At 38.5% G+C, this 72,089-nt stretch overlaps 2 protein-coding genes across 2 annotated transcripts in view; both read right to left on the bottom strand.

The window, feature by feature from the left end:
* Positions 1–29,115: 29,115 nt before the first annotated feature.
* Positions 29,116–57,230, bottom strand: LOC122170852 (tyrosine 3-monooxygenase-like). Its single transcript, XM_042838078.1, has 12 exons — positions 57,093–57,230; positions 55,999–56,173; positions 53,720–53,808; positions 50,124–50,191; positions 48,918–48,968; positions 46,148–46,293; positions 40,403–40,538; positions 39,381–39,450; positions 37,670–37,726; positions 35,412–35,507; positions 30,833–30,966; positions 29,116–29,275 (listed from the first exon to the last, which is right to left on the bottom strand). Exons 1-12 carry the CDS (start codon positions 57,228–57,230, stop codon positions 29,116–29,118), a joined length of 1,320 nt encoding a protein of 439 aa, XP_042694012.1.
* Positions 57,231–63,906: 6,676 nt separating this feature from the next.
* Positions 63,907–72,089, bottom strand: part of PAH (phenylalanine hydroxylase) — a 71,393-nt gene continuing 63,210 nt past the window's right edge. The window contains exons 7-12 of the mRNA XM_042838077.1: positions 71,934–72,003; positions 70,042–70,098; positions 68,932–69,027; positions 68,449–68,582; positions 65,336–65,451; positions 63,907–64,691 (exon numbers count right to left, since the gene is read on the bottom strand). Coding sequence (XP_042694011.1) covers positions 64,648–64,691; positions 65,336–65,451; positions 68,449–68,582; positions 68,932–69,027; positions 70,042–70,098; positions 71,934–72,003 — 517 coding nt within the window. The 3' untranslated portion in view covers positions 63,907–64,647. The remainder of the gene's footprint in view (positions 64,692–65,335; positions 65,452–68,448; positions 68,583–68,931; positions 69,028–70,041; positions 70,099–71,933; positions 72,004–72,089) is intronic.

The following is a 72,089-nucleotide window of genomic DNA, read 5'->3' as shown; positions in this document are numbered from 1 at the left end:
GCACTAACTATTTGCACTAATTTTAGAATCTAATGCAAAATAAGGTTTATAGTGATTGTGGCTATTTGGAATTGAGTTTCTCCAGTCTCAGTCTCATTGATAGAATTGGGTGTGGTTTTTTTTCTCTCCTCATTTCTTATTTGCCTATTAAGGATGGTATGCATTCACAATATAAACTTTACGAAAGGTCTTATGATCCTTTTGTGGCCAGCGATAATATCTGGCACAAAGATATTTGGTTATGGCAGCAGAAGAGAAAGTGAAAATGTAACCCCCCTGTAGAAATTGTAGAGGTTTCAAGGGAGAAAACACATTGAATACACAGATTAGAGAAGAACTATCCCATGTATCTGGCTTGCTTCTCAGGCCCTTGCAGTTGGTGAAATATACAATAAATAGCACTATATCGCCATATGTCTTCTTTTGCATATTTTTTTGAGCAGTACCACAGCATCATGAGTGAAATTCTTGAATTCCTGCACTCGCTTCTTCAGCACCCAGTGGACTATAGACACTTTTTTTCCCTATGTCATCAGGTTATAGATGATGAGCATTTCACCACAGTTATGGAGCACATCCTAAATTTTTTCTTAAATCTCATAGAACAGTTCACCTCTATAGATGGAGGGGGGGGAAAAAAAAAAAAAAAAAAAAAAAAAAAAAAAAAAAAAAAACATTTTTGAAAGCTCTGTGTTTGCTAATCCCTGCCTTGGGGCAGAACTGGTTATGACTGTTGACATTTTCAAGTGTGGGGTTCCCCTGAGTCTGAGTTGCTCTCTCCCTGCTGACTGTGATAGCACAAGGCAAAACTGAGATTTTCATGTTCATTTCATTAGAGCACCATTCCCACAAGTCCAAAGCTGTCAGTGTTATTATACAGGCTAAGTATATTCCCATTAAAGTAGATTATTATGATTGCATGTTGTCAGTAGGAACTAAACCATGGAATTTTATACACTTCCATTGAAAAACTGGATCCTTTTTTTACGGTAACAGTAAAAGCTCGTGGGCTTTGATTCACGGGATGTGTAACAAATGGTTAGGGCTAAAACATAAACGAGCTCAGAGAGGTTAAACCTGTTTTTCTGAGAGTCTGTTAAAAACTGATATTCCTGCTCAAGTATTCTGTGCTTAAGGGATGTTACAATAACAGATATGTCTGTGCCAATTCCCAATTCTTGTCGATCTGGAGGAAATTTCCTTACATTTCCTTTCTTTTCTAGAAGATGCAGACAATCACAGGATTGCTTTTCATTCTTAACCATTTATGCTGACCAGGGCTACGCGTTAAAATCCATTTGAAGCACAAATTACATTATTTAAGGTCTAAAGAAGACCAACTAATATCATATATATGTGTGTTTTCTTTATATATGTGTGTGTATATATATTTTTATATATATATTATTTTTATGGGCTTCTCATTGGTGTTTAAGTCAGCTCTTGTCATTGTAGGCCCTTGAGAGAGAACATTTGCATATGTTCAATTTATGCAGGTTTCCATTAAGACTAATACTTACACACAAGACTCCAGACACTATAAATGCAGTTCCACATAGCTTTTCCTTTGCTTCCTTGCATTTAAATCATTTAAAATTCGAATCCAGAACAGAATCATTACCATTCTTCAAATGTAAAAACTATTGCTTGATTATTTATTTCATACTATTAACTTATTCAGAACAGTTGAGATCTCTTTTTTTTCTTTTTCTTTGAAAGTTCCTAATCTAGAATACAAAGTAAGAATTATATAGTGTTATGGAAGATCTTGTATATTTGGTATTTGATATAGTTTTTCTTTGGTTTTAGCATCACTCTTTGCCCCTTAGGTAGTGCTTGGTCTGAATGAAGCCTTAAAAACTAATCTTTTACACATGCTGAACTTCATGCCTCAGGCTAATTTCAAGGAGAAGGTCTAATTTAAAGAAGTTTAATTCCAAAATGGGTGGGTAAAAACTACTTCTGACTTCCCTGTATTTAGGACCAGGTTAATGACTGAATATTATTTCCGGTATTTATTCTTATATTTACATATATTTGCAGATAGAGTGTCTTTGTTTTCAACACATGAGAACCTAACAAGTCCCAGACATCTCTAACACAGGCTAGATGAAAATTTGATCAAGCAAATAAACTTAAAAAAATAATAAGAATAAAGTCATAGACAGTACATTTCCATAAAGGCAAGATAAAGTTCAAAGAGAAAACTAAACTCGGGCATTCAGTTATGAGATATTTAGGACTGTACTGAAGAAATATTTAAATGTGACAGTTTCCATGCAGATAAATAAAATGCATTTCAATATTCTCATGCTAGTCTATGTTTATATGAGTTTATACTAGAAGTCAGACTAATGATAAGGATTTGCTACTGCAAATAATTAAAGATTAATCCAGATTTTGTTGTTGGTTCGTAGAGGAGTAGAAAGTAGATGTATTAAAAGCAATGGAGTTGCTGCTGATGCTTGCTTATATTATATTTTGTAATATATGGTAGGGATGAAAGCAGTGTACAGAATGGATGAATTATGTATATGAATTCTTTGTATGGGACAGCTGGTAAGAAACATATTTTGTACTGAATTGTGCATAATCTTAAAGCATCCAGCCTGTCTTCAGTGCTTATGCAGAATTTGAGTACAGTCTTGTTTAAAATCTTCATTAATGATCTGGATGATGGGGTAGAGTGCATCGCAGTCATGGGTGACAAACTGGAGGACATGGCTGACTCACCAGATGGCTGCATTGCCATCCAAAGAATCTGAGGGGGGCTGGAGATGTGGACTGACAAGAATCTTATTAAGTTCTACAAGAAGAAGTGCAAAGTCTTATACTTTGGGAGGAATAACTCCAGGCATCGGTATATGCTGGAGGCCACCTAACTGGAAAGAAGAGGAGAAGAGGGCCTGAGTATCTTGGTAGACACCAAGATGAACATGAGTCAAAAATGTGCCATTGACACTAAGAAGGCTAACAGTGATCTTGGTTGAATTGTCAGCAGATCAAGAGAGATGATGCTCCTGTTCAATTCAACATTGGTTGTACTGCACCTGGATGTCAATGTCCAATGCTGGAATTCCCAATAAAAGAGAGACCTAGACACTCTGACAAGAGTCCAGCATAGGGCCACAAGGATGTTTAAGTAACTGGAGCACTTCACTTGTTTAAAGAGACTGAGTGCCAGGACTGTTCAACCTGGAGTAGAGGAGGCTCAAAGGAAATTTCAGCAGTGTGTACAGATACATGAATGGAGAATACAAAGAATATGGAACTAGACTCTTTTCAGCAGTGACCAGCGCTAGAACAGGAGACTGTGTACATGAACAAGAGGTCCCATCTGAACATCAGGAAGTACCTCTTTACTGTACAGGAGATAGAGCACTGGCACAGGCTGCTGAGAGAAACTGCTAAGTCTCCCTCCTTGAAGATCTTCAAAAGCCACCTGGACACGGTCCTGGACATTCTGCTCTAGATGTTCCTGCTTGAGCAAGGAGTCTGGACTAGATGACTTTTAGTGATCCCTTCCAAACTTATCCATTCTGCGATTCTGAAGTGGTTCTTCTGCCAAGGTTTACTAGAAAAAGGTAATGTTTTGCTTTGTCAAACCAAATACCATGTTGCAGAATGGAATGGTATGGAATGGAGTGGGATCCATTCAGCTGTACTATAACATGATAGTGCTCTCTCCTGCTGCACAGAAGGAAAGGTACTACTCATGAGTGTAATTTCCTGGGGACCATGGAAGCTAGAAGCACCATTCAGTCAGATAACCAGTTTGTCCTTTTAGATCAAATTTGCTAGGGAAGAAGTAGCAATATCAGCTAGAGGAGACCACAATAGGCAGAGAGAAGAGGAAGCAGGGAGTGTAGCTCCAAAGCTCCACTAATTCTTTCAAAAGTTTGAAATATAATTTGCAGTTTAAATTCAGTCCGAGACAGCCTAAAACCATTAAAAAGGTTCTTGTCTTTGGGTTTTTGAATTTTTTCTTTATTTCTAGTTTTACATCTTTTCCTATGTCTGCTGAACTTACACAACCACTGGGTCATCTGGCAGCCTTTTAAAAGTTTTGCTAGTTTGAAAAAAGTTGCTTTTATAGGTCTTCTCTTATGAGGTAGGCTAAGTGATTATTTTCTCTACCTGCTTAATTTTAATATGTCTTTGTTGTAGATGGGTGGTCAAAACTGTATTGTGTTCATAAAGAAGGATTGCCAAAGCCTTTAGCAATGGTATGAATACTTCCCTGTGTTTTGTGAAACGTGCTAGATTCATAGCTGTCATCTTCTTTGTGGCTGCATCTCATCAATGACTCATCATCTACCCTTTCCCTCTTCTCCTGTCATAATAAAAGTTGTAGCTGTAAGCTGTAACTTTATAATAAGGCTTTTGTTGCAAGGCTTGAATATTGCCATAGAAGTTTCAAATGAGAAACTGTTTACTTTCTTGCAAACTCTGATCTCGTTGGCCAGAAGATTTCAATAGGAGTGATGTTTATGGGTAAAAAGTTAAACAAGTAAGTAGTTTTTGTATTTGTTTTCCTTCCAGTTTTTTATCCTTTCCTGTGATAACATCAAAAGAAAGAGGGAGTAAGATGAGTCAAGCTAGCCTATGTCAGATAGTCCCACTTCCATTGGTTTTGAAGGGCAGAAAGGAGTCACCAGCTGATTAGCAGGACCAGGTGATTAAGGTGATCCAAATCTTCTTTACGACCACTTGACTCAGTGACCAGCAAACTAAAAAATGTTCTGATAACAGTGTCAGAGTTTCACTTGACAACTGTGGAAATAGTCACACGTGGTGGCATCTCATCCTGTATCCCTTTCCTCTCTCAGTTACTTACTGAAGTGGCTTGGGCAATAGAGCAGGTATCTTAAGAGAAGCACAAAAATTTACAGGCATGATTATACAGAAAAGTAGAACTGCAATGGAGGTTTCCCCATTCTGTGCCTAGCATACACCTTGGTGTTCCCTCCCAGCCCAAACTACCATCTCCTTCCTAATGAGCCCCAAACCCTATCTCTTAGATCTGTAATTGCAGAATGCCTATACAACTTCAGAGATGTGGGCCATATGATTATAAGTCTTATTATGAGAAAACTGTTTAAATTGAATGGTGTCCCTGCCCCTTGTGAAGGGGTTGTCTTTACAGGTCCCTTCCAATCCAAACCACTCTGTGATTCTATAATTCTGTGAAGTTGGTCTATGTTGTTTGGCACATCACAGATGTGATCATTACCACAAGCCTGAATTTGGAACTTTTGGGTGATTGCTACCAATTCTCACTGATCCTTGTTTGTGTAATGCTCCTTGGGTCCTGGTTTGGGTAATGCTCTGAGACTGTTTCCCTATATTTGCAGGAGATAAATGTCCATGTAACTTGCGAGTAGAAGACTGATTTTTTTTCTTGATCTCTGAAGAGACTCTCCTCTCTTCATTAACCACGGAACAACTGTAAGCTGTAAAACAACTGTATTCCTCAGACTATTCTGTGAATCACTTTCCAACAAAAATAAAGGAAACCAAAAGGAAACTAATATCTACCTGCCAGCTAAGCCAGCCCTGAGGATGGTAGAGAACTGGTAGAGAACAACAGCTCTTATTCTACTATACAGTTACCTAACTCTTCACTGTGTTAGAGTGTTAGAGGATATTAAAAAACCTTGGCAAGCCTCCGCACCCCAGTGATGGGGACTTAAAATCCAGTCAAAATGAGCCCTAGTTAAGGTCCTAAGGATGGATTAGGTGGAGCCGTTGGTACTAGGAAGAAATCCACTGGAAATAGAGTTTGTTCTCTCAAAGCTTACTGGCATATTTATGCTGCTATTATTACAATTATAAACACCTGTAATATCAAATATCACAGCTTAAACAGTATGTGAAGGACTCCTATGGCCAACATAAAACTTTGCATATATTTCAGATAATTCTTCATTTGGTAGTTATCTACTGCCTGTCTGCTTCTGTTGGGTATTTGTTTTTAACACTGGTTATCTTGTCTCTGTAGCCCAACTTCTTCTTTGAGGCATGATTCTTTGCCTTTCTGTTGTGATTCATGTGGTTTGGTTTCCATCTTTTTTTTTCCCATGGGTGGAAAATTCAGCCATCAGCAACAACTTGCGCTTTTTCATTTAAGACACATGGCTCTGCTTTGTGGTAAGACCACTGTGTGTGGAAAGTAGCTTTACTGCTATGCTCACACTTCCATGAACCCAGAGAGTATTTAATGAAGTCCTGCAGTGGTTTCTTTTCTACCTCAGGCTCCCCGTGTTACTCTGCTTATGGCTCCCAAAGGGTTGTTTCTCCAGATGAGGAGCAGTAAGAATATAAGGATCTGTCCAGTTACAGTGTTGTTATCTTGCTACCTACCCAAGGCAAAGCAGTGATTGGAGTGCTACTCTATTCCCAAATTTCCGTTCTCTGTATTAAAGGAATTTTTCCAAAGGCTGTGAAGCCAGGTGTGAGATGTGTTTATGTCACTGGCCCGCTGCATTGTAGCCTTGCTGGAGCTGGCAGCCTGGCCTGGATTGTAAGTGTACTCTGAGAGGCAGGCAATTCAGAAACTCAGGAGCCACTTCTCTGCGTGCTGGCCACAATTCCTGCTTCCCCTGCCAATATGCTTATGGTTTGGCATTTGTAGACACACCACAGCTGTCCAGTTGATAAACTGACACACTCTGGGTGGCCCTCATCTCTTGAGATTTTACAACTGCTGTTTGCTCTACCAGACATGAAATGAAGTCTTCCGAACTCTCCCACAGAGACTTTCCTGGTACTCTGGTGTCAAGTTTAGAACGAGAATCTGGAGCAGACTTTTCATTCCTAATAGCACTTGTTTTCCTATGCTGCTGCTCTTCTTCAAGTAATTGGTGGCTGTGATGAACCCACACTTTTATTCACTGATTCAGCTTGTTCAGCAGCAATTAGAAGTTGTGTACAATGTTCCTCCTACCCAGAAGCCCTCCACCCTTGAAGAAAAAAGGACCTCCTATGTTCTACAGTCAAATCCAAGGTCACAGGTCAAATATATTCTGGCACACATGCAGACTTAAAAGACTCTTAGGTCTCTTTCTAATGTTTCCCGAATGTTTATTTACTAAATGAAAGAAATAGCTGCCATCTATCTTTACACAGTAAAAACACCACTAAAAATAGTGCCCCTAGCAGAGACTTGAGAACTGCAACTGTTGCATTGTCTACATCTAAATAAATAGTCTAGTAGATTATAGTGACTGGTATCTGTCTTGGATCTCTCATTCAGTGCTTGCTTTATTCACACATTATTCCTAGAATATGTGGCTAGTAAAAAAGAAGAAATTTTGTTTTGTCATTTTCTATGGGAGCTGATGTTTCAGGAACAAGGAGCTGAAATAGTTTCATTTTAGAGGGTAACTTCAGAATCTTGTCAGCATTACTCTTTTCTAGATCCCAAATTATGAAATTCAGGTAACAGTGAAATTAGATGCACAGATAAATCTAATTGCATGCCAGGTTGACACCACAGCAGAGCAACTGTTGGACTGCCAACAGAAGGAGAGGTATTCATTTCCGTTAGCTTCTGCAGTAGTTTCTTTGAAATGTGTTAGCTCAGCTGTGTGCATATGTGCTGATGTAATCAAGCCAGGTGCATGCATAGGATTTTTTATAGGAGGTGAAGATCAGTCTGGATCGTGTATAGAGGAGATGGAGAGCTGTGCAGAATGTTTAAAGGTCACAAGGATGCTTAACATTTTGTACCAGACATGTGAGGAGGGAAAATAGCATGGGGTCATTGATGTGTGCAGAGTCATTAATGTCCTGATTGGCAGGAGGGATATGGATTGGGCACTTAATGGTGTGCAGTTCCAAACTGTATGATGAAAGGGGAGCAAGGGCACAATGGGCCTCTTTGTGAGTTTAGATAGGAAAGGTTATGGGGACATGGACTACTTATAGAAAAGGCAGAGAATAGAGTAAGAATTAACTAGGGAACATTTTACTGTACTACTTGGAGCTGACCAGGCTTTTTAGTAGGCAAGTGTGTTTATTAGGTCATGTTACTTCCACCAGAACAGACCCAGAAGGAGCTCTTGTAAAATAGTTGGTTTTGTTGCTGTTCTTTTTAATCATACAAATACTGTATTCAGTCTGCTGTTTTTCAAGGGAATGTGGTTTTCCTTTGCTTTCTCAAAAGCAAAGAGAGAGAGATAGGACAAGGGTGTACAAGAGGACACACAGACAAACAAGGCTGAGCTTGTAGAGAAATCTCTCCAGCTTGATTCTTGTCACCAGAGACTTGTATATAGTTAAACTTCCTAGAGAGCCTTTCAGATTGTATAAGTGAAAAAGGTATTACATAAACTGCCAGCATTTTTCTCTTTTTCGCTCTGAGAACCACCCTTGTGGGACAGTTGTAAAGAATTTAGTAGAGTTGGCTCTAATAAGCTGTTCTAGGTAGTACTCTGAAAATACAGACAAGGAGGAAGTTTTGCTCTTTTTTTCTGCTTTTGTTTTTAAACAGATACAGGATTCTACAAAAGGGATAAAATTATTTTAAAAGTTTTATAGGGTACTGTGGATAATCTTTCAGTATTAATTGTATTCTATGAAACATTCACTGAAGCAGATATACTGTAAAGTATTTTCAGTGGAAGCAGGTACACGTTTTTAGGTTTTTCCAAAAATTTGCCGGATTATGTACCGCATCCACAACCTTCCAGTGAGTTGATAATTACAGACTGTTTCACTTTTGCATTCTTAACAATAGCTTGCACTTTGACTGAGACTGACTCTATCCCTAAAAGAAATAGCATACTCCTCTAGCCCTAGAAAGCTTGTTCATTTGACTACATGTCCATTGATAGAAAAATTGAGCAAGGCAGTGAGTTCGTATGCTTCCAGGATGGTCATCAAGTGTGTTGCAATTCCTCTGAATATCTACTTTGACTACTTTTCTAGGTCACAACTTCATCATCTTGATATCATCAGCTCATGAACGGCCTCAGTTAGGGAGGTCATTTGGATAGACATCCTTCTTTCAATTTTTAGTATGTTTCATGATTCATGAATATTCTCATGAAATTCAAATCCAGTTATTTTAGCATTCAGTCAGTAAGGACATCTAAGATCAGACTGTTCCAAAGAAGGGAAGATTGATATGCCATGTAATGGACATGAAAAAAAACTGTCTTTTGTTTAGACCAAGAAGCTGCCACACAAGTGCTTGTGTCTGATTTCCATCAAGAATACAGGGCAATGCATGGGCTCTGACAGTAAGCCATGTAGGCAAGCCCTAGCTCTTACCTAACCCACATCATCTCTCTCTCTCTTTCACCCATGGGATTACTCAAAATCAACTGAATTATGCAACGAAGGCTGACTGAGGTCTTTATTGGAAAATCCAATATTACAGACCTTTGCATAACAATTCCAGGATTAACATTTCCCTCCATCTTCCAAGAAATTTGATAGTTCAAGATTATGACACCTCTTCAGACTGACTTTTCCAGATCAGTGACCATTCCCTAGGAAGTTTGCCTCTGCCACCAAATGTTTACAGTGACTGGAAACAGTTTCTTCTGTTGCTTTTTACCTACACCAGTATATTACCAATGTTGATTCCAAATCTATATCAACATCCATATTAATGAGATTCACTGGTAATTTCTTAAGCAAATATCTGCTAAATGACAGTCTTTATCAAAGTCGCTTGGAAAAGAACAGTACCGTAGTCATACACATACACGTTCTGCAGCTGCAGAAAAAAAGGCTCTTCTCAGCATTCTTCTTTGTGTATAATTTTTGTAGCCAAAAACTGGAGTGGGAAAGGAAAAGATAACATCTGAGTTGAGATGACCAAAGTACATAGAGAGAACAATTTAGTCTCTTAAAACAATACAAGAAGTTAGATTCCAGTAGTAATTCAAGTGAAGGCAGGGGGTTGGGCAACATCCAAATGTCTCTGCAATCTTTGTGACCCAAGCTATTACATGTGATATACCTCACTTCTTTATTTGCTTGTTTATTCTGAAGGACTAGAAGGACACTTGATGTGATAAAATGGACAATGTCCTGAGTTCAGCTGGAGAGAGTTAGGATATTATCTTTCTGGAGCTTCTCCCTGAGTAATGATGATACCCGTTTTGGGGTTAATTTTCTGTTGAATAAGCATGTCAGGTTTTAAGGCACTGATCCAGACTGTAAACAAGTCAGTCTCTTTGGAGCCTGATTTGGCAGCTCTGCTGAAGTTACTATTTGTATTAAAATATTTGCTAACCTATTCTTCATAAAGCCAGGTATATTTCTATGAAAAGGAGAGGGAATGTTGACATCTATCCTCAGGCCAGCAGCAGCAATCATGTTACCTTGTTATTCAGCTAACCCTTCCTCATGCTGATGCACTAAATAAGGGACTGCTGAAGTTCTGGTCCAGAGCTGATTGCATTTCTTCTCCACAGTCACAACTCTGAGTATCTGTGCAGAAGACAAGCAGCTCAGTTCCGTCTATGATCTTTCCAGTGGCACCTTACTGCTGGGAGAAATCTGTGATAGAAAGCTCTGGAATGTAAATTTTACATGAGGCAGAGATTTTCATATGTTGCTGAAAAGCAATTTAAAACACTAAGGAGAGTTCAAGAGGAAGTTAAGTGGTCCACGTAGATATATGGATACTAGAATAATTTGGATGCATTTAGGATGCAGGATAGACAAGGAATTCATCTTATCCCCAAGCTGTTAGGAGCTGTGGCTACATTTTGGTTCTCAGTTTGTACAGTTTTCTATAGCAAGACTGGCCCCAACTATAATAGATCATTGTAATAGCTCCATTCATATTACAAGGTTGGGGAGTGAAAAGCAAACAATCTAAACAATGTAAGACAACCACAATTTCTTCAGTAGTTTTTATAGGTTACCCATAAAATTGTGGGCACTTTTCAGGCATAGAAAAGGCATAGGCTTGGGTTTAGATCTTATAAACCAAGACTCCAGCCCAACAGTGCTTGCATTTTCAAAATTCCCATTGACTACAGTACTAGATCCAGGATAAAACGTAGGCAGTTCAGGACTGTTTATGATCTGAGATTAGAGGAAGTGTTTAGAAGAAGAAAAAGCATTAGCTTCTCGGGAACAAAAGGTTTCTGTCCCTTCTGTAAAGATGTATAGTCCAAGAACATGGGACCTGATTTTATCTGGTTGGGGTCTCTTGCCTTTTGATTTGCCATTGTGTAATTAGCAATATCTTTACCCTACATAGTTTTCCTGTTGTCCATTTCTTTTCATTTGATACATGGTCCAAATTATGATGAAGAAATGTTAGAAATAATGTTTGTGCCTAACAGTGACAACAAAAAGGGTTAAATGAGGCATGGATCCTATTGTTTGATTCTTGAATGATGGGACAACTACATCCATAAGTTAGATAACTTTTACTTTAAAGTAAGTAAGATTTTCAAAGCATGTGAGTCTGACTTCATCCTGCTCCCACAAAAGTGAAAGGTTAAAGCTTGTGCTTACCTCAGTAGGAGCGAAGGTAGATAAATGATGAGTACATTTGGGAGCATTCCCTGTTAAGCAATTAGGATGCAGCATTCTGCTGACCAGATTCTCAAGTGTTTTATCAACTACTGAAATCTTATATGCATTCACTTCACCGAGTGTATTTGGATCAATTTATATCCGACCTTCTCTTCTGGGAATTCCTAATGGCAGTACTGATGTAACTACGATGGGCTAAGAATACAGACAAAACTAGTTTTGTATGAAGAGATTATATAGTTTTTATTCCATACTCTATTGCTGGGAAAAAAAAAACAAAAATCTTCAGGGCATATGAAATTCCTTTTTCCATTTCAGAACTGAAGCTTGATCCATATGTCTGAAGGCATGCTTGTTTTTTTTCTGAGGTATTAACTGGACTGAAAAAAGACATCATCTTTCTCCATAAACCTAGATATGGAAGTCTCTGCATGACATGATTGTCTGTTGCAGATCTTTCTCAGGAATCTGTCTAGCACAGGACAGACTGTTGTTTTTTTTTCCACTCACTATTCATTGCTGCTAATTTCTGCCCCTTTTCTCATCCTCTTCCCACTTCTGCCCATTCCCATCCATTATGGCTCACTTCCTGTAATCATCATGCTGAACTCGTATTTAACTTTTTCCCTTATTTGGTGGTGTGGGGCCAGCTCCACAAAAGACAAAGAACTCCACAATATCTTTATTATTGTGTTTTGACATTTCTTGATTCTCATGTAATTGTAGGCTGAGTTACTTTGATATGGGCCTGATCCAACATCTTAGTATTTTATTGTTTTGTATACTGTCAATGTTAATAGTGCCTTTTTTTTTTTTTATTTCAAAGTGACAAACTGTCCTTGTTTTCCCATCTTGTTTTGATTAGATTTTCTTGTCAGCAGGTCAAGTTAGGTGCTTTGCCATCTCTGCTGCTTCTGTCATATCCCAGAGTTGACACTGACTTTCACAGAGGCAGTTGTTCTTATCTTTGAGCTTTCAGAGCAATATTTGTATGTGAGGTAGATTTTTATTCTCACAGTCTTTTTTCTGTCTCTGCTTCTTGTCTTTTTGGTTTGTCTTTGGCTTTTGTCTTTCTTGTTGTTTTGGCTCAGCTGTTCAGTAGCAGAGGCAAAGTTATTGTTAGCTCTGGCTGAGAGAAAATACAAGATGGAGATGTGCTTCTTTCTTCTATGCTTTAATTTACTGCAAGATCCTTCTGATTTTGAATCCTACCCTAACTTTTTCAAGTATGAAATTAATCCACCTGAAGTTACACAGGCAAATTTCCATGTCAGGCTACTTTTTTTTTTTTTTTTTTTCTCCGAGAAAACTTGCCTGATATTAGGGAAAGCATTTGTGAGATGCGGAGACATTTTAAAAAGTGGGGTGACCTCATTTTTTGGATAATTTCCTAATGTTTAGTTTAAATAAATGTCATGATTCAAAACTGTCTTGACCAAGAAACTCCAAATTAGGTTTACTTTGTTTTCCCTGCAAGGGTAGATAGTCTGGACTCATTTGGGAAGGTGAGGGTATGAGGGATGTTATAATTTAGATATTAGTAATAACAATGTCCACATTGATTAGAAACACAGCATTTTTCTGAATACCACATTCTAGCTTGTGCACTGTTTATAAACCACATGCCAACAGCCTTTGTGCTTTTTAAGCATATGCAATACTATACACTCTTTAGGAAGCACATAGCCAAAGGCTACCAGATGCCTGAACCAGATGCTATTCTATCCACCAAGTGGGATTTGAGATGTACTCAGTTTGAAGAATCTTCTGATCTCTGCAGGAGTTTCTACAGAAACTTCAGCTTCGTGGCCATTCTCAGGATTCTTCTGGCTGTCAGGGCCATTCAGTGCCTCTCTGGGCATATCCCAAAAGTGAGGTCTTAATGCACGTGAGTATGGGGTATACTTAACTATACTTTAACTATAGTCAAGGCTTGTGAAGGGCTTGTAGAATTTTCCCTACGGGGAGTGATTGAAGGAACTGGAGATGTTTAGTCTAGGTGAAAGGAGGCTGTGGAGAGACCTTATTGCTCTCTTCCAATATCTGAAAGGTACTTACAGTGAGAGCAGGGTTGGTATCTTCTCACTAGTCACAGGTGACAGGATGAGGATTAAGTTGCGCCAGGGTAAGTTTAAGCTGGGTATCAGAAAGAACTTCTTTACTGAAAGTTGTTAAGCACTGGAGTAGGCTCCCCAGGGGGTCACCATCCCTGAATGTGTTTATAAACTGTTTGCATGTGGTGCTCAGAGACATGATTTAGCGGAGGGTTATTAGAGTTAGGGTAGTATGTTTAAGGCTGTGGTTGAATTCAATGATCTTTAAGGTCTTTTCCAACCTAAGCAATTCTCTGATTCTATGATTAGAGAAGCACTTACACATTTCTCTAAAATCCAAGGATGCTGCAACATGAAAGCTCCCTAATTAAGGATTAAGGTCAAGGAAAAAGCAGTAGTTAAAAGATCAGGTGGGGACGTGAAAGTTATTATGAAGAAAAAAATATAGTAACCTTGAAGTAATGTTGTAATTTAAACTCAGTGGCAAGTAAGCAAATGGAAAGTACAAAATTATGTAAACAGCCCCTAAGCATATAGAGAGTGAAAATAATTGTATTCTGCCTGAATCTTAGTACATGCAAAGGCAAACGAGCTTGTGATGTAAAACGTAAAACTCTGAACAGTCTTTAAATATTCTGGTCCATAATTCCTGGAGACCCAAGTTGGATTTTTTCTGAGTTCTGCTCATAATCAGAAATTACGAAGGTCAGGAGAGTACTTTATTAACTGGTATTCTATGGCACATATTAGAACAGCTACAGTGTGAGCTTTGATTCTGCTGACTTCATGGCACACTTGACCTCAAGCTGCAAATGAGTGCCAGCAGGAGAAGGGTTTTGGTCATGGCAGCAGAAAAGCAACAGAGGCTGCAAAACCTTCCTAATTTGGGCAAATTAGCTTCTACTAAGCTCCTTGCTGGCACAGTGAGACAGCTACTGGTGCTCAAGCAAGGTTAGGTAAGGTAAGTCTAAATTATACAACCATTCTGTCATGTAGAGAAATGCTGAAACATTTTGAAATTCCTCTAATACCAGCACTTTTATTCATAGTCTGGGATGCTGTATGATCTAATAAACCTATGGGGTGCGGTCAACACACCAGAGGGACGAGATGCCACCCAGAGGGATCTAGACAGGCTTGAGCAGTGAGCCTAGATGAGCCTCATGAGGTTCAACAAATCCAAGTGCAAAGTCTTGCGCCTGGGTTGAAGCTACCTCCATTACCAATACAAACTGGGGGATGAAAGGATTGAGCACAGCCCTGCTGAAAAAGACCTGGAAGTTCTGGTGAATGGGAAGCCGGACATGTGCCCTTACAGTTCAGAAAGCCAACCATATCTTGGGCTGCGTCAAAAGAACCGTGGCCAGCAGAGCGAGGGAGGTGATCCTGCCCCTCTACTTCGTGCTGGTGAGGTCTTACCTGGAATGCTGCATCTAGATGTGGAGTCCTCAGTACAGGAGACACATAGACCTGTTAGAGCACGTCCAGATAAGGGCCACTAAAATGATTCATGGAATGGAACACCTTTCCTATGAGAACAGGCTGGGAGAGCTGGGGTTGTTCAGCCTGGAGAAGAGAAGGCTGCAAGGCGACCTGAGAGTGGCCTTTCAGTATCAAAAGGGGAGCTACAGGAAAGAAGGGGACGGACTCTCTAGCATAGTCTGTGGTGACAGAACAAGGGGAAAAGGTTTCAAGCTCAGAGAGGGTAGATTTAAGTTACATATAAGAAAAAAATATTTTACAGTGAGGGTGGTGAGGCACTGCAACAGACTACCCAGCATTGTGGTGGATGCCGTGTCCCTGGAGATATTTGGAGGGTGTTAGGCACAGAACAGAACACCCAGGGCTATGAGCGTGCACTGAGCTGCCAGAGTTCAAGGAGCTCACAGACTTATGACTTAATTTTCAGATAGGTCTGTGGGTCCATTCCAACTCAGGGTATTCCATGATTATATGATTCTATGGATATGAAATGCTGTTTCTGAAAACTTGTGCAGAGCAGTGAATCAATGAGGAAGGTAAGTCTTTTTATTGTGAAACACATGTAATTTTCAGGACTAGTATCAGCATTCCACTCTGAAGGAATGAGAAACAAATTTAATAGACTAATGAAGTGGGCAATTAATACTTCTGCAGTAGAAACCTTGTGCAGTCCAGATTAGCTTTGGGATACGTTTTTCCAGACAAAAGCTAAACTTTTGGGGATAAGTTTCTCCAGGCAAAAGCCAAACAATGTTGACAAAGCTAAGTTCATCCCTTGAGAACCACCAGCAACATTTTACCTTTATGGATGATGGGCTAGGATCTGCTAGAACACAAAATATATTACTGTCTTTTTCAAGCGACATCAGAAAACAACATCTCTCTGAGAGGAAAGAACCACTGTCCAGAGAAGAGAATACTTCTGTAGGACATGGAGTCTCTAGCTAAATATGACCATAGTCACTATGATTCCTTGTGTACTTCACAGTTAAGAAATCTCATTGAAAGTTCAAGGGACTGGATTAAATTCCTCTTGGATTTCCTGTGATAATTTCAGTTGGATCATCAACTCTTACGTGTTAGAGCTCAACAATGTCTGATTCTGTTAAGTAAAAATGACATTTATTAGACACAACTTTCCTTCACAGACCTTCCTCATCTGGCTGGGAAAACATGCTATTAAAAAAGCTGTCTTGAAGCTAAAAAGAACTTTGTATAGAGAACAAGAACAACAACAACAACAAAAAATTAGTATCAGACAGGAAAAAATGGAATGCATTAGCCTTTTATATTAAAAAAAAATCATTTCTCTCTGCATTCATTAGAATTCGTTTAACTTATACTGCGATTTTAGTTTCCTGCTTTGCATTGCTTCAGGATCTGGTTTGAAGCACTGTTTATCCAAATTATCCGAATTTTTACCAGAACTCTCAGGAGAAAGTCATTTTCAGTAGGTGTGTGCCAGTCTGAGGGATTACAAAATGTAATTTGGTAGTTTTAAGAGTCAGAGTCCTTGGATATAGGCTTTTATTTCGGAAGACTTGCTTTGTGGATATTGAAGGATATATAAATACTAGTGAAATGGACTTGTAAATTGGGACAGAAGAGCTATTCTTTGCATTTACTCTTTGTATTTTTATTTTGTTTCTACATTCACTATTTTTAAGAGCATCTGTGGTTTAGGAATGGAGCTTGTGTGCTTCTTGTGTTAAAATTTAAGTAGACAAGTATTAAATATTCAGCTAATAAAGATCATCCAACTCCTACTGATATTAAATTTACTTACCTAATGATCTGGTCTGGTCTGTATAGGTCAGTGGAAGTTTTGGTGTTGAATGTAGTGGGCCAAATCTAACTCAATTTTATAAATATTTCAACAATTGTATTTCAAAATTGTGACCTTGGTAAATGCTTTGAAACTACTTGATAAAGGAAATGAGCTTGTGGTGTATTTTTCCATGTAGTGAGCATGCATACATTGTCCTTTTGTTTGGTTTGTCTCCAAACAAAAGCACTCCACAGAGTACTTGTGGGTTTTGAGTAGTCCATAAGTTTGAGTAATCTGGTAGCCATGCAAATGTAATGATGTCTTTTGGACCAGAGTTCTTTGTTTCCTCCATCTGTAATCCAGAAGTTCTCTTATAAGGATTTACCTATATGTCGGAGACAAAGGTTGGTAATTCTGTCTGTTAGCAGATGTGTATTTTACTGGAGTTAGGTTAAGTCTCTGACAGTGATCTGTAATGACTCAAACACAAGTACAGAAGAAAGTTTGTGCTGTCTTTCCTGACAGAACCCTTTGCTGATTTTTGTAGGTTTCATCCAAAACTCAATAAGAGAACTCTTCAGTTCCATTAGAGAGGGAGAAGCATTTCCAAGAAAAAGGAAAATTTGAATATTTGCATTTTCAGCAGTGACTAGTATTGGTTATTCCTCAGTTTTGAAATTCACAAACAGAGAATTCAAAGGAAACTTTGGAAGAAAATCCACATGAAAAGGGGCCCCAGTTTCAGGTTGTTGGTACTTTCTGCATTTTAAACTCCTCTTTTGAAGTAAATCCAGACAGGCATCTGAATCACTAGTCATTTTAGAATTCTCAGGCTCATTCTTTTATTTATTCCTCATCTTTTTCTCTTTTCCTCTTCCCTTTTGTATTAAGGTCAAATCCTGCTTCTCCTAATGCCAATAATAAAAGTCCTATTGATTTCAACATGAGCAGGAAATATGCAGTTTGCTATTTACCACAACCACCACAATGAATCTCTGGGAAGAATTCATTTATATTCATTCCAACAATGCCATGAAAAATGGGCTTTTGCTATTTTATCGCATCCAAACTGTTGCTCTAACTCTAACATCCTAGCTGTTGCTAACAAGTCAGTGATGATTTGTAAACCAACAATTTATGGTAACCACATTCCATCCCCATTATGATGTGTGGTTTGGAAATGGAAAAGTAATCAAGACCTCCTGTTAAGAGACTTTATTTCAGTTGAATGTTTCTGTAAATAAAAGCATTTTTAAAGGATCATTGCTATATGTTTCTAACTCCAAATTGTTCATTTGATCTAGGCCCCATCTACGCTCCAAATTCTGCCAGGCTCTGTCTGTCAGGAGTGTGAGATCTCCAACAGTGGCACGAACATTTTGGCAAAATCGTTTCCATCAATATAAGTATTTTCACTCACTTGGATAGTTTCACTAGACTTGAACAACAGTTCAGTTTCTTGGAGAGAGCTGTGTCCATTCCTTGGAATACTTTATCATACTTTATCAGCAGACTATAAGGGTATACTGACATAAATAAAGACCTCCTATTACAGTTACAGTAATAGATGAAGAATTATAGTCAGACCATGGTATGTAGCAATGCTCTTGGGAACTAAGAGCCTGTGTAGTTTTGTGCAACACTTAGTCTTGATTGTAAGGATTGTGGGCAATCCCTATGACATTAAGAACGGCTTTCCAGTGCTTTGCTGGGAGACCAACTGGTAAAAAGACTCAAACAAGAATTTTGTCCCAGTAGAAGGCTCTGGTACCAGATAATACTTTAAAATAGTATTTCGATCCCTTTGAGACTAATACACTCTATCCTTCCTACATAAGAAGCCTAGCAACCTGGGTTTGAGGATAGAGCCACTATTTCTGGTAGAGTACTGAGCGGAGACATCAAACTAAGGAGTCTGTTGAGTATTTTAGTTCATCAGCACTGTGATGTGAAAGGAATATAGAGCCCATACTAATTAGGAGTTAAAGCTTTTGCCCCACCTTTTTATCTCTGGTTGAAAATCACTACTTGTTTAATTTACATATCTCGATATTGTTGGCAATTCCCTGAGGAAAAGCAGTCAACTTGTGTCATCGTGAATGCCTTGATTTTTTATTGAATGAAAACCTGACTGCTAAAAATCACTGACAGACTTTTATTTTATGAAACTTCATAAGGTGTTATTTATCTTGTCTATACTGTAATAATAGTAAAAAGAATAACCATATATTCTGCCATCAAGTAACTTTCTAAGTAGCAATGCACACAATATCAATGTGTAGTACCTATTTTAATGGCCATTTTGCCCAGTTTTGTATCATAGACTGAAAAATTACAAAAAAATCCTTTAAAGAAAACTCACTCCCCATGGGAAACTACAGTCACTGATCCATGATACAGAGTGCTCATGGGCTAATCTCTAGCTTAATATGTTCTTTTCCACTCCTGATGTTCTGCAATGTTCAAGCATAGTACCTTCTTGTTTGTGGCAGCACAACTGTTCATGAGTCTGTGTTGTAGACCTCTGAAATTTGTCTTTAAAAAAAAAAACAAAAAAAAACCAAAAACAAAACAAACAAACAAACAAAAAAAACAAACAACAACAAAACCCAAGCACATTATGTGTGAGGGAAAGAAGAATGTTGTGTTTGTTTCTTGATCATTCACAGCTATGCTGCAAGGTACAATAGGCAACTGAGCAGTGGAAAGTGCGGGGAAGCTGCAAATGAGACTGTAGGAAGCCAGTAATGTTGTTGCCAAGGCAAAACTACAATGTAATGTAGATTTAGAAAAGAGCCTAAAAGTTTTGCTGAAGAGATGACCAAGATATTGTCCCACAAGCTGCTAGATATAGGTTCTGCTGGGTCTGGAAAGGACAAGTCCTACCATACATTGTTCCCCTGTCTGAGAAGCACTCAACTTTTATTTTAGGGGCAACTGCATCCTAAATGACTTCATCATCCTTGAATAGCATTTGATAAGGCCTTGCCTCTTCAGTTTTGGGAACAAGGCAAAATCTCAAAGATGTGTTACATTATTTAATCCTTCATTCTTTCCATTTCTCCCTTTCGTTCTTGGAATAGATCTCTGTAGCTCTTCTTTTGTATTTGTACAAGTATCATTATATATGTCTTTGGTCTAATATGTCAAGCTGTTATTTAAAAAATAGAAAGTTAAAAAGTTAACAGAAGGAAGAACAATATCAACGTTTGTCCAGTAGTGGGAGTCTGTCAGATACCTAACTGGTCCAAAGTTGATCTAGCCACCATCTTTACACTAACGTTAATGCTGCGCTACCACCTCGTGGACAAAATGTAAACAACACAGAGCTGCTATACTCTCGGGCCCTATGTAGTACGGCGCTGCTTAAGGTGGCTGGTACATTACAGACTAAGTGCTTGAAACTGAGCCATTTCAGGATCCCAAAAGCTAACAAAAGTCAGATTATGGAAATTTACTGGAGCTCTGAAGTGCCATGACAGGTGGAGGATACCCCTCAATGTGATATGACAATCTATTTGTCCTCTGGGATATAGAGAGGGCAAGTAGAAATGAAATAGTTATCCTGTGATACTAGTATACCATATACTAGTATACTAGTCTATATAGCAAATCCTCTGCCTGCTCTCAACTGCAACCATCAGGGCTGCCTGCAGCTTGATTGTCTTCCAAGCACTAGCTCATACAACAAGTCATTTGGCAGTGTATCACGTTGCAGTCCCAAATCCTTAGTGGTTTTATCACCAGATACTGAGATTATAGCAGCTCTCTTTCATTTCAGTTCCACTGGTTAGGAATTGGAAGAGCACCTCAATGTTCAGTTACTAAACATGTTGCTAATAACAATTATTCTGATTTCCTTCTGTTTCTTCTCTCTCATCCTCTAAATTTTCATAAGGTAGTTTAAGTGGACTTTTTTTCCAAGCCCGAGAATTGTCCATCTAGACATGTACCCATAATGGAAGGAGGAGTCCTGCATTGATAAAATAAGGAGCTTCAGACAAATCTAAAACATTAAAAAAAGGAATATGTAAGAGGTGGAATCAACATCAGGAAACCACATTTGGAGTGTTAGTAAAAGGACAGTGACAGAGCGGAACAGATCTGTTGAAATGGTTTAGAAATGAAAGTTTTGTACACACAGGAAGACATTGGGAGAGTTGTGACTGTTCATCCTGAAAAGACAATCCTGGATCATCTGGATCTTACCAACGTGTAGAAATATCTGATGTGAAAGGTAGAGAAGATAGTCAGACATTTTTTCATTACTACCTTCTGAAAGGGCATGAGGCAGTGGGCACAAAATGAAATAGAAGAAAGATAAAAGTGTTTGTTACTGTAAGTGTGTTTGAACACAGTATCAAGCTGCTCAGAGAGGTTGCTAGGTGCTCTGCCCTTGAAGATATTCAAAACCTAACTGGCCATTTATTGAGCAACATAGAATAATAGAATCATTATGGTTGGAAAAGACCTCTAAGATCATTCAGTCTGACCATTCACCTACCACCAATATCACCCACTAAATCACATCCCTAACTACTGCATCTATCCTTTTCTTAAACACCTCCAGGGACTATGACTTTACCACACTCGTGGGCAAGCCATTCCAATGCCTAACTGCTATTTCTGAGAATAAAATTCTCCAAAAATATCCAACCTGAACCCTCCCTGGACCAACTTGAGATTATTCCCTCTTGTCCTAATGTTCTAGTTGACCCTGCTCTTTTTGAGATGATGGACTAGACAATCTCCTGCGGTGCTTTCCAACTTCATTGTGATTCTGTTCAGCAGCTTCTGGTTCAGCGCCATGACTAGATCCCTCATCCTTTGATCTGCCTCAAGCACGCTAATATTGTTGCACAGGTCTATCAGAAATTCAGGACTCTCTCCCGTTTCTGTTCACCTGTTGTCCCTTTGCTCCTTTATTCCATTGGGAATCTAAGCTAGGTTGAAGTGCAACAGGACAGACCAATACTGTGACTTGGCACAGAAGAATACTGTGACTTGGCCATGGAGAAATGAATAATGTACCAAAGAATTTACTCTTAGATAAGTATTAATTTCACTTACTGAGATCTTTCTAGTGAAGGATATTCATGCACATTGAAAATAACAACTTCTTTACTAAGGATGGAAGTCTGGTAATGTGACAAAGGCTGAACCTGCTTATGTCTGAAGATAAATTTCTTGCGATATATTCTGTGATGATGAAAGAAGAATTCAGAGAAGAACAGTTCTTGTTGGTTTTTATTAGTTCTACCTATGGGACTACATTCTTTATCACTTTTACAAGTGGGGAAGAATGGGACCTGATTTAATGGGCATGGTGGTGAAAGTCAGTGGTTGGACTTTGTAGTCTTTTCCAAATTTAATAATTCTATGATTCTAAACTGGACTTACATTTAAAAAAAAAAAAAAAAAAAAAAAAAAAAAAAGTCTCCCTGCTTTTTATTTCTTAAGTTATGCAATTTATTCAGGCTATGATAGTCAGTTTGGCAATAGCCTAAGGTAGCTCTACTGAAAATGGTGGAGTAGTAGTTTTGTTTTATCTTGTGATATGGATTTAAACTATCAGAGGGAGCCATACTGAGCCCAGCAGTCCTTTTAATAGCTCTTAGTTTCTTCATCTCTTGACCAACACCTGGAGGCTTTAATAAATTAGTGGAATGTGAAGAACAACTTGAAGAAAATAAAGATTTTCTTACAGCCTATCTTCATGATTTAAGTAGTAAAGAATGAGGAACTGTGAAATTTTATGTGTAAAGACTTAACTGTCTATTTGCTTTATGTTTTCAGTCTGATTCCTGTACAAATAGAGATGTCAAGGCAATAGGAAAGTCAGTTTTCTTCTGCTGTTTCTTCTTTTTTTGCTGTTCAGTTCATTGCTTTGATTTTGTTATTGTTGTTTAAGTTTTTCTTGAACTCCATTAAGGCAAGGAAAATAACATTGCAGAAAGTAATGGCATAACAAGAAAATGTGCTTGGATGATTTGCCCACATCCCAAGCAAGCTATATCACCATAAACTTATTATTACATCAGTGATGGGGTGAAATTATTACCAAACTGTGTATGAACTTAGTACCAATATGGGTACTAAGCTGTCTAAAATCAAGCCCATACTGGTTGTGTTGATTTGCTTCTTGTCCAGGGATGAAGACTGGTAATTGGAAAAAAAGTTACAATGGACAAGTTTTATTTAGGAATCTTCTTCCATCTCAAGCTCCCTACAGCTAACACAGTATTTCATATATGGAGCTAAAATTTGGATTTGGTTGCAAAGCCTGCCTTTGTAGGACACTAGAGACTAGAGATTTGAGTGAAATCATTTTGTTTACTTAGATTTAAACCAAGAAATGTGAACTAATACAAGAGTAAGAACAAAACTGAAATGTCTGAAGTACAAGACTTAAACACTGTACAAAATTCATATCATCATCCAACACACATTCCATTTCTAACCCATCAGTTTTGGGATTCATTCAGGAAATACTTAAAAACAGTCTTTTTTTTTTTTTTTTTTTTTAATGAGTTCTATTGAAAATGTTCTAACACTTGTACAAAACATAATGATGATTGTCTGTTTTATCTTGTGAGATATTCTTGAAATACAGTATTTGTTAATTAACAAGTTAATAGATATTTTTCTTCTGTGACTTACTTTAATTGTCTGTTTATGCCAGAAAATTTAAATGTGCCAGTCTACTACTTCAAGGAATATTTCAATAATAATGATAATTGCTTGGTTTTTTTCCCCCTCTGTCAGTAAATATGAGAGTAATAAATGCAGCACAGAAATATGACTGTAAATTGATCCTTTATTTTTATTTCCACATTTTAATGATTAGTCTATTCAATAGGAATTTTGCTATTGATTCAGAATTTATGACTGGGATCAGTCAAACTGGCTTTACCAAAGTCAAAAGCATATCCAGGGCTTCAGTAATAGCAGAAGTAAGTCTTGTAATTGTTAGAAAATTATTTCAAACTGTCCAATTCTGTTTTTGCCCTTCCAGACTACAGGTTTTTTTTCAATCTACTTTACCTGACAGGCATTATGTGCTATGTTTTATAGTTAGTAGTTTATGTTCAAATCTGCCCTGAATAATTTTGTGAAAGATATGCCTTGAAGATAAACAATACCAATTGTGAATAGTAGCAGAAATCTGTTTTGCATACATCAGATGATAACTATCACATCTGTTATCCAAATTTTGCTAAGTCAATTTTCTTCAGCAAGGGCCAAGTTTAAGTTTAAGAGGGCCTATTTTTTTTGTTCAAGGATCATCCAAAACTTTGAGAAAGTAATAGTAAAGTTTATCGAGTTCAGTGACAAAATTTTTCCCGTTTTTAAGCACAAGCCAAAGGGATTAGCAATCGGCATTTTGAATAAAGGAGGATAGAAAAGTCCTGACAAAATAGTTAAGCAGGGTGAAAAGCAGTACCTAGCATAAAACTATAGCAATAACGAATTTACAGTCTTCTGCAGAGGAGGCACTACTGCAATGTTTTCTTTCCCTTCCTAAGGTAGCCTTCATTCAAAATTTAGGGTTCTTGAATCTTGTAAGGCAACATTACTTCCTGGGCAGTTTCTACTTTCTCACATAACATGTAAAACCCTCTTTTCCAAAAACCGAAGACCTCTTTTCTATTTTCTGACCTTTGTACCACATCTTGAAAGCAAATATCTTAGATAAGGCTAACACTCATCAAGCACAGTTGAAAATTCTTAGGTGACCTTAACTTATCTACACTCTTGCAGATACAAACATTATTCCTTTATGCTAAGGCTCCCTTTTAAATGGATTTTTTTTTCCTCCAGTATATAAAACAACACTTGCAAAATAAACATATTTTTAGGTTTATCCATCAGTCCTTTCCATTTACTGTTCTTTTGCTCTCCCAGTTGTCAGCCACACTCATCTTCTAGTTCGGCTTTCTTTCCCCTGAGGAATTCTTGTGGTGGGAGAGGCTGCCAGAGATTTGCTTTCACTTTGGGCCTTAGCCACTAATATTACCCAAAGTTAATGTATATATAATATGATACAGACAGTAACCTTTCTACCATGTTCTGACCATGCACCAGCTGGGGAATGCTGCAAAGTAATGTCCTCTAAGCAAATCTAAAAGCCCACATATCAACTTCTGTTTAGTGGTGGGGTGACATTACAAGAGATATATGTCTATACCCAAACCTCTATTTCTTTGCCAGTTGGAATTTTTCCATGCAGTAGAATATCTACTGAAGCAGATGCCAGAGAACCTTCTGTTTTTTCAGTAAGGCAAGGCTACAAGGGGTTTTTTCTTAGTAGTTTTATTTTCTGTCTCCAACAGTCATGGAACACTTCTGTCTGTGATTAACTGGTGGCCACAATTTGCTGGGTAAGTTGTGGCATTTCAGTGACTGCAGTAAGACAATCTTCATGTGAGTAGCTATACAATGAAAAATACCATGTTTTAAGTTTCTTCAGGATTACACTATCATTTCTGAGGAATTTTGCTTTTTTAAAAATTATTTGTTTGTTTATTTTCATCCTCCTTCATGAGTCAGCAGAGTGAGTGAAATATAGTGGTTCCTTTCTGAGAAGGATTTCTGTATGTTAGTTCGATTGATTCTGTGATTTCCTTAATGTGTTAAGTATGGTTTTATGTTCATCAGGTAGTAGAAAAGTTGAAATGTTAAAGGAGCCAGAGGGAAATGATTGAGAAGGTCTTTTGGAAGATGACAGTTCTGCCTTGTAATACAATACTGTTTCTCATGGGAGTGGGTGGGAGGCCTGCCTAAATTTCCTCTTCCTGTCCTGCCAAATTCCCCAAATTGCATAACTGTGTATTCTCCTTACACAGTGGTACCCTTGGCATCCCTAGAAAATCTGCAGGGAAGCAGGGAAACAGCTGGAGGCTTGAGAGTGGACCAAAATTGGTAGAGGTCAGACTTGATTAGGCAAAAAAACTGAACAAACCCACAAACTGAATTTACTAACTCTCCCATGTATAACTCAACAACACAATACAGATTTAATAACATACACTATTTTGTTCTAAATGCACTCCATCTAGGAAAAATAAGTTTATCGGGATAAGCAAAGGACCCATGGGGAGTTCATCAGTTCAGTTTCAAGTCACAGGATGTGTTTTACTTGGCTTTGGAGCCTTCTTGTGCAAGACTAATGTTAAACTGCTGAAATGCAAACTGACAAAAAGACATATTTTTACTGGTTGGTGCTTTTTCCTCTGCCATTATTTTCATTGGGAAGCCTCGTCAGTACCTCTCACATCACCTCCATCTTAGACTGACAAGAGTATGAGGTACTTCTTGGCTTCTTTGAGAAAATGAAAAAAAGGCTGTTGGAAGAGCAACCTGACCAGCATATCTCATAAGGATATAACCCTGAAGGCTTTTGTTTTGTCACTACACTGAATAAGAAGAGAAGAATTTGAACCGAATTATAGAAAAGCATCAAGTATGGTTATCCAGGGGTAAGGTGTGCCCTAGTAAGGAAAGAAAGATGCCTCCTTTGGAAAAAATATTTTTGTTTCTTAACATTTTAAGTAGTGAAATTCATTACTTTTGAAACTTTGTTAAGCTGTGCTGGAGCCTACCCTAGCCATGTATTCAGACTGACTATCACTAAGAGAATAAAAAAGCAAGTACACCCATAGAGATTTTGATAATCCTGCTCTGACTTTCTGCATACAGCACTTTAATAGGCTCAGTACCGTTGTTGGGATTATTTGAGAGATCAGGTACTACTCAGCATGTGTAATGATTGGAGAATCTGGCTCCAAATGGTTTCTTTTTCTCTCATTGCTACAGGAACTGGAAAAAGGCAAGGATGTGTGGGCGGGCCTGGAGTTCCTCCAAGGAAAGTGTGAGGCCTTGGGCAAAACAAATCCGTCAGGTCTCTCATTTCTTCCAAATATAGGTCTGTTCTGAACAATAGCCAAACTCAAGTATAAAATCCACATTCAACCATTTCAGAGGGAATACATGAAAAAGACCCTATGGTCTACAGAATCCATCTATAGAAAATATTTTGTTAGCTCTTTTGCTCTGGCATTATCTTCCACTCAAAAAGAAAGAAAAAAGAAAACACACAAAGGTGGTGCACATTTCAATTTGAAATGTAATGTAACTGGTTGATGAAAATAATATTTCTAAAAACAATCTGTTGTCAGCTATCAAGCATTTTTGCCTATGTACCATTTGGCAGCAAATACACAGATAAATTATTACAATATGTAACCAAACATTGCTCTAAAGAAAAACAGTATTTGTAAGTGTGTAAAAGCAAGATAAGTAGAATTAAATCCATAAAAGAACGTTGAGAGATCATCATACATCACAGCAGAAATATACCAAAAGTAAAGGAAACCACTTCAGCAGTCCCTGTATGAATCTCTAGCAAAATAGGCTTTACAATACAAAAATATTTTTCTGAAATAGAATAGAAAAATCCTGGGCTTCAATGAAAAAGAAAGAACTTGAAATGTTCCTGCTGTTTAGACGAAGGAGACCATAGCCATTTTGCCAAGACATTTCCAAATTTGTTAGGTATCGCCACATTTTAAGAAAATGGAGCCACTGCAGCATCCTCACAGATCTTGAATTCTCTGCGAGTGTCCATGAAAGAATTTTCTTAAGTGCTTATGGACATGAAGATTTAAGTGACAAAATCCCATTAACCCAGTCCCAACAAGAGAGTTTCTGTAGAGCCTGGCGCATTGACAAATTACAGTGAGATAAGCTCTGTATGAAATAACAGCATGTGAATTGCTCCGCTGTAACTTTCTGTGTACATGCTTTTATTCCATGGTGACCAGTTAAGGCAGAGTTGATGACTCCTTTTCCAAGAGCCAAACCACCTCACATTTACATCAGAGTTCAGGTCATGTATGCTGTCAGTTAGTGGATAGCAGTGAGCAAACTGTAAGCTTGCTATCTCCCTTAATTTAAATACACTTTTGAAAATACAAGCAAAGTTTCTTAGCTGCACAGGATAAATCTACATTGACGTCTATGGAATACTGTCACCCAGGTTCAGTCATGAGATCCATATAGCTCCTGTTTATGCCATCACCTGTAACCTGTTTCGACATTAGTGCTAAGCAAAGAGGGAATCTTCCCAGGCATGAGCCTACTCTTCTTTTCCTAAATTAGTTGCTATTTGTGAACAGTGGAAGATGGAAATGAAAGGACAATTAAAGGAGTGTTTCTGTGAAATGTGACTCACAGAGTGTAAATAAATTTCAGGCACATCTGAGAAAGAGATCAGAGTGGGAGGCAAGATGAGTTGCAGCACATACCTGAAGTTGTATCCATATAAAAGCTATATTGCTTCTGGTATTTGATCTTAGAATGTATTGATGTTTAGCACCTTTGTAATTTTGATTATTACTGCAATCATTGTAATGCCAAAAACAAACAAACAAACAAAAAACAACAACAACAAAGAAAACCCCACAAAGATGTTTTAAGGTGTCCAGGACTGTTTGAATCCCATGAAAAATTAGTGAGACATTTTTTCTTGTAGGCTTCTTTGAAGGTTTTTCTCCACATCCATCTTTTTATTCCCTGGAATCTTAATTTCTTTTTCAAATCAAACAGGTATGTTATAGAACCAGAGAGAGTATCACAGTCCTCATAGTTTCTATCTTTTCTATCTTTTTTTTAGTCAATGGACACATATTCTGTGATGTTAAATATGACAGAAAATTATTTAGCCACATTTGAACTAAGTAAGATGACTGCTGAAAAAATAAATGGCAAGAAGAAATAAAAGGTCTGTCTTATAAACTCTTGTATTTGTACATTGTAAGAGAACCATTCATAGTTTATTAGCACAATAGCTGATCGTAATTACTAGCAGAAATGAGTTAGCTGTAAGGACTGCAGGCAGGTAGCCAGCCCAAAAGATTGTGATCATGTCATTTAAGCGAGACTTCGTGACTGAAGAGTTACTGTGCTACTTCACGGTAGATAACTTCAGAAGGTGACAAATAACTTCAAAAGGTGAATTAAAAAGTTACGTTTAAAAGAAGAGATAAACACACAACAAACAGCTGCAGCTCATATCACCTACCAGAAATTGGAGTAATTTGGTGTTGTTTGCCACTGAACCATATTCAATAGGAACTCATTAATGTGGCTAAGTCAGCAGACTGAATTACAGTGAAAAGATTTGCTTGACAGAGCTGTTTGTGGGATGAAGATTTTAGCATGCAGCTACAACTTCACTAAATTTTCAAATGCTGGAACTGCCTACATATGTATCAGTGCCAGGCGAGAAGTACTGCTGCAGTTTTAGGAGAGGTTTTCAAGGGACAGGCAGAGGTTTTTCAGGTCCTCTTTCAGTCGACTGATTTCCCTCTTGACTTTCCGTGGTGTATCCAGAACCTCTATACTGCTAGTGAATGGGTCGTAGCACAGAGAAAAAGGCTTCTTGATCTTCATTGCATAGTTTCTGTGAGGAAAGAAGACAGATTTGCTAGTTCAAAAACTATTTCACTACATGCAGGACCTAGTTTATCAGTATGTAGGCATAGATTTCTCAGGCTGACTGTGGTTGCTGTGACATCTTCCTTACTGTCACTCCTTAGAGTTTTCTGGTGCAGTATATTCTCCCTGCAGCTGAAGTGTTTTGCAGCCCAAAAGATCTGCATTGCCTGCTTTTTCAGTGTGGCTGGCTCAGATCCTTCTGCGCTCTTACAGCTCTATGTTAACACAGCTCAGAGTTATTACAACCACAAGCTACAGGAATGCAGAAACACAGCGTGTCTGCTGCCTTCACTTCCAAGAAATAACCTGAAGTAGCTCTTACTGCTTAAAATCTTAAAAATCTATCCATACTAGGCATCCTGGGCTATTTTGCCATCTGCATGGAAAGAAAAAAAAACACAAAACCCAACTACACCCACGATTGCTTGCCATTTTTGACAATGTTTCCATTAAGTACAGGCTGATAGGAACCCCCTGTACTGATGTTGCCTTATGTTTTCCGTTCTGACAGATTCTTGAGTCTTCTGTTATTTTGAGCTTTGGCTGAGCAACTATCTTGAAAAAACATATGAAAAAGCTTTAAGTCTGACTGTGGTGTATTCTTTGTCCTTTTAAGTTCTTTTCAGGTCTGCCTGAGTCAAAAGCTCTTGAAAGTCTCTCTTCTGCCAGTGAGTTCTCAGCTGGGTTTTTACAGTGCCAAGACAATAACTAAATCTGAACCCTCAGATTTAAGATGAGGAGCCTAATTTGTTATTGCTATAACCCCAGCAGACAACGCTTCAGGGCAGGAGGTGGGGGGAGCTGGGAAGAAGTCTGGCCCGAGATCTCCTCCCCTAATAAATTCCTTATTTCAACTCCTGCATGCTTCCCAGTAGCTCCACAACCAGCCTCCTGCCTCCAGCCAGAATTGGTCTTGTTGTTCTAACTGTTGGAGATGGAGGCCCAGAATTTAAACTCTGCTTCCTAAAAAAAAAACAAAAAAGGCAAAAAACAAAAGCCCTTATTACATAACACAGTCACAGAATTGCATTTAGAAACACCTTAAGCTAATGTGAAATAATATTATTTAGGTTGCAGTCAGCTACTTGGTAGAAATTAGATTGCCTGTGAATGCTGTGTCTGCATTCTTGTGCAGATATAATCAGAAGAGAAAGGCAGTCTTGTTTTTAAGCCCCCCACTGATCCATGTTAATTCCTGATCCTACTATAAATTTTCCATGTGACCTTGGGTAAGTCAGTTCTTCAAAATTCCCCATTTGTCTGGAATAATACTGAGGCATCCTTCAGAAGCTGCTAAGATAAGGCACTGTAAGATGAAGGATAGTTAAAGGCATAGGAATACATAGCTATGTTTTCCTATGAAGCTTTTCTCAGTTAAACATTGTCATATATATCTTCACTCTAAGAAAACCACTGTGCAGAAACAAGCAATAAGATAGCCTGGCACAGTTATTACAGCAGTGGTAGCTGTATTTATGATTAGGATTTAAGCTAGCGTGTCCCCTTCAATGAAATTACTTACTGCAGTTTGGCCTTGGCATCTTCAAAATTTTCTGCTATGAAATAGACAGGCTGGAAGGCTTGATCCTGATAGGGGTGAACTGCAGTCACTTCTGGATCAAAGGACTTGTACTCTGGCTCGTTTGATAAAGCATACTTACAACAGAAATAACAAAGGTTAGAAGAGATGATTGTACACAGCAAGAATTACTGCCTACTGAGCTGTGAAATACTCATTGTGCAATAGTTAAAGGTAGTATCAATTCCTGTTCTTTCACCAAGAAATGAGAAAGCTGTTTCTCGTAAATAGCAGTTAGTAACAATAAAAAGTTCTGGTTTGTTCTGTTTGAACAGAATGAAAGAGAAAGATATTTCCCCTATTACAGCATTGTAATGATTTGGTACCATAGCCACATTCTCAAACAGGAAGGAGGAACTCTATGCTATGCCCCAGATGCCCCAGAATATTAATCTCTAACAAAAAAAAAATTGTCTCAGTATCATGTTTTAAACCAATATCACAGAAGAATCATGGTACTGCACAGCACTGTTTTGAGTTCCTCAGACCATGTTACAAAGTCCACATTTCCTACTGCACTGAAGAATAAGTGGGATGCTCTTGGCATTTTCAGCACAGCTCCCATGCCAGTTAAGCACTCTTCAAGTTTTCCCAACACTCAAGACATAAATGTACACTGCACTCCATCTGTGTATTTGGAGCACAGAGTTTCTTCTAAAAGTTCTGCTCAGGTTCTTCAGAACCCAAGGCAAACTTAAAACCAGCTCAGTTCCAGTGCCATTTGGACTACACCACAGATGTGTCTGAATCTGGATTAGCCTCCAGGGAGCAGGATAGTGAGTGCAGTGTCCACTTGAGTGAAATGTTCCTGATATTGCCAAAAAAAAGTCAACTCTGGTCAAAAGCAAGAACTTTCTTCACATCTTCAGCCTGAACAGAGGGCTCCCATCTGATTAGGGACAGTCTTTTTGTAGCAATCCATTTTTGCTGGTTGCCTGCTTGTCTTCTTCTCTGCTTCTCCAGTCTTCAGAAGGCTCCTTTCACTATTTCATAATGCAAGTGCCAGCTCCCATGGTACTTGTAAAGAGCTGGTAAGACTGGGTGACGCTTTTCAAGACTATTCAGACAGTCCCCTTAAGCACATTTTTGCATATTGCACTGAACTGAGTCTGAACTCTCCACCATTGGAGGCCTGCCTCAACCAGTAGGCCAATTTGCTGCAGAACTGGTGCAGAAATTCGTACACATTTTAAAAAAAAAAAAAGATCAAGAATATAAAACACTAAAAGATGGCACTTTTCCTGTTCTTCATTTGCAGTGTGTAATTGAAGAATAAACCTTGGAGAGTACTCATACAGTCTAAGATGGATGATATACACAAACATAAGGCTGTTCTTATAATCTTAGAAACCCAGGGGACTAATGGGAAAAGATTTTAGAAACTCAAAACCTCACAGGGGTCCCGCTATGCTGTCAGAATTGAAGCAGAGCTGAAATCCCATTGATTTTAGTGGATGTTCTGCTTGAAACCGGATGGCCTGAAAGGCCTCTACAAGTTAAGTACTTGTTGTGCTGCAAGAAAAGGATATGTAGCACTGAGTGCTGCCAGAAGTGTGGTATGAGCCATAAGATTTTACAGTATGTAGGACAGAGTCCAGCTGAGTGTTAACAGGAGAAGCATTTTGGATAATGCAGAACAGCTGACAGAGTATAGTGAAATAAACAGTGCAATACTGAGAGCTATTGGGGAGGAATTCTTACAGTTCAGAAGAGGCAAGTTTGGCCAGCAGTCAGACCCATTACAACTGTTCAGTTTAGACTTCGGTATGATTTTCCTGTCCTTTCTGATACCTAGCTGCTGTCATTAAATGATTTGTTAGATAACATGTATTCAAGAACAAGTACCAGGCAGGTGTCATTTCACCTCTACCTTTCATCACCTGCCTTTCTCCAAGTTATTGTTTGGGCAACATCAGCTCATACATAGAAAACGCTTGAAATAGACTTCCTACTGGTAAGAGTGGGTGTTACGGAGAAAAGGAAAACATTTTGAAGAATTCATAGTCAGGACACGATTCCTTGGGTTGCAGTCATACTCATACAGAGAGTCAATCCAGCCTGCAGTTCAGAGATGTTTGTAGACGCCTTGCTGATGCTGAATTCTCACATAAAATTAGCTAGATGCAACAGTACTCGCCCTTTCCAGCTGGTTAGTTGTTAACTTCTTGCAGCCAACAATTTGGCCTTAATAACTCATGTCTTTATTGTGTCCTCAGAGACCAAACCACCCTGCTTTAAGTGGTCCAGGAGCCTTCACTGCTGAAAAAATCTCTTCTTCACCCAGATTAGAGCAGTATGCCTCCCTGGTCATACAAGTAGCAGAGAGTCTACCCGTTCCACTTATGCTGGGCTTCAAGATGATACTGAGTCTGGGGATTCCAATGGTAAGCCTGTGGCTTATCATTTATACTGAGAGTATCAGTGGGTGGTATTGAGAAGGATAGCAAATTACTATCAGGATGGACAACGGCTTTCTCCCAGGCAAGAGTGAAACTTATCTAGAGATTTTTCAAGAGCTATCCTAAAGGCGCAAAATGAGCTCTTTAAGAAACTGAATGCCACCATGAGCTTCACTACTTTCTGGTCTGTGTGCAGGGAACATTTTTTACTTCATCTTTTCTAGTAAAACTCAAAACAGTCTGGCCAGCACTGTATTTCTTAAAAAAAAAAAAAAAAGAAAAGAAAAAGAAAAAGAAAAAAAAAAGGAAAAAAAAAGGCATTTCTACTGAAATAGGCATTGCATTACAGATATTTCTCCTGTTTAGGTGAAAAAGAATGTATTCGATATTGTTCCGAATAATAATCCATGAAATGAATCAGTTTGCCCTAAAAGGAAGCTTCAGTGCTTAAGGCCATAGATATAATTAGTGTACCAAAAGTTTCAGATGCTCAAGTGAAGCGCACAGAAACCACTAATCTGCTGTCCCAAAAAGTTACATAGAAACAAATCTCCTGAGCTCACATGGGGTCAGCATAACATCGTTACTTATCAATTGCTTACCAATTTTCACACTGTTTTGGTTATTATGTGAAAAGTAAGCAGGAAAGGGGTTCTGAGTGAATACTTCTTCATTACCTATTAAGCACAAATGCCATCACATCTATAGGTAATTTCAGAAGTAAGATGGATGAAGACCCAAATGAGCCCAATTATATCAAAAGCTTTTCCGATGACGTTACCATTCAAGTACTGATAATCAAAGTAATGATAACAAGCACCTATTAATCAAGGATGGTTACCACTTCTGTAGTTGGCCTTACAATTAGGGAATCTGAGATGCTGTTATACTTTCGTGTTACATGGAGCAGTTTTGAGAACAAGCAGTGCTTGCCTACTACTTAAATACAAAACAGAACAGTTTGTTGGTTGGTGTCTAGTGAAGAGAAGGGTACTTTGGCTGGTATCTGGTGAGGAAGAAAAGTACAACTCTGGTACATGCAATTCCAGACACCAAAGACAGGTGTTTCTGGCATGACTTTTATGTTCAACTGTATCAAAAGAAAACAGAAAGGAAGGTAATATTGTGCATATAGGTTTTGTGGTGCATATTACCACAAAAGCTACGTAAGTACTGGAGGCATTTATCATCCTGCTTAATAATTGTTTTTGATTTAAAACTATAATTTATTTATCTATAGTCTGCTTTTATGTATCTCCCATGAAAACTTTCATTTCTAGTTTATAAAGAGTCTTAAAAGACTTTTTCCCCCTTCTTCCCTTTTAGTTCTGTTGAAAACCCTTCTTGTCCTTGCTAATGCCAAAAATCACCCACTGTCTTCATAACTTGAGGTCCTGAGAACTACTTGAGAACTACTGACACCAGAATTTTTGCACTTAGAAACAGATCATCTGCTTCAGCGTACTGCGAAACTGAGGAGAAGAGAATATCTCCACTACCAACTATTTGTCTAATGGAGATGAAACCGATAAGCTTTCTGTATAGGTATACAGTCTCTCTTTCCTTGAAGAAGAGCTGTATCCAGCCTGCGTACACGAATTTTAGTCTGCGTAAAATTTAAGGTAGAAGTAGTTCTGAAATACTTTTATGAATGTAACACTTCTAAAGCACTTTCTATTTGCAGTTTTTTCTTATTTACAGTTTTTTTGTCACTTTGTTTGGTCACATCAGTCAATGCCTTTCAGATTTATACGTGCATGAAGGTCAAGTGTGCAGCTGAGTTCATAATAGGCATAATATTGCCCTCTAGTGTATAGTCAAGAAAAGTACATGAGTTTTACGTTCAAATCAGTTGCATCACTACTGGACAGAAATAATAAGAAGCATTTTGTAGGTTGTATAGTTTCATCATATTTCATCTTTCAGGGTTGAAAACTTGTACAATCTGACAGTAGTTTGTCCTCTACTCCTCAGCTTCTTGTGAGGAAGAATGAATTTCTTCACAAAAGAAAAATCAGTATCTTAAAGAATATTGTCTTATGTGAGAAAATACCTTGCTTTTACCAGTGAGTTTAGAAAACTATATTGTAGAAATCTTTTGATACCACATAGATGACACATACCGTAAGTTCCCCATAAGATGAAAGCAGTCCTGCCCCGTAAGCTTTGATGGATCCATTTTGCTTGCAGAGACCAAACTCCACAGTAAACCAATAAAGCTGATAATGAGAACAATTTCTGAAAATCGTAGTCTCAGCAGGCATTTCATTTTTAAGCTTTTCCTTTTTCCTTCCTTCTAACTTCTTTTATTCTTAATCGTTCATGTTTTTGGTTCTTCAAATTTTACAACTATATGTTTTAAGAAAATTATTTTTTCACTCCAATGTATAAAATGCAGAAATAAGAATGCGTATTTTTCAAAACCTGACATCCTTCCTATTCTCACTCCTTAAAAAGGACAAAACCTGATAAAATTGTAGCTATTCTTAAATAGATTTTAATAAATAAAATTGAGTTGGATTATAGTCAGTGAAAACTAACAAACTGTGATAGTACCCAGAAAGATGGCTAAACACCCACAGAGAATTCAAGACAATCAGAAAAGTCCTTGACAGGGCAGTTTCCCTTCTCTTAGATCTATATGATATCATTAAAAAGAACTGAAGAATGACTTATTCTTTAGCAGCAATGTACCCATTAAGATAATACCAATTTTAAATTTGTCTCACTGCAATAGAAAATAAAGGTACATCTCTCTGGGATTTTCTTACAATAAAGTATGATTAGGATCATACTTATTTTACATGCTGGACAGTGGTGTGATAAAACCTACTTGTGGCTCTGCCAACCTGTCATCCCTTCCCTTATTTTGCTGTATGAGGAAATGGATGTTGAAGGAACAATTCTGGACACAGCCTGACCCCTGAGATACTAGGTAGATGTTGTGCGAAACATAGAAAATATAAGACATTCAAAAAATATAGCTTTGTGGCTTCTAATAAACTTTTAGAAAGCTGAGATATTGTTTTAACACAGAGGCTATTTGCATTACTATAATCAAAGGAGTGTGATGGGGACTTCCAGAGGGAAACAAGAATTTATGGTAGACATCTCTGTCAGGATAGGAAATACATTAAACATTCTTCTCTTTCTGGTTTCTCTTTCAGGTTCATTTTCTGGTGAAGAAACTTAAAAAATAAGTCTAGATGTCTAACTTTTAAAAAATTTGAAGTTTGAGAGTCTAATCCAGAGTATGTTTACTATTCAGGATATCTGAATGGCACTTAATAAGTAGTATTCTCACAAATCCTTAACAGCAGGAAGCTCTTTCAAAAAAGTCCTATCATTCTATCTCCCAAAACCCCAAATGATATTGTAAAAATTTTAGATCTACTACATATCTGCTAACATTACCATATTCTTTCCAGAGCCAGAGAGGGACACTTGCAGAGGAATGCTGTGTAAGATACTGGCCTTCACCCAATCTCACCAAGACCTGGGAAATGCCACAAAATATCTTCCTGGCACACATCATTCTTAGGTCTAATCAAAAGATGAATCTTAATCTTATTACATCCTCTCCAGTCTAAGAAAGGAGTAACATACATCTGCCTACAAATAGATTTTAGGTGAGTCATAATCTCATTCAAACCGTGCCTCATTCCACTTCGGCAGGAGTGGACCTGTGCACTGGTTGAGTAATTTCAGGTGTGGCCATCTCCTCTCGTCTACCCCATTTCCTGCAGATTCTCATCCTGGTGGGTGAGGATAAAACTGATAATATAATCAAGAATGGGAAATAACTGCCATATCAGAAAAAAATCATCTGTCCTCCAGCCCACTTTCGGACCAAGTTAAGATGGCAGCTAGGGGTTGCATAAGTTGTTTTCACAGATGTTTAAAGACTAGTGATTCAGGACCAAGTGTCAATATCTGCTTTCAGATTGCTCACAAATTTTGTGAGAGTAATGAATATCGGGTGCCCTGAATTCTGATGGTGCCCTGAGCCTCTATGTGTAGGAGAAATTGCAGGAATCATATTGAGTATCCAATCTACAAGGTGAATCTGTAAAATGAATTGGGACCCTCCTATGACTGGAACTGTAGAGACTGAGATCCAGGAGTACATTCTTACAGCAGCAAGAAGCGTAAGCATTTCCTCAAAGTGGAATCACATGCTTCTGGGCTCCTCCAGAGGAGCTCCAGCTTCTGTTCCAGCACCTCCCTAACCTGTTGGTGTGGAGAAAAGACAGTTCTGCTGATGCTCTCATTTTTGCATGCTTAAACTGTGACATTAGAGAAGAGTCTTCCCTGAATAGTGAGGGGTATGCAGCAAGCCTTTTGGTTTCGCCTGTGATATTAAACTGCTGCCTGTACTTACTGTGGACAGTTTCTCAATCTCTGCTTCAGATGATCCAAGAGAAGCCAGTCCAATATCCTAAAGCAAGTAGGCAAGCAGGCAGTGTTACACTAGCGTGATTATTCAGCCCAAGGGAGAGAAAGAGGGGAAGGGGGAGGACCACATCATTTCTAGCATGAATAGAGTGAACTATCCATTGTTTTTGTCACCCAAAATGACCTTCCATGGCTTCCAGGATGCCTACCTCTCCCTGGCCCCCAGCTACATACCACTGGGAGCCACATTAGATGAGTGTTTAATCCTCAGAGTTCTCTGTGTAAAGTTAACTGTCTCTCAGCTTAATGCTGTATCCCAAGGCACAGATTTATAGGAAGGCATGATATGTGAGGACTGCAAGGTGAGTTTTATCTCTGCCATTACCTTTCTGTCTCTCATTCTCTTTTTGAAAGCCCTTACGAATGTGTCAGATCCATGCAGGTGCAATGCTGTTTAGTCACAACTATGCTGCCTTTTAATTACTATTTCCATGATAAAAATCTGTAGGTGTCTCCTTTTGTCTCTCTTGGGAAATGTATAACACATCAAATAAACCAAACTGTTTATTATCCTTCATTCATCTTTTTATATTGAATGTAATAAAAACAAATAAATAGATTCATGGGGTGAACGCCATCTGTGAAGATGCTTTGTGAAAATGTGAAATGAAAAATGTGAAAATTTGTTTAATGTTATCCCATGTTGCATAATCAATATTATAGACGGGGAAAGGGTAAAGCTGAAAGTTTTGTAAGTGCTGTCTTATTTTTATGGTGTCTTCAGTTCTAGCATTGAACTGAATTGAAGAGCTCTTCCTGAAAGAACTACAGACCTTAGGATATTTTAAGAACCATTACACTGAATCTGGTAATAAACAATACTTAGACCAAAATGGAAATTGGCATGTATCCACACTGATACAATTGAAGACCATGATCTGTAAGGTGAACTGGCCTTCTTTTTCAGATATTCATACAGGGTCATGCATAGTTTAACCTTCTGCACTTATTGCCAGTTTTCACAGTGGCCGCTAACAGATAAGCCTAGAATATGAATTATCTTCTTCCCCCTGCTACGGTTCTGAGACCTTTAATTATACTAGGTCGTTGAGTTCACTTGAGTCTGACATTGACTGCTCATTCTAAATAGATTCTTATTGTACAAAGAAGCTCTGTTTGCTTTTTGGAGCCTCTTCACCAGCATGAGCAATGCTGTGAGAATCTACTGAGTTGTAAAAAGAAAAACATCTCAAATGAATGACATGGTGATGGACAAAATTAAAGTATCATGTGAGATAAAAATGTACATTTGGAGACAGAGTCAGCCTAGGGGCTCAATGGCTTTGGTGGCTGGGTTTATTTGGCGTGAGACAGGAAGCCAGGGGAATAGTGCAGCCCACACAGCTCAAATAAGCAGCACCACAAGCACTCAACTAGCATCCTGCTGTAGGCTGACACAGCCCTCCCACAGAGAAATCCCACAACATTGCTTGCCCTTCCTTTTACAAGTGGTGCTACCACTCCCTTGGAGTATGTATCTCCTACAGCACTGCTAGCCCACTACTGCTGGAGGTTGAGTCAGACACAACCAAATTTTTAAAAAGCATTTCAAGCAGGGTAAGCTGCATGCCTTAAAGGCATGTCTGGCCTGCCTTGCAGAGCAGTTGGTTAAACAGCCAGCAGAACAAGCTTCTTACCTGGGAGAACTGGGCAAACTCCTTGTTGGCTAGCATGGGAACATGACCCAGCAGTTCATGGCAGCAATCTCTGGAAAACAAGTGACCTTCACATTTAATAAAGGGAAGATTGGTTGTTGTTGTTGTTATTGTTGTTGTTTTCCTGCTCTGTGTGAAGACTGAATCTTGTGAAGACTTTACTGCAGGAGAGGCTTACACAGCAACCAAGCCTCCAAGTAGAGCAAGGTACTCTTAGGCAAGAGCAAGGTTGGGAGTTGTCCCTTAACAAATTCCTGTTTATCATCTTTTGCACACATATGTGTAAAAGATTTGTTAAGGGACATTTGTTAAGGGACAACCCATGCTGTACAGCAAATGAGAGAGAATCCAAGGATGAGGAAATTAGCTAGGGATTGAAAATGCAGGCTCTATTCCCTGCTTGATCATTGGGACCATGTGTGATCTAAGACTGCCATAGGGAGCTAGTGTAAGAATTTTAACTGTTTTAATTAATCCGCAGTAGGCTCTTCCATACCTGGTCTGGCTTTGCAGAGAATATGGCAAAGCACTGCCTTCTGCTCCGGGGTGCCAGCTGCCTCCCGCTACACTGGCTATTGTCTCACTTGAGATGGCATGGGCAATAGTGCCCTATGTCACAACATCTTTGAAAAGACCCTGTTTTGTCCCAGCATACAACAAAAACGTCTGTGAACTTGTAATTTCTCATGAAATGTAATTGCTCTTGTCTGGCCAGCAGTTACTGGGAGAATTTCACAGCAGGGAATCAAACCTCAGCAGATGGCAAAAGAAGGCAGGATGAAAAGATTAAACCAGATATTCTCCAGTCTTTTCCTTTTTCAGACAACTTTGCAAAAGAGAAAGAGACCCACACCCTTGCATGCTTGACTTCCCCTTCTAAATCTTCAGCTACCACTTTCTCAAACTATTTAATTCTGTGGACTACTGGATAGAGCTCCAGAATTATTCCCAAGGGAATCATTTCCATTCAGATGGATGGGATTGTGCCAGGTTATCATACTTACGGTTCTGGTGAATGTGTAGGTGAAGAGAAATGCCTTATATACTGTGTGCACTGAAAGACACGAAATGCGAGGCTGGCAAGGAAGTCACGAGCAGACAACAGTCCTGCTGCTGGTATCAGCTGGAAACCTGTTGTTTCTGCAAAGGAAAGTGAGACAGAATTCCACAGTTAATTGCATGACACGCTCACTTCGGGTAAGAAGTTTCAGCAGGCCTTAATACTCTGCTGCACTATCTTCCTCCACCTAAGGATTGTAGGAACATACTGACTTTTCAATATCTAAATGTTCCAATGCTTTTATGGGTCCAACTACTGTAACATAAAACTACCAGACTGCTCATCCTACATTTAGTCACACAATAATGATATGAGGCACAGAAATCCTGCTCACTCCAGCTTAAATTTCTAACACATTTGCACACATTTATCTTCTATGTCCCATATGTCTGTGATGTGTCTTAGATCACACATGGTCCCTATGATCAAGCAGGAGATAGAGCCTGCATTTTCAATCCCTAGCTAATTTCCTCATCCTTGGATTCTCTCTCATTTGCATGTGTAAAAGATGATAAACAGGAATTTGTTAAGGGACAACTCCCAACCGTGCACTTGCCTAAGAGCACCTTGCTCTACTTGGAGGCTTGGTTGCTGTGTAAGCCTCTCTTTCCTGCAGAATTTCTTATTCCCCACTCTAAAATCTCTGGTACTTCATGCTGTTGAAGACAGAAGTACGTGAACTGTGAACATGACCCACTCTCGGCAATTCTTCTGTTTCTCAGTGCATCTAGTTCAGAACGCCCCACATGCTACCCAACTTCATTTCAGTTTGTCAGAGTTTCAAATGTATTATTTAGATCAGCACTGGAAAGCCTCACTGTCAGTTTTAGCTTTCAGTCTGAACTTCACTGGAATGTGAACACTCGGGAGAAGGAACAAGTAGGTGCTTGCTAGAGATGAGGGTGTTGAAATTTGGCCCTTAGCCATTTAATGTCAGAGTTTTCATTAGCTATTCTCTGCTATTTTTCCTTCTGATTTTTTCACCATCATGGTTGCCTATAACTAGCTAAATACCTTCCTAGTGATGTGACCATATACATTTTGTTTAGCATGTATCTGCAGGAAAGGTTGGAAGAATGTAACACTTGCACTTGGTTTTTACCTTGTGCTAATCAGTGTTATCTCTGGGCACTCTGTATTACTATGGAAGGTCTGTGAGAACAGCTAGCAAAACAATCAGTTCTATGGTTAACAGAACACATAATCTTCATTTCCATGGGAAACATAGTTGGTGGTCTACAAAGCTAAGAAAACTGAAAAACACTGCTTTTAAAAAGAGCCAATGGCAATCTTTTTGAAGTTCTATATTCAAAATCTGTGTTGCATTCTCAGCTTCCATAAATGACATTTCATTTGCTGTAAAGCATAAAACTGTATTAAAAAATCAGAAATTGCTTTTTTCTCCCTTTCCTATCCATATCCTATTGTGTCATGAAGCCCAGAACATAATTTTTTAATGTAAATGAACAAACAAAAAAATCCCACCCAGAAACTAAACTGTTTACAAGATTTGTTTTGTTTTTTAATCTTTCTTCCAGCATTTCTTGTCTGGCTCTTTCTGCCTGTTAGTGTTTTTCTCATTTAAAAAAAAGAAAAAAAGAAAAAAGGAAAAAAAAAAAAAAAAAAGGAAGAGAAGAAGAAAGAGAAAGAGAAAAAAAAGAGAGACAAAGAGAGACAGAGAAAAAGAGAGAAAAAGAGAAAGAGAAAGAGAAAGAGAAAGAGAAAGAGAAAGAGAAAGAGAAAGACAAAGACAAAGACAAAGACAAAGACAAAGACAAAGACAAAGACAAAGAGAGAAAACAAGCCTTACTGGAAGAAATAGAAGTGGCAAAGGATGTGAAAATATTCAAGACAAAAAAGCATGAACAGAAAGAATGCTTCTACCTGACAGTAGAGTTTACCATGCTCATCTTCTATTGCTTGCCGAAATTCAAAGTAATGAGTACAAAAAGGCAAAAAAGCTGAACAACAGAAAAAAAATCTATGGAGATTATGTCTATCTATAAGCTGACCAAAGGTATCAGAATTAACCAGGGAACTGAAAGTAGTTGCAAAAATCTTCCTGTTCTCTTCTCTTCTCCATTAGGAAAGCAGGGTGTTACGGGAAATAGACAGAATGTCAGCTGTGTCACCATACGGGCTGACCAGGAGCTGAAACAACAAGGGGACTCCCTTATTGCAGATGCCATACTGGACTAATCAGGAAGAACATGAAAAGCTGAGATCTGGTAATTTTTGGGCTAAATTCTGAGTCTGAACCATCTGAAAAATATATCAGACCAGTACTAAGCTTTGAAGTAAATCAATTTTGGAAGACTATGAGAAGGTCTAGGGAAAATCATATTGTTTTAGAATCCATGTTGGAGGAGCTGAAAGGAAATGGAAATTAAAGCTTGTGTTCCCTGGGATTCGTTTTTAAAAATAGGCCAGTGAATCATACAGTCTGTTGATGGAACAAGTTTGGCAAGTTGCCTACCAAAGCCATAGGAAAAAGTTATCTGCTGAAGGTATTATTTGCAAAATCTGAACTTTCATTTCATCAGTGCACAATAAAACCAGCAATCAGTAGAGAACTGGAGGCTTGACTGATTGGACTTTCTGCCCAAAGGTCTCTGAAGTCAAAAACAGATGAAGAGAAGATCTTGAGCAGTTGACCTAAAGTGATCCGTAAGACTTAAATCTTGGCCTAGAAAAATTTGTGCATACAGTACTGCACATTGTAGTGTGAGCTTGCCTGAGCCAGTTCACTGGCTATAATTTCTTCCAGCTGCAGATGACAATGAATGTCTAAATCCAAACATCTTTCCTAGAAAGAAAGAAGTATCTAGGTTCGTCTAATTAATCCGTTAGAAGAAAAAACATTGTGTTAATCTGTCACCTGGTTAACCCTTTAAATTCGCTTTAAGTAATCTTGAAATACTCATGATGTAGGGTCCATTTGTGTATAAACCAACCTCATTAACAGAGTAGATAACACTAGGCAGATCTTGTAGTTCTGCTTGTATTAAATTGAAAAGGAATTGCTTGGCAGTGTTCACAGACACTGCTGTGTAAAAGACAAGATGGAATTTCATCTGGTTTTCTAGGCTGGCTATAACATGATAATTTTCTATCCAGGATATTCCTCCCTCTCTCTGCATCTCCATAGTTTATTAGACAAAGGCTTATTTATCATCACATATTCTAAAGAATGGTCCAGTCATTACAGGCACTGTTCAGTAAAGGTATGTGCTGGGATTTGTGTCCAAACTGGAAGAGTTCAGAGCTCAACCAGAGCTAACCAGTGACAGGATGAACAGCACGATGCATCTTTATACAGGGTGTAGTGAGTGAAATTCCTCCATAGTATGCCAAGGAACTTTGTGAGACCTAATGGCCTAGGGATTAGCTGAGGTTTGTTTGGTGGAACACTGCACATCCATAGCACAGGAAAGAGCTTAAGCTGTTGATTCATGAGTTGCAGGAGCAAAAATTCTGGCATTGCCAAAAAATGTTGGGAAAAGCCAACCAAATTAATAATAAATAAGAATAACTCCTTATAAATCATATCCTTCACCCAGTGGATGACTGGTACAAGGTTGTCTTTAACATAGCTTTTGAAAGTATTACAGATGCTTCTGACTCAGACAGAATTTTTTGCAAAGAAATCTTGCAGTAATGTCAATTTTAATGCAATCCTAAAAATTTTCTGCATAGTGAAACAATCATACTCGTCATTAAAAATAAAGAATATCAATTCAAAGTCTCCAAGCATCCAAAATATCTAACTGACTTTTAAGTGTCTATCTGTAAACATAATACATTCCACCAACTCTGTTCTGTCTCTGCTTAATATTTCATAACGTCTTAAGGCTGAACAGTAGATTTTATCTACATTTTAAGGAAAGTAGGACCAGCACTCCAGAGAGCCATTCTTTCCATTTTCCTTCAACACCCATGCCAGGATGGAATAAAATGATTCTGACATTCTGGTTCTCATTCTCAGTCAGTTAAATAATTTGGACAGTTAGCTTACACTAGCCATGCTCTTTTTGAAGTAGTTAAGCTTATACTCCCTTTGAATATTATCTCAAATTTTACTAGAAGAATTTTTAGATTGACCATTTTTACTGTTTTTGTTGTTGTTGTTGTTGTTTTGTTGTTGTTGTTTTGCAAAGCATGGAGAAATTTTAGAATGAGAGCCTACAAAATAACTGAACAGGTCCAGACTCCATGCAATCAAATCCTGTCAACAACATGAGCAAGAGAAATAGCGCATGACAGGATATTATGTTGTCCTAAACTCTCTCACTTTGTAGTCAGCTGATTCAGTTACAGAGTATTGAATATCCGTGATTTCTGTAGCTCTCTGCTGTCAACTACTGTGCAAATCAAACAAGATGAGATAAACTACTTCATGAGAAAAATATCTGTAAGCCTAGGGAAGAAACAGATAGCTGAATAGAGAAAAAATAAGTGAGAAAATACAGAAGAGAATACATAATACACATGAAAATTCCTACGGCTGGTTGTGATGGCATGTGATGCATGTTCATGAGAGACGCAATTCATATATATAAGCCAGTCCTCCACTCTCTTACATTAAAAGTGCAATAATGTATTTATCATCAAGTAATTTAACTTTACTAAAATTGGCAGTGTCTTGGAAACATATTCAGGCACAGAAAGCTTAACTAAGTTTACTATCTTCATCTATTGATGCATGGAACAGGTCGCTTTATTCCTTGAGTACTAGATTAAATGGAATTTATGTAAAGTTAAGGCAATGTTTTTATTTATTTGTTTTGACATAGTGAGCAGCTGTCCTACACTGTCTGGCACATCTGCTTGTCACTCAGGATGAACAAGGAGGTTTCAAAGACAACCTTTCTTTAGTTAATTTTTGATAGCAATGGTAAATCAGCTGAGTGACACATCTCATTGGACAAGAGAAAGTATTCATCCTGTGGCTTAATAATAGTACTGCAGGCTCTCTTTCCTCTAAGATCATCAAGTCCAACCATCAACCCATCAGCACCACGCCTGCTAACTGTGTCCCTAATATGCCACATTCACACTTTTCTTGGAAACCTCCAGATTCAGTGACTCCACCACCTCCCTGGGCAGCCTGTGCCAGTGCAGCACCACACTTTATGAGAAGAAACTGTTCCTGATATCCAACCGGAACCTCCTCTGATGCAACTTAAGGCTATTCCCTCTTGTTCCATCGTTGTTACCTGGAAGAAGAGGCTGATTCCCATGTCGCCAAAAGCTCCTTTCAAGTCTTTGTAGAGAGTAATAAGGTCTCCCCTGAGCCTCCTCTTCTCTAGACTGAACAACCTCAGCTGCTCCTCATATCCTTGTGCTCCAGACTCTATACAGTTCCTTTTCCTCTTTTCCTTTCTCTGGTCATAGTGTAGGGCCTCAATGTTTTTCTTGCCACGAGGGACCCAAAACTGAACATAGTACTCAAGGTGTGTCTTCACCAGTGCTGAGTACGGAGGGAAGATCATCTCCTCATCCTGTTGACTACACTATTTCTGACACGAGCCAGAATGCCATTGGCTTTTTCGGCCCCCTGCTTACACTGCTGGCTCATGTTCAGCTGGCAGTTAGCTTACACCTTAGATCCTTCTCCTCCATGCAGCTTTCCAGCTACCACCAAATATCCAGGAAACCATAGAATAAGTCGTAGTTCAAAATGACTGGCCTTTTAAAAATCTGGACACATCCTGAAGTTGAGGTATGTTGTCTTCTTGGTAGCCACAGTGTTTCTCCAGCTGTTGGAAAGCATCCAGGTATTGTGTACAGGCATGAGTAGGGTAGAGGCTTCTCAGCTTCCTGTAGACTTCTCTCCTGGAAAGCAAGAGCTGTGTAGAGTGTCCCACCTCATTGATTAAATACCTAAAGCATAACCCTCAAGCATAGGTGGCAGTCTAAAAAGTAGTACAAAACTATCAAGTAGTAAAAAAACAGTAAAAAAAAAAACAAAAAACACAACCAGTAGTAATAAAAACAGTAGTGGCAAAAACATACAAACAAACAAACAAACAAAAACTTATAGAAATGATTATTTTTGCTCAGACATAGCCCTAGGGTGTTAACAATTTTTATAAATCTTGTTTCATGAAAATTGACATAATTCTTGGAAATACTGGCTATGGAAAATGTTCTTTTGTTGTTTTTGTATTGCTGTTTTTGTGTGTGTGTGATGCTATTGTTGCTATGGAGGCGATAGCCAGTCTTTGTAATGTCTCTATCCATTTATGTGGATATCTTACACAGTATGAGAGTAATGAATCAGAATGAAGGGGGAAGGAGAAAATGAAACAAAACAAAACAAACAAACAAACAAACAAAAAAACATACAACACAAATCTCAAAACTTAGGAGGAATGAAAATAAAAGAACAGAGGGAAACAGTGGCTGCTACCACTATTGCAAAAGCTGCAGGAGACTGGGCCATTTCCGTGGAAGAATGAAGAAAAAATGAGAATAACTAGAGTTCAAAAGTTGCCTTAGCTTATTCCCCCCAGACAACTTCTGACTTCAGTGGGGTTGCATGGATCTGAACTAGCACACAGTTCCATGCTGGACTGGAGTTTAGAGAGAGCAGAACTGTTTACACTGCTGCACATATGGTCCCTTTTATCAAAGTATCACTCTAGTGTTTGTCCAAACATTGACTACCACAGAAACACAGAGAGACTCAGAAAGCAGTGATGAATTGTCCTAAGTCAAGCATCCATTCCCTCTAAGTCCACGGAGGAAATCATCTAAGTTCCCTCAAAAGTCAAAAGAGAGTAGCAGACATCTCCAGAGGGCAGTTTAGCTTGCCCTAGAATAGCATCTCAAGTAGATGTGATGCCTCATCACATGGAGGTGCTAGTTTGATTGTAAAGGACCCTCAATCATGGATCATCTTTCAGAAAACTGACGTAGAATTAAAGAAATTACGGTACTCCATCCTTTTTATTTCTAAAATAATCACATTGTTTTCTGCATCACTTGTCTCCACAAAGGGCCATTATGCTGATACCTGAAGGTCTGGTACAGAGATGGGAAGAGAAAGACGTTTTACATATATTTCCTTCTTGATTTGGATAAAAAGTGGTACTATTCAGTTTTTTTTATGATGATGTCACAGGTATACCCCCGTAATTTTGTCCTAGATTTTCCCTTTTTCTTGTCATACCTTCATATCTTTTGCCCACAAGAAGCCTTATGTGATTACTCAGTTTCAGGGCCTTTCACAGCGTGCCGCTTAAAAACAGAAACTCAGCTCATCTTCACCCTTTTTTTTTTTTTTTTTTTTTTTTTTTCTGAAAGTCATATTTCTGCACTTGATTAGTTTTCATTTTTATAACCATGTTGCTACAAACTGAAGGCATCCAGCAACTTTTCAGAGAAAATTCTCTTCAGAAGAATTCAGTCTGTGCTACAAATTTCCCATTTGATTGCACTGTTCTCAATTACATTTTGTTGTTCCCTTGTTACCTGATGTCAGGTCACAGCTCTGGGGAGCTGTGATAACCATTGGGAGGTCTTATTTTGGAAACAGTTTCACAAGACAAGACAACCTAGATTGCTGGGGCTTGCTTTTTGAGGAAATAGGCAGATACTGCTGTAAAGGTCGATTCTGTTACCACACTGGGACTAATTCCAGGTGGAGAACTGGAATGACAGAGTTTGGGAAAAAAAAAAAAAAAAAAAAGGAAAGAATACAAAATTAAATTTTCTTAAATATGAGTTTCACACACAATATACCATGCCAAGATTGCTGGCTAGTGGTAGCAGTTATGAACATGACACTGGCCAACATGACAATTGAAAGATTTTATGAAAACCTATTAGAGCTTAATAATAATATGACTGCCTGGCTGAGTTGGATTCAAGTTCTCTATTCTATGTGATTCTAGCTTTCTGTGGCATGGTAGATCTTATTTAAAATAAAATAATTACTGAAGAAAGATGGAAAGGCCCTTTGGTTGAGGTCCTGGAATGAGACATTTAATATATGTATTTAATACCTGACATGGATATCAAATTCCTATATAATTTGAGCAAATGACTTAAACTTCCACTTTTTCAGTTCCCCAGCATTCTTCTTTTTCCCCACCTTTGGGCTATCTTTCCATTTAAACAGCAAATTGAACAAAGATTATTATGTGCATGTGATACCTTTCCCACGTTTAAGATATTCTACTATAGGCTCCAGGTGTTTTGTGGCTTCTGATATCTTGATGTAATGGTCTAGCAGGGAAATGATCAGGAAAATGCATTTTGCTCTAGAAAGTGAATGGTCAGTTTTAGCTCTGAGAATGGCTTTCTGTAAAACAAATGGCCAAAAGAAAATACTTCACTATAGAGTAAGATCTGAAGTGGCTAAAGATGGTTTCAAATTACTGCCTCACACTGCCACTCCTTCCTAGTACTGTAGTGGAATGGTGCAGGAGTCAGAGTATATGTGACAAACTCACCAAGTTGCAGTCTCCTGCTCTGTGTATTCGATGTAAGGCAAAGGGTCCCCACTGTAAAGAAGAGAGGAAGTAATGCATGCTTCTAAAGCAAGATTCAAATTCAACTTCAAAAATTTCTTTCTTTGCCTGCACAATGAATGTTTGCTGTAATTAATATAGAAATAGCAAATAGTATATAATTAATCACTTATTTGTTTAGGTAGATTCTTATGTGAATTTTCTCCACTGTTAAATCTGGGGAGAAAACAGAGGGATGTGTTAAGAAAGAGAGTCGTGTTCTGCTTGACAGAAGAAGAAAGAGGCATTCCAACTTAACTTTTCCTCTGCTGATTGCAATCTAGCAACCATCATACACTGTGTGTCTGCATGATCTGTCTCTGGAGGACATGATCATCACAATATCATCACCAAACTCATCAGCACAGAGGTGCCCAGGCACACAATGATTTCTCGTATAGACAGTCTTGTCTTCCACACTCCAATAGCTCTGAGTCATTTTATTATATGCTTTTGTGATGTTTTATGATGGACTATCTATAGCATATAGTGGCACTGAGAAAACTATTGTCAGATAGAATTCTAACTTGGGAAATTTTACCATTTCTTGGACTTCCACAACCTGTTCTAACCACATAGACAGACAGCAATGTGATTCTAATGAAGCTTTATGCAGAAAGACAGTAACACTTTAATTCATACACATGAGACACAAGAGTTTTTTAGGCTTTTCTGTCTTCCTATTAGAAAAGACTGTAGTCTTGATAGCATTGTTCCAATTAGGAAAAATTTAGTTGGGAATTTTAATCTGCGTGGGCATAGACTTTTGACAAATAAATAATAAAAATAGTAAATTTTCTTTTCTTTGTCAAAAATACATTCTAAAATCTTGCCAAGGAATTTCATAAACATTGTTCCTCATAGTTTCTTGAAAAAGATAGAAAGACCCATATGGAGGAATTACCTCTGATAAGACACTCAGTGAGATGTAAATTCAACCTCATGACTTTATCTTAGTATGTATTTGCTGTGTTGTGAGAAAAGTTTATTTTGTATGAAGGTAAACGTTCTGTTTCTAGATTCTGTTTTCTATTAAATAGCCTCATAGATACATCAACAAAATATTTAGTCTCTGGTATTTCCTCCGCATGACGATATCTGAAAGTACACAGTGAAAGAGAAGCGTCTTTTCAGCAGCCTTATACTTACACTCTGTAATTATAGGCAAGGTCAGCAAAGTATGCCCTCCTCTTCCTGTACTCCAGGTCAGTGTATCCCTGAGTTAGAACATAATTTAAAAAAAAAAAAAAAAACAAAAAAACACTTTACATGAAGAGATGTTTCAGAGCATGAATAAATTCTCTGGCAGAAGCATTCAAAACAACTAGGTTTCTTTTAAGTTGTTGTCTCTAAGGCAATGAATCATGATCCTTTTGAACAAGGCAAGCCAAAATCTGCTCTTAGTTACATACATGACATTCTGCTCAAACCCTGGGCTTTGTGGCAGAGAAGAAAGTAACATGTCTTGATGCAAATGTTTTGGAGTTGTTCATAAATGCTACCTCACAGACAATTAAACTTACAGTCAAATTTAAGTGAAAATCATGCTAAAATATAATTGAATTAGAGGTGGCTTATCTCTTCTGCTGGAAAGGAATTGAATCTCCGAGTCATTGCACTTCTTTGCTAAGCACAAAAGCTGCTGCACTGGAGAGTGATGAACATAACAGAACCAAGTCTGATATCATCTTACCAGAGAAAGCACAATGCACCTGAACAGTGAGAAAAGAAGGAGTCTTCACTGTCTAGAAATCATTGGAACAACCACTTAATACATTTAAAAATGTGCATTCAGCTGAATCTCCTCATGCTCATTTATTGCCATGTTATAATAAAGACACATTCAGAGGTGTTGTTTCAAAAGGGCAGTTTACATACTAAATATGGACATTTTCATTTTTTCCTCCTCAGTATTTACTAGAAGTCTAGCTTCAAGCAGAGTTTTCCAGCTCTTAATAAGAAAAAAAACTTGTGGAATCAAGTTCCCTTGAATTTTACATCATCCATAACAGGAATAATATTTGAAATCTGGTGCAATGTTACTAATATAACTCATAAAGCAGTGTTGATCAGCATCACTGTACAAATATTTATTATTCTCAAATATTCAGAACTTTCTGGAACCATTTTGCCTTCTACAAGCCAATTTTCTCCCTTAGGTTCATTCACATAATTTTCAGTGTAGCAATAATAGCAGTAATACTACAGTTAATGAGTATTGTGTGCATAAATCTAAGGGAAGAACAGGATCCCAAAAGCCACCTTTGCTTATCAGTAGGTGTAATGTGCCCATGTAAAACACATCGTAAAGCCATTGGACCAGGTTCTTCTTGGTGTTAAGACCTTTCATCTTCGTCCCTGCAGCAGGGATCTCCCCAAGGAAGCACAACAGTTCCTAATCAGTGTACCTATTCGGTAGTAAATGTGTACACAAAATTTCTGAGCCAGCTGTATACATTATCATGTTTTGATACTTTCCACTATAATGCCCACATTGAACCATGCTCAGCAGCATAGTAAAGAGAGGCTGATTTGTGCTCCTTCGTGCAACAGAAAATGGTTTCCAGTGCTTGAACTAACTTGCTTCAAGTTTAGGCATTTCTACATTGCACTGCACTCTGCAGCGTCAATTTATTTTCACTCAGTACTTCAGTAACTCTACACTGCTAATGCTTTCTTTCACTCTATTCAGTACTCACACCTTCTATTTAGCAAATTGAAGAGGAACTTAGTCTTATTCAAATAATTCCCAATATGTATTCGTTAATCTCAAGAGAAAAAAACACCTCAGAGTCAGCTCAGGAAAAACATAGGCAAACACTTGGAACCTTTCTATCAGAAAGATGCAAGGAAGAATGAAAGAGAGAGTCATAGAATATCCTGAGTTGGATGGGATGCACGTGGATCAACTTGAATCCAACTCCATGCTGATATCCAGGTTGAGGTTGATCTGAAGATCTCCTAGAGATTTTTGGTTTAATAAATCACTATCAAAAATAGAATATAGACCTGAATTATTTTTATATTTTTTTTCCACACAGAGATGTACAGTCAGGAAATGGCCCTTCAGATTCCCTTATTCATCTGTACAGAATTCATAGCTCACTTATTCATCTGTTCAGAATTCATATCTCACTATGCTGTATCTGGAAACCTTTTTTTTTCCCACAGTACTTTGTCTTAGAATTAGCATCAGTGGAGTAGGAGTCTGCATTGCATTTTTTCTCCTCCTAATCTATATTTTCTAGATATTAGAATCAAAGAGTCACAGAACATTCCAAGTTGGAAGGGACTTCTAAGGATCATCAAGTCCTACTCCTACATTTTCCCTTGTCCTTTTCAAAAGAGATGCTTAAATTGAAGTTCTGATAAGCTCCTGTTCCTGCTCACGTGGCAAAGTAAGCAGCAGGGAGGTGTCTGCAGAATTCCTTCTCCTATTTCTTTCATGAAAAGTCATCATTGAATCTGCCTAGTTTTCAGTTATCCCACCTACCTGCTGAACAGGGCTACCAAGGGGCATGCTGAGAGCCTGAACCATTCCTCCATAGATTTTGGTATGGTGAGAAAGTCCCCAGAACAAAATGGAAATCACCATTGTAAAAAACACTTTGAAAGTTTTAAAACAGCAAGAAATCCTATAGAGTCCTTATCTTGTGAGAAGAAAAACAAACCACCACAAAACTAGGATTAAAAAAAAAAAGCAAATTCTGGAATCTGCCTTCAGCCATCACAGCTCCCACTCTCACCCCTCTAACCTCAAGCACTGAACCACGCGAAGCAGAGCCTGGCACCATGCAGATGTTACAGGTCTGAGTACATACACAAATCTGTTACGAGTAAAACCCTGTTTGTGGCACACTCATAATGAATACCTAAAGCCTGAATCCAAAGGAAAGCCCATAACAATCATTGTAACAATATTTTGCAGACAGAAAATTATCAGTAAATACTGTCAAAACTCCGGCTCCAGAAACCTTGGGAAAAGATGAATGTGAATAAGAATTATAGTCTTTGAAACTCGCTTCCAATTTAAATTTTACCTGATTATTTCAGTTGAAATCACTAGATATTTTGAGATTCTTCAGTCACATTTAAACATTAGTTCCAGTATTATGTCCATGAATCTGTGCTGCCGTGTATCTGATTTATTTGTTGTCTAAACAGTGTATTCAAGTTCAGGCATCATACTTCTCTCTGTGGAATCTGACAATACGGTATTTCTTAGCAACTAGCTCTTTGCTGCTTCATTATTGTCCACTGTACATCTGCACTTGGCTGAGATTTCTAGCATATACAAATTTAGAAATGCAGACATAAAGTGTTTGAAAAATAAAATCATGGGAAATACAAAATGTGGAAGACTGAGAAACTTGAAGTCTAGATGGACCAAATGGTAGAAAGTGGGTATACTTCAAAGAAAATAGGGGTAAAATAATAAAATAGAGATTTTTATTTTAATTAAACAATGAAATGAAAACACAAGCTAAAGACTAAAATTGAAATGATGATAATTATGTTTACTTTGGTGAATCAAGGCCGATAAGCTTCTCTTGTTAATTTATTCATTCTGCAATCCCTAACTTCACTGAATATCAGCCTTTTTCTGGCTCTTCTTTGCTTTTTTTCCAGAGTGTTCTCTCATTACTGAAATTCTCCCCCACAAACAAACAAACAAACAACAAACAAACAAACAAAAATATTCCCTAAAGAACGTTTTGGAAAACAAACTGTGACATCAAACTTACAGGATGACCATGGTCAAAACTGGGTTCATACGTGGCGATCAGATGATGACATTTGTCTAGATCTTGAATTTTTCTGGGGAACCAGGGCACTGTAGAGAAAGAAGTAAGAATTAAATTAAATAGGATCAAGTAACATAAGAAAGACATAAAAAGCAGAAGTTATGTGGATGATTACAAATTTTCTTTTCATCATTGAATGTATAAATATTGACAACTATGCATCACTGTACATCTGTAACTGAGTTTCAGTTTGCTGACCAAGCTGTAGGACTGGACAAAAAATGATCTGAAACTAACTTGTAAGGATAAACTATTAGTTTTAATTAGGAGAAATAATCTTTAAAGTAAAAAATATTTCATCTTACATCAAATGGGATGTTCTTTTTGGAACAGTACAACAAATTTTGTTCTACATTTTGGATTTCAAAAATATTTTGATCTTGTCTAAACAGTATTCTTAAATTTTCATACTGTTAAAAGTGAGATCAGCAATTTAATTTCTCAAAACAAAACAGGCCAAGAATATTACTTTTTTTTTCCTTCTATCTCTTTTTTTCTTTCTTTCTTTTTTTTCTTTTTTCTTTTTCCCCCAGGAAAATAAATAAAGCATTAGCTGAATTTCCAGCAGTTTCCTTCCCTTGAAATGAGGAACTTCTCAGGTGATTAAAAGAATATTTATACAGTACTAATTTTAATTTAAATCCCAGCATTTATAATTAACTAAGTTTAAAACCACAGAAGAAATACAAAGTTAATGTTGCTTTCTGAGATCAGACTGATGCTGAAGCCACACTCTGTCACTGTAGCTGAGAAAAGGACCTTTAGGAGTCACCTGAATCTGATACTTGATAAGAGGAGATCAGGTATCTATGTACTGAATGACAAACTCAGCTTTAGCCCTATTAAATTACACCCAAGCACTGAAGTGTAAAGCTAGAAAAGCACATTAATTTAGGAAATTTCAGTGCTTTCATGCAATAATAGGCAATGCTGCAATAAGAAGGAAGAAATACAAGTCCGACAGATGTCTTACATCAACTCTTCTTTTTTTTTTCTCAGTCTTTTAACAGACCATGCTAAGCACAGATCCTAGTTCCAGCAAATCTAAAATGAAGAATTTCTTCTGAGCACAAATCTCTCAGCTACCAAGGAAATCCTAAAGAGACACTCCTTCAGTTCCAAAGCCAACTTGGCTCTCCACTTGCCCTGATGACAGCAATATCCTTTTGATACCCCTGCAGTCCCTGAAGACAGCTTGGACTGTCTCTTATCACTAGCCTGAAGGTGAATATCATGAAACACCCAAAGGTGTCCAAACAGAACTGGATTAGCTAAAAGGTCCCTGAGGATTGCTGCCTGGTGTTGGCAAGTATTGGAAGCCTGAAAGCAATTTCATATTCAGGGAACCATGAGTCAATCTATCTCTCTCATCCAGTAGGGGCATTTCTGACATTCCCAATTTCTAATGGTTTCCTGTACTCATTCATTCCTTATCTGCCTGTAAACAAGACAAAGAGCAGTTTATCGCTGACAGATACACTTTTCCATCTTGCTATGGTAATTCAACTGGCTGTTAGCAGAGTAGCCACTTGCAGCATTTTACAAGAAGCTCATCACCTGCTTCTACCAGTGAGACCACTACCTCAAGGCTTTCTGCTGATCCTCTCTTCCTCTTACACTCTGGAAGCTTTTTCCAGCAGGTAGCATTTAGCTCTTTTCAGTGGAATTGCAATCTAACTCAAGAGAGTCCTACTGGAGCCAAATGGCAGCAGCCTGGGCACAATAAACAGACATCTACAGCTCATTTTTAGCAAAATCAACACCATACACTACAAGCAAAAGAAACATTCAGACTCTCTGCCACATTACTGCATTCCCAGCAAGTGTCTGCAGTCAGTTCTATTCCAAGCTCTCATTTCTCAGTCCACAGGTTTCCTGTCATTGAAGTGCTTCCAGTTTCTCCTGAGCTTCTTATTTTACCACTCTTTCCTTTTCATTTCCTTCTTTTTGGAACACTGTTCTCACCTCTGTTCCATTGTCAAATTTGGCATTTGACAATGCCAAAATGCCCTCCTTTTCACAACAGCCGGAATGATCCCAGGGAAATGAGTCACACATGTTTAAAAAAAGGAAGTGCATGCTCACCTGCTTTCCAGTCTAATGAAGTTATTATCATTGAGCTAAAGGTAATTAACAACCTCAGAAAAAGAACTGCCAACAAAAAAAAAACTACTCCAAATACAAATAAAACAGCATTAGCATATGCATATGGTTCTTACTTTTGTCTTCATTGCCAGTTTTCACATCCTCTGTTACTCTCTTTAAGGATGTGATAAGGTGACTAATATCAGCTCTGTGAACTTCACATTCAACAAAAATGTCAAGATGATCAGCAGAGTTCTTGAGCTTTTTGATTCTCCTGGTTTCAAAGTGATGGATCTCAGTTTCAAACATCTGCAAGAGCTAGATGTTAATATGATGAAGCTTGTCCAAAAATATGAAAAGCCAAGTCTAGAGACAGTTCTGCAATGTCTTTAAAAGGTGATGAAAAAAGATCTTAGCAAGAAGTACATGTTAAGCAATGAAGTCTACTAATGCCCAGCTTAGAAGGAAGATACAGGCAGAGCTAGAGTAAACACAGTAGAATTAGGTAGAAGGAGACAGAGATGAAAGATGAGATATTGTTGATTGCAGTATTTCATCTGTGCAGAAATAACAAACGAGTGCAACTCTCAAGAGCCAGCAGAATGGAAGCAGATCTATTGATGTGTAATTGCACCATAATCATTAAATAACTGCAAATAATTAGAAATAAGTAACAAATACAATGCTTTAATTTTGGGTTATTCATTTTCTCAGACAAGAGTGAGCACTTTGTAAGGATAGTTCATGCTCTTAGAATACATAATGCCTCTGTGATTTACAGCTCTTGTATTTTCTGTCTTTCCTGCCAAATATGAAAAAAAAAAAAAAAAAAAAAAAAAAATCATTGGCTCCTAACATCCCTACATTTAAGTACTTCAAATGTTGCCCTGTTTTTCTGTCATAGTTGACCACCACAACTGATAGAAAGAAGAAACAGACCGGTATATGCTCTTGCATAGAATTGTGATTCTTCTGAATAACTATCTAATTGCTTCTTCCATTCAGAAAATTTTCCTTCTTTACCAAGAGAAATCATTCATGCTCTCTGAGCATCTGTAGCACAACAGGAGCAAGAAGGAAGGAGTAAAGCAGGTGGAGAGCACAGGCAGGCAGAGGGAAAGGAAGGCGAGAGAGATGGAGATGCAGAATGGGAGAGGTGAAGGCAATAGGAACAGTAGAAGTGGGTCTGTGGAGGTAGGGAACAACAGGTGAAAAGTGCAGTCTGTACCTCAAAGACTCTAGCTGCCTTAGAGAGCTCAGTCTTCTTTACAGTGCAGAGGGTGAAGTTCAGTATGAGAGTGGCTCTGTCATCCGCCTTGCTGGAGTCAAGACTGCCTTGCCTGCTTAGGGACTCTGCACTACACATCTTCTCCTCACTGGACTCTTGCGTTTGGCCTGAGGTCACTCAGAAAAAAATCTTCATTGGGAGCCAAGGGAGTGGATTACAGCTGTGAGATGTCCAATGGAAATTGGACTGAGGATGTGAGTGCTTCTCCCAAAGTAATGGCCAGGAATTCTGATGGAACTGGAGATACAGTGGGTCTGTGTGGATGGTGGGTTAGATATAGGGTCACTTATGTTGACCATGACAGACACATCAAGGGAAACCACCTACGTAGGTTATGCGCAAGAACCCCAGGTAACCCCCCTCTTCTGGGTAACTTCAAAGTGGGGCCCACCCACTCTGTTTGAAGGTGCCTGCAAGCCATTCCCCCTAGAGATGGGCTCCTTTGTGGATAGGCAATTAGCTTGAGTACCATTTACATCTTTCAGTTTGGACTATCATCCTCCCAGAGAATCAATAGTCTCTTCTCTCACTTCCTAGCCAAATCCAAGTGATGTCTCCTTGAAACTGATGCAACTGTGGGACAGGCAGGGAGATCTGAGCCAGTAAAAGGTCACTGCCTACCTTCGAGCTTTTCCTGTTTACAATCTCTGACCTGTTCTGCTCTACCCCCGCGAAGACTGAGTGCAGCCTCTAGGCAGCTTCTGTGTTGCAACTTATTTCTGTTAGGATTTTTCTTGCAGTAGTATAAACTCTTTAAAAACCCAGGGTAACTTCCTTCTCACTGCTGGTAGGACAAGCACAAGGGGATTTCAGTTCTGCTCCTGCATAGCATGACATCCCTTGAAGTCTGTAAATATGTTTCTGGGTCTGAGCACCTGTGTATTCCTATCCCAAGTTACACCATACTGAACCCCTATGAAAGTCATCTTGGAATCCAAAAGCCTCTGTCTTTTGGATTCCAAGTTCTGTCCTTCTTTTGCAGATGCAGCCATTTCTGATGTTTCCCTTATCAGATCCTGGCTGGATCTCACACCCTAGTGATTAATTTATCTCTGGACAGAGCGTATAGACATGCTGCAACTAGATTTTTACCCCGCAGAGACCATAACCACCATGCATTTCTCAAATGGCCCAAAACAGCACTGGAAAGTTCTCTACTGCCTCAGCTGTTGAAGGTAAATCTCATTGCCCCTGAAGAACATTGTTTTATCCTGACGTAGTACAGTCCGGGCTCAGCAGAAGGGTAAGCAGCGGACTGCGAAGCTCCGTCCCCGCGGCAGCGCCCGGCCCGCGGGCAGAGCCGTGCTAGTCGCTGTCCGAGGTGCTGAATCCCACCGGTCTCTGGGCTCGGGTATTCTTCTCTCCGTAGTCTGCCCAGGGCTCCCGGCACTGAACAGCCCATCCCTGTCCAAAATCATGTCTCAAGGGACATAGCGGCCCGTATAAAGCCCAAGAAAGCACCAGCCTTAACTCTGCCTGTAAAATGGATTGAACAGAGGAGATAGGGGCAGGGAGTAGGCTCTGGGGAGGAGAGCCTCCTCCCACTCTCATGTTCTCTCCACTGTCATGTTCCCATAGCAGTGATGGCAAGGCTGGGTGCAGATGAATAAGCCAAGATGAATCTGACTGTCTGAACCCATGCTAGGCTTCTCCAAGTTGAATGGATGCATACATCCCCACATACTAGTCACAGGCATGTCTCAAATAATAGATGACATGAGATATCATACTCCAGCCTATTCTCTTCTGAGTCCTTGCACTGTAGATTGAATCTTGAGGGCCTGAGATGCATGTTGAAGGCACTGGTCATAAATACTAGGAGAGAGAAGCAGCGGACTCTTATGACTGTCTCTACATTCTTGTGTCAGATAGATTCCCATCTCTACATGCTTGTACAACACAAAGCAGAATGTTCTTGCATACAGATTGAGATTTCTCAATTTAGCCAGACTGGAGTCGTGAGCTACCCATTAAATCAGTACAGACAAAAGCTTGCAGTGCAGCTTTGCAGCCATGGAAGATCCAATAAAGAGTGGCATAACTCTCTAGGTGGTAGCATGTCCTTTCCCAGCTAGTGAACACTTTAGAGCCACCTAGAATCATGTTTGGGGCAGGCCCTGAAAGGAACCACACATTATGTCATAATTATGCCACACATAATGCCACACATTAAGTCTGCTTTGGTAGGACATCTGAATTAAGGAAAGTAAGTTATGTTAAAAGTTCACCTTCTTGAGGTGCTGAATCGACAGATACAGATTTGAGCTTGCTAAGCTGGTTTCTCACTGCCAGTAACAGATGTTTTTCTACAGACCTAGACAATTAGCGCCTGTTTTTCTAAATAACATTGCTAGCTTTCCTATCTCTGGAGTGCGAGACAGCAGAGTAGGATGGTAAACCACAGATTAACAAAGAAGCAGTGGATTGGTAAACAGAGTTGTAGCTGATGAGACGACAAACCAGAGCCAGCCAAGTGTCCTCCAACCTGACCCAGGCCTTCATCAAAAAGACCATCAAACAACAACCGAGAGATAGCATGTGTAAAAGAACTGAGACTTGGGGTAGGGGGGGATGTCAATCATTCTGGGTACTCATTGTAATAATGAGTAATTTTTTGGGGGTGATAATTTTCTTGAACATCTAATGCATACGTAAGCAGCTTGTTTTTTAAAGGATGTATTTTTCTTGCCCTCCAGTATGCAAGCTAGGTGGGAATACCCCCTTTGCATCTGGCATGTGCACAGTGCTGATTAGACATACCTGCATTTTGACTACTCTGTGGTTATAGAGTTTGATTTCTACACAGCACATCCCACTCCTAGAATTTTGTTTTCAGCACTTTTTAGGACTTCTAGGAGTATAGCATTAGAGGTTTTAGGCTGGAGGCTACAGTTCTATGTGAGGAAAGAAGCACAGTGTGTTATCCCTTCCTATAGGAACAGACAGCTACTTCTTATAAAAACTTGGTTTTTCCTACTCAAGAAATAGTGTGTTACTCTCTTGTGCAGATCCTGGGTGGAAGCCATGACTGATCACCACAGATAACCTGCCCATTTTTCATCTTTTCCCACTGTGAATTTCTCCACCATGTATGAACTCAATGCTATCCATATAAGGAGATATAGAGCTAATATTTATTTTACTTAGATTAATTTAAATGGCTAAATTTTAACATTAAAAGTCTTCTTTGCCAATTGTCAGCTTAGTATGAAGGAGTAGAGATACAGGCTTTAAAAGAATGCACTCTTGTGCACTCTTCCAAGAATTTTGACATCCTTTGAGGAATAAAACAGTTCTACTGAAATGGTACCGTCTGCCAGCATCTTAAGAAGCCCAGAGGAGACCACATGCCCATGTGCAACATGTGTTGATCACTCCTTCTTCCACCACCATCAGTGATCTTGGTTAAAGTCACTGAAAAGGCAGAGGACCTCATGGGAGGACTTCCTTGGTCACTTGAAGCAAAGCTTGAAGATGGGCATGGTGAGATAGAAGCAAGTGCCTCCACTTACAAGGTGGTCTAGGGATAGGTTAATTAGAGAAGCATACAAAGATACACAGAGTATGCAAAGGTAAAGTAATCGGTGTATTACTGCATATTTCTAGATGATTACATACATCAAGAGAATTTTCTTTTTTTATCTCAGTTTCCCATAAAGTTCCATAGTCTTGTCAGAATGAGTGATACTCAACACCTCAAGATAGCCTTTTTTTTTTTTTCCATTAGAGCTCACATCAAATGGTCTTTCCTTCTTACCTGAATATTTAATTCTGATCAACATGTGTGGAAAAGCTACAATTTCCAAGTAAAACAAAAAGTGTGGAATTAAAAAGTGGTTCAGTAAGAATACACTTTCAAATGCAATTTATTTTGTACTATTTAAGTCACATTAAAGCCAATATTTTTCTGCAAGGAAAATCTATTTTCAGTATAGTTTTACTACTTCTAAAATATTGAGCACTTAACTTCTTCTCGTCTCTGAGTCTTGGTGAGCAGATTTGGTTGAAGTTATTGTTCATTTGCACTTGCGTTAAAGGACACAGAACCACAATTATGGCATCAGTGTCCTTAAACTATTCTAGCCCCACATAAAAGATAACCACGACTCCTGGGTTCTCAGTATCACTGTAGATTTACTACTGCTGTCACACATAACAGAGATCGAAAGCAGAGGAGTTTGGAAAGCAGTCTGAGGGTTAGTCTGAAAGATTCCATCCCTCAAATGAAATTGTCTTTTTCTGAAAAAGAGTTACATTAGGGATTCCATTTTATTAAGATATTAAAATATAGGTTACTTTGACCCTGAAAATACATGCCAACCAAGACTGAAAGAACTAAACAGATATTGTCATGAGAAAAAAAAAAAAGAAGAAGAAGAAAAAAAAAGATACAGAGCTAAAAAGTCTTACCTCAAAGCACCAAAATGATACAATTTTGCATAAGTATAATTCTACAGAAAAGATTCCAGATTATATCCTTTATTCAGTGTTATTACTCGCTGTAAATATAATGGAAACAGTTGTACTTTCTGTCTTCCGAGAGGATGATGCTTACATGGAAGCTCCATTGATTTTCAAACTAAAAATACAAGAGTAGCACAATAGTAGGTATGGGACTTAAGGACTTTCAAACTCCTGTCCATGTTTGGATCTTCTAACTGAAATATAACTCTTTAATCATCTTAGTATCATAATGCAATATACTTTCAAGCTGGAAATATTCTGGATTGGTTTGCTCCACTCAGTTCCAAATGTTCAATTTACAAATGTTGATCTCACTCTTTCAATTAGAGAGCTATGGAGAGGGATTATGCAATGTTGACTGGTCCAAGAGAGCATTTCGTTACCTTGAGTGAAAGTTACTGGATAAAGTACAGAAATAGCTTTCTGAACAGCAAAATTCTTATCTCTCTGTGACTCATCATTGGATTAAGCTGGAAATACCCCCACTTCCATTTGCTGCTTGACAATCTATACTCCAGGCAGGGAAAAAAAGTGCTTTAACAAAAGAGGAAGATTAAAGTACAAGCAGGGGAAAGAAGGAAAATCTAAAAAGCTTAATGATTTAGGAGCTGTCTTGAAAGATAGCATGTGTGAGTTTGAAAGCATTCAGACTTGGACAGAGCTAACCTCTGTCTCCCATAGCTCAAATCAATCCATCCTTAAGAGCAAGAAATCAGGCAAAGATGGCAGGAGACATGGATTGTCTAAGAGCTTATGGAAAAAAGAATATAGGAACATTTTCAGGCATGCAAGAATGACACAAGGAAGACTAAGTCCTACTTGGAATTAAATCTGGTGAGGGAGGTCAATGGCAACAAAAAAGATTTCTTTAAGAATGGCAGATGCAAAAAGGGAGGCTAGTGAAAATGTAGGCCTTCTGCTGAATGAGGTGGGTGCTTTGAAAACAAAGGACACTAAGTAGGTGGAGTTATTGAACATCTTTTTTGCTTCAGTCTTTACTGTTAAGAATTCCTCTGAGGAATTCCAGGTTCTGAAGATAGTCTGGGGAGAGGAATACTTCCTTTTGGTTGAGGAGGATCTGATCAGGGATCTTTTAGGCAAATGACACACACAGATCCATGGGCCCTTATGGGATGCATCATCAAGTGCTGAGGGAGCTGACAGAGCTGACAGCATTTGATTGCAAAACCTATTTCTATCATGAAAGATCATGGAAGAGAGGTGCCTGAAAAATGGTGGAAAGTCAATATAACTCCAGTCTCCAAAAAGGATGAGAAGATGAACTCAGGACACTACGGGCCAGTCATCCTCACCTGCATCCCCCAGAAAGTAATGGAGCAGTTTATTCTGGATCTCTAAGCAAATAGAAGAAGTTTATTAGAAGCAGTCAGCATGGACTGACCAAGGGGAAATCAGTGCCAATAAATATCAAGTGAATGTGGCAGGATATTTTCAGCAGTGCCAGTGACAGAACAAGGGGCAATGGGCACAAACTGGAACATATGAGCATGACAAAGAATTTCTTTTCAGTTATAGGTACTGGAATAAGCTGCCCAGAGAGGTTTTGGAGTCTCCTTCTCTGGAGATATTCAAAACCTGCCTGGATGCTTTCCTATGGAACCGACTGTATGGAATACGCTTTAGCAGGGAGTTGGACTCAGATGATCTCCAGAGGTCCCTTCCAGTACTTAAAATGCTGGTTTTGGTTGGGATTCTAGACACAGATACAAGAAGTTAGGAGTTGGAAGGCTCCAATATTTTCATCTGTTTTGTAAACATCACTTCTCCTCCTGGTGGAGGAAAATACTGACATTGAGGATGAGTACTGATATCCACCTGATTACGAATCCAAAACGTTAGGAGAAACCTTGCTGCAGGTCTGATTAAAGCACTCACCCTCAGAGGGTGACGAACGTCGCCTTCATACCTCAGCCTTCCACAGTGAGTATCAAAAGAACTATCCTCTTTTTAAGCATGCTGAATCAATTCTGAATCCATGTTACAGAATATTATAGCAGAGTTGTTAAGCTCTGAATCTGAGCTAATAATACATTGATGCACCGCTAAAATCTTTACATTTTGTCTTGCTTGCCTATAGTAATGGCTTAGTGATCTCACATCCAACTACAAAAAGCCACACAGATGTGTCTTTAGGTAACTCTTCGCTGAAAAGACTTCTTTGTGAGTACAGTACTGAGGCATGGACTCCATGTTTTAGATAGGCAATGTCAGTGCCTTTCTGACAAACTCCACTCTGCAAGCCAGTGACACAACACAGCACACCATGTTCTTGGTCTGAAGAAAACATTTTGGGATTAGTGCTTGTGCAAATACAGTATATTTTTGCATATTTTGCATATTTTTGTGATAAATTTCTGCTATTGAAGCTGCAGCATACTTGCTGTCTTTTCCATTAGCATCTGTGCTTTTAATCAATGGCAACATCAAATTCTGAAGAAAAAAAAAAAAGTATTATTTCAGGACAGAGGCGTTCATGTGTAAAAAAAGAGGTACAGTTTCACCAAGCGAAGTCATGGTTTACAGGGCCAGGCAGTATGCAGACTTCTGAAGCATATAGAGTTCAGCATTTCATGGAAACATGCACAAATATGAGGAAGTGAGGGGAGAATGTCTGAGAGGAAAAAAGAATAAAAGATGGATTACTCTGTGTTGGTCATTATTATTCTGTCACTGGGCCAAGTGTGGTAACACAACCCCATGTTTGTAACAGGCCGTAGCACTGCATGGTGGAGATCTCCCCCTTCTGATAATTTTGTTAAGATATATGTGGAGAGTTTCCCTAGATTCCCAGTACTAAGATTATTGTTAGGCTTTAATGAGAAAAAAATGGATTAGTGTCTGAAGGCCAAAATAATAATAATAATAATAATAATAATGATAATGATAACTGAGATATATGATATAGGCATGCAGTACACAGTAAGATAATAAGCTGAAGCTAAGTGAAGACTGGCATTTTTGCACGACTTCTTCTATGTAGCCAGTGATTTGCAAGAGTTACAGAAAATCTTCATTTGATCTTCTGGAGGGCATTGCAGAGGATCCCCATCTCACCTGTAAAGACAATAATCAGACTAATTAGTCCTACAGCTAGCTCATTTCTAACGTTTATATATATTATATAACAGTATAGAATGTATACTCTATATAACATATACTTATATAACAGTATATAATATATTATATACAGTATATATTTATATTTATAGTTATATTCATTCCCTGGGGGGAAAAAAAAAAACAACACAGTTTTCAGAGACAGCCCTTCACTTTCATTAGTCATACAAGGTTGGCTTGTAGGATCAGGAATGCTGATTCTTGGCAGGGTAGCCAATGTTAGGAAAAAAATATATCGTGAGAAAACTAGAAACAAGAAAGGAATATATAAATAAGCCAAACTGGTCTTCTTCAATAAAAACACCTGGCGACACAGATCAGAAACCATTACAGGGCCTCTGAGTTTTCCTAGCACCTCCAGTTAAAATGGATGTTTCAGATGTAACTAACTATGGTCAACTAGAAATGCTATTTTGAAGCTTGTCTATAATTAGAAAGGAATTTTTGTGCAATAAAAGATATCTGATGCTTGATCATGGTCAAGCTCAGAGCATAAAAGGCAAGGACAAAATCTGTTTTGTGGTTATTATTTCTGATTTGAGCTTAGAGGTATTCAGGCTAACAGAGCCATAGTTCCTTACTGTTGATAGTGTCAGCTAAGTTCTTCAGCTGCTTTGCATTGTCCAAGACTTCGATCCTCTGGGTGTAGGGATTGTACCGAACAGAGAAAGGACGAGGGATTGTTTGGGCAAATTTCCTGAGGCAAAAATACAAAAACACATGCAAATGTGAAAAGTTCCATTTTTCAGCAACTCTTCTCAGTTGGCATGTACATTTGCTGATGATGGGAGGAAGGAACTGAAATTCCTGCTGAGTGAGATGATGGTGTTCTGTAACACACTTGAATCTTCATTTGTCCTTACCACCTCTAGTTTTTCCAGACAAATCTAATTATTCTACAGTTCTGACACAGGACAGCTACATAGCTATCAGTATTTGCCAAACAGCAAGATCTTATTTTCCTTTCAGTAATGCAAAATCCTGATCCGCATCTACAATTTCTGGAAAGCAAAGTCAAATATTATCATATTATGCCTCCTGCAATATAAGGGACCAGGCAAACTTCTGGCATGGTTGGTAGTGGTTCCCAGGTCACTGAAAAATAAGAGTCAGTGAAGTGAAGCCTTTGCCACCCTTATTCTCAGCCTTCTCTGCTGCAAAATAGTTAATTCCATGGCAGAAACATTAAGATTTAAGTATCTTGGGATAACACTAATTTGCATTACCACAGAATTGTAGAAGGGAGAGCTGAGTGGGAAAAGATGGTCAGAGCTATTGTTCCAGGCTCTTTGCAGGACCCAGCAGGATACTGGTTTATATATCTGCTTCAGATTACTGAAGTTATTGCTGAAGGAGGAAAGAAAGCGAACAAGAGTTGATTTTGAAGCCTCACTGTATAGGCTGTGACTCAACATGGTTAATCCCATGTTCCCATAACAGTGAAATATGTTGGATGCCACTTCTACATTGCTCCTCAGTTTAGCCCTAATTATTATCCGAGAAGGCCATTGTTTCCAATAGAGTTCAGTGTGAGCAGGCTACAAGGTGTGACAATAGAAAACGATTACACTGACTACAATGAAAGAATTTAGTATTGTCAGTTCAGCTTTACTAGCTGAGAAGGTTCTATTTAGAAGATGGTCTTCTTAAATATCTGCTGCAAGTAAGATCCTTTTTAGAAGATGAATACCTCTAGGTGAGATATTTCAGGTCAACCTCATAATTTTTCAGAGAGGTGTTCTATTACACACACACACACACACACACACACCTGTAACCCACCAACACAGGCACTGAAACAACATCCTCACCTCTATTTAACCAGTTTTCCAATTCTATTTTTGAAACAAGTGAAAGAAGCAATAAAACCTATAAAGTAAGGAGTTTTCTATAGAGTAAGGCAACATCTTTTTCTCTTTAGAGTAAGACTTTTCCTCACCTGGAGAATCTATCTTCACACAGTGAAGATAGAAACTGTATGCAGGATGTTAATCCAGAGAAGAAAATTATCTTTTTCAAGTATTGCCCCACAGAAAAAGGCAGGAGTAGAGGCTACAGGTTAATGATGACTGAGGAAACAGTAGGGGAGGTAGCAAGGAAGACATAGCACCAGGGAGCCTGGGGCAGGTGAATGTCTTGGTACGTGTTAATCTGCAAATGGGAGAAAGTGGAAGAGAGAAAGAAAAATAGAGACGGCAGATCTGGGACAAGTCCCTGTATAGCATCTGCTGTGAAAGATTTATTGAGCGTGAACAAGATTAATCCCCAGATGCTTGGCTAATGTCCAGAAGGAATGTTTTTGTTGATAATGTTATTACAGAAAAATAGAAATATTTCTGTGAGGTGGAACCCAAGCTGAACCCTAAATGCAGTCTGAGCCAGTTCTGTTTCAAGAACCAGAACTGAAACTGGACTTTTGTTTCAAAGTCTTGTACTGGAACTGAATTTGTATTTGAGTCACAGATGACTCAAAGATTTATTAAGTAGCCCTGTAGGCTTGTAAACACACTGTTCGCAACAAGCTGGAGGCTCTGTATTAAGCTAACAACAGAGGCCTCAGGATTGGTGTTATTAGGCTTGCTGCTAGTTTCATTTAGTTGTAATATCAGTTGCCTAATGACCATGTATCTACTACCCAATTTATCACAGTTTTGCTCAATTCTGAAAAATTCTGCTTTATAATGCTTAGTGTTAATAACTTTTGTATAGGCAGGAATATCAAGTAGTTATGCTGTACAGGGTGAATTAAGTCAGACCCTAAAGTATGATGTAATAGAAAGATCTATTAGAGGGCTGATAAATGAGGCCTAAAGGCATGAGGTTAAGATGGGATAGAATGGGATGGGATGGGATGGGATGGGATGGGATGGGAATGGAACAGGCTAGGGTAGCATGTGGTAAGGTAGATGATGCTGTGGTCCCTAGGCTATCAGAAGTTCCCACTGATTAGGTGTTCATAGTAACCTAGGAGCTGAGGGAAAACAAAAAACAGACAAACAAAAAACTCACAGATACAATTTGAGATGAGAAAAAAGATGTAAACAAAACAAAAAAGATGTAAAGCATATTAGAAAAGACCCTGAACAGACCTTGGGCTAAGGAGGAAGAAAGGAAATGTAAACATATTTATCTTCCTCAGGAAAGAGAGGAAGAAATTCTGTATATTAGCATCACAATCTTGCTCTGAGGACCTCAGGAGCTGCTGATAACTTGAGAGCTCCACCCCTACCCCCTGACTAAAACTGTTGACTTTAAGACACAAAAGAAAGTGTAAGAGTGAACATAAGTTGAAAAGAAAAGGGAAAAGACACAAGAAAAAAAAATGTAATAACAAAGTTTAACAAGTTAAATAAACTTGTTTTGCCTTAATTTGCTAGCTTTGACCCCTGGTGTTATTATCATTTCAATTGGACTGCTAATCTGGGTTCTTGTTTTTAGTTTTTTGTTTTTTAAATATATTTTGGTTAAACAGGTGAAGCTCTTAATTAGAGCAACTGTGAAGTTCTTGACTTCATATACCTATGGCTTTTCTACCTGTGAGAAGATTTTGAGTGTAACAACTGCTTAGACTCCTAGAGCATTGCACAACTTTTTCTCAAAACATTTCCGTCATACCAATACCTGTTACAACAATGAGATCTGTTGTATTTGCCCTGGATAAAGAATTGGGTTATATACAGAATGATTGGCTTACCTTAGCTTTTCCTTAGCATCATTAAAACTTTCAGCAACAAAGTAGACAGGCTGGAACTCAGTAACAGTGTAATTCTGCACAGCAGTGTTCTCCAGAACGAGAGGCCGAATCTCAGGCTTACTTGATAAACAGTACTATAAGCAAAAGGGTAAGAAATATGTTTCAGTTAAATAATGCTTTAATTTTTTATGAAAGAAAGATACAGCTCCTAAATACCCCCCCGGTTTTACAGAGGAAAAGCCTGCTGCTGTGGAATACCAATCATATGGTAACTTAATAGGGAAGAAGCAACTATGAGACATTTCTATGTAAATACACTGACACATTATTATATAGAACACTTCAACAAAATATAACATTATGTACTATGAAGTATGAAGCAAAATAAGGATCTAAAGACAGCCAGAAGATATATTCGAGTAATTTTAAAAGCCCAGGCATGAACCGTATATCATGATTGAAATATTGTTTTAAAGAACATACCTGCAGCTCCCCAAATGAAGACAGCAGCCCAGCACCATATGCCTTTAGTGAATCACCTTCCTTACATAGTCCAAACTCCACAGTAAACCAATAAACCTAGCAAGAAAATTATACGGGATATGATTCTTGACCAGAAATGACAGGTACACATCATTAATTTGAATGCGTTCAGAATTTGCATTTCTATTTGAAATGTTGCCGTATGTCAAACAACAAATGTATAAATACAGGAAATGTTTTCACAGATTGAAATTCTTCTGAGAGGGCCACGCTAGACTCAGTGTGTCTGCAAATTCAGTTCCCTGACAAACAGTGTTGTGCTTTACTGTGCTTACAGTTGTCAGCAGAGCAGAGACAATGAAAACATAGCAATAAAATTTCATTTTGGCTGGCCAACCCAGCTGAAGTTTGAACCTTTGATGATAGAAATATGTTTCCTGTTTTACTCAGAGGGTGTCTGGCTACAGCATCACAGAAGAAATGAGCTGTTATAGCAATAGTAGATCCTACTGCATGGTCCCACTCAACTTTTTGCTCTGTCACTATATATTTGAAGGGACACTCACTCTTGCTCAAATAAAACCTCCTTCATCTATCAAAAACAGCAAAGATAATGCAGCACTCTGCCCAGATGATTTGGCACTGGTGACACTAATCTCATATTCATATCCTGATGTGGGGTCACAGTTCTCCCAGCGCATGATTCAGATGGATCACTGACTGTGGAGGACATTATCTGCTTGGCAGGGTAGAAGAAAAGAGACCCCGGCAGATAGAAGAGTTTTACTGAAGCTGTCTTCCAAATTTTCCCAAGGGCGTGTAGTAACACTCAGTCTCTTCTTGCCCAATGTTTGTAATGATGAAAGACTTGACCAACCCTCTGTTTTTAATCAAAATTGTCACTTGGAATAAGAGGTGCCAAAATTATTTTCCTTTAGTGCAACTAAAGTGCAACTAAAACCTTTAGTGTTTCAGGGTGAGGCTTTCCAATCATGGACTTCACTCAGTTCTCATTCAACTCTATGGGAGTTCTATCAGTGACCTCAGTGGCAGCAGAATTAAAACAACACAGGGTGCCTTGTAGAACTGAGCTCTCATTTATTAAATTACCGTAGCAAGTTTCTCGATGAAATCATCTGGAGCTCCCAGAGATGCCAGGCCAATTTCCTGCAACAATAAACCATTATTCTTCAAGTCATTTATTGCAAACATTCTTCCTGTCTTGTCTTATGTAATTTCTCCCATTTTAAATGTTACCATCTCATACTACCACACACAAATGTTTACAGGACTTGTTCATATCATGCAGCATCAATTTTAAAGCAGAAATCTCTCCAGAAATGAACAAAAGAGTCCCATCTAAGTGTCATTTATGAGGCACAACTCTTTAAGTCTGCTTCAAAACCCACTGAGGTCAAACAAAATTTTCACCAAGCCTATAATGCACACCAAAGAGAATGATAGTCAAAGAGAGATAAATCAATAACATCCATACACCTCTAATATTTATCTCTTCTTCAGTGAGTCCTTACTACGAGAGCTTTCTTGCAGCCTTGAAAGAGAGGTGTGTTTGTTTGGTTGGGGTTTTTTTTTGTTGTTGTTTCTTTTTTTTTTTTCCAAAAGTTAGGGCATGATTTGAAAAAGCTAGCTTATACCTTGGGAGCTAATGGAAACTTTCCTAGGAAGAATGCAATATCTGAATTCAGAAGACAACCATGCAAAACTGCATAATAACCAGATATCTTTCTCGGTTTACTCCAGGGTGAATTGGACATCAAGAATTAATCATCCACCTCTCAGGCTTCCACACACCAAAAGCATTGGAACAACTATTGCCATGGTAAATTCTAGTAAGCTGAAGGGCAGTAGGATTTATCTTGAAGGAAATTCTGGCAAAGGCCTTTCCTGAGAGCAAAACTGAACTACATCAAATTAACTACATCAAATCAACTTCTGTTCTATGAGCGAGATGTTACATCAAGGTTGTTGTTCCTTGCCTCCATCTTTCTGTCCTTCTGACCTTCCATTCTCTATGCTTTCTGTCCTTCCTGTCTTTCTCTTTGTCTTCCTTTCCTTGCATTTCTTTTTTCTTCTTTCTATCTTTCTGTCTATGCCTTTCTGTTTTTTCTTGTTTTATGGTAAGATGCAGCCAAAAGTTTACTTTTTCCCTGAGGTTTGGCTTCTTTTCCAGTCATGTTAACATTACCAAAAAGAAATCTTTTCTCCAGACTTTTTCCACACTCACAAGCAAGATAATTCCTCACTTTACTTCTCTGCAATAGCTTCCTTCATGGCTTTAAAAAAAAAAATCTTCACTTTCTCTAGTGTTTGGACTACAGAATGAATTGATAACCCATATGATTAATGATCCATTCAAGTTTTCCCAGAAGTATCAGCATCTACAGAGAAGTTTTTAGGTGAATTTTTCCCAAAAGTCTTGCCTGTAAAAAGCAAACCACACAAGACAGACATTTGGGGTGTGGGCACTTAAGATCATCTATGTGATTTGTGTCTAGATTTCAGTAAGTCATAATTCGTAGCCTACATGGCATCAGCTGTACTTTCATACAGTTTCAGCCAGGAGCATAGCAATGTTCTCTCTCTTCTGGCTTGATTCTTCACAACTCTTTAGAACCTACTACCTGTGGACATTTGTAATTTCTGTACCTATCAATTATGAACGAAATCTTCACATTCAGATGACCAAAAAGCAAGGAAAATAATTAACACCATTTGTTATTTTGAAAGGGAGACTCAGCTGACTTCATCCATACTTTAACAATAATCTTGAAGGTGTATTCTCCCTCATCCCATCTCATTTCATCCCATTCCATGTCATCCCATCCTGCACCATGTCATCCCATGCCATGCCGTGCCATACCATGCCGTGCCATACCATGCCATCCCATCCTATCCCATTCCTCATGGCTCTTGTGTCCTATTAATTACTTAGTCTGTGATGTGTTCAGTTTTAAAAATAGTATAAATACTAAGTAACTTACCTGGGAAAACTGAGCAAAACTGGGATCAGCAAAAAGAGGCACATGTCCTAGTAGCTCATGGCAAATATCACTGCAGGAAAATATGACATGTAAGTAAATTTAATTTAGGAAATACACTCCTATGAGCAAATAATGCTCAGGAATCTTGGAGTAAAT

This window comes from Centrocercus urophasianus, unplaced genomic scaffold, assembly GCF_019232065.1.
Source record: "Centrocercus urophasianus isolate 14NV4802_14NV808 unplaced genomic scaffold, USGS_Curo_1.0 seq_73, whole genome shotgun sequence".
In the NCBI taxonomy this organism is placed as follows: Eukaryota; Metazoa; Chordata; class Aves; order Galliformes; family Phasianidae; genus Centrocercus; species Centrocercus urophasianus.
Note: the sequence above shows the minus strand (reverse complement) of the source record. Positions and strands in the feature narration are given on the sequence as shown.

Bases quoted from the DNA above. Each gene is read 5' to 3' on its own strand.
- LOC122170852 (XM_042838078.1), bottom strand. From the start codon at position 57,230: ATGTGTAGTGCAGAGTCCCTAAGCAGGCAAGGCAGTCTTGACTCCAGC. The intron at 30,967-35,411 runs GTATGTGTCATC...TTCTGTTGTAAG, and splicing joins CATCTTATGGGGAACTTACG to TATGCTTTATCAAACGAGCC. The intron at 29,276-30,832 runs GTAAGTAATTTC...CTTTCCTCACAG, and splicing joins GATGCCAAGGCCAAACTGCA to AAACTATGCAATGAAGATCA.